Source organism: Ruditapes philippinarum, unplaced genomic scaffold, assembly GCF_026571515.1.
Source record: "Ruditapes philippinarum isolate M1 unplaced genomic scaffold, ASM2657151v2 ctg8415_1_1_1_1, whole genome shotgun sequence".
Lineage (NCBI taxonomy): Eukaryota > Metazoa > Mollusca > Bivalvia > Venerida > Veneridae > Ruditapes > Ruditapes philippinarum.
In genome coordinates this window covers 10,966-64,022 of record NW_026860538.1, presented here as the reverse complement: position 1 = coordinate 64,022, position 53,057 = coordinate 10,966, and the positions used below count along the sequence as shown (strand labels likewise).

Below are 53,057 nucleotides of genomic sequence, written 5' to 3'. Positions count from 1 at the left end.
ACATTCAGGGCACATGTGGTGTTGAGTTACTGCTTGGAAACCTTTTTGACATACACCGGTCCATTTGATCTTGACCTTTTGACCCAAAAGTCAACGGGTAATGAATAGTCCAAAACCAATGCTTCTATGAAGTTTCAGGGCTAAGGCCTATTGGTTGTCATCTTATTGGTCGGAAACCAATTTTGACATACAAGGTGAATGTGAGGATGACCTTTGACCTTTCAACCTCACAATCAATAGGGGTCATCTACTGGCCAAGACCAATGCACCTATAAGTTTTAGGGTTATGGACCCATGGGTTGTCGAGTTATTGGTCGGAAACCGTTTTTACATATACAAGGTGAATCTGACTTTGACTTTGACCTCAAAATCACTAGGGGTCATCTACTGACCAAAAGCAATCCATCTATGAAGTTTGAGGGCGAGTGACCCATGGGTTGACGAGTTTTTTGGTCGGAAATCGTTTTCTTAAAAAATGTCAATGTCATTTAACTTAGTGACCCCAAAACCTACAGGGTTTATCTTCTAGCCATAATCAAATTCTAAACCCTAGGCTCGGCGTTCTTAAGTTATTGTTTGCAAACTGTTTGGTCTCCGGACTGACGGACGGACCGACGTATGCAATGCTGTATACCCACAATTCTTTGAAGAAGGCATAATAACTAAACTCTTAAAATAGAGTATTTTATATAATTTATTGTGAAATGGTACAAATATAATTATGCTGATCTTATAATGATAAATATGGTATGTAAATATGAAATGGTAGCAAAACATATACATGTATAATAAAAAAGCTTTAAGCTAGACATATACGAGAACATCTGTACAATATAATATTGATAATATTCAACATGTCGCAATTTAACATGTATATTATTGGCAATGAACGTGTATATTAAAGTCTTAAATATGACTCATGATTATTGGCTCGGTATATACAAACAAATCACATACATTTTCTAGCCCTCTCATAGTTTCTCCTTTTTTCTTCAGTTATATGATAATGAAAGGGTTTTAAAAAATTAGACCCACGGCCACACACAATTATAAATAAATCAAATCTAACTTACGATGAGATAAAATATATCTTAAGAAAGTCGACAAAATGCAAAAGGTATACGCCACATTAGGGATTTTATTTAAAAAGCACGATGACAAAGAATTTCGACAAAAATGCAATACTGAATAGGTGTGCGCCACGATAGAAACCATCGCGCCACGACCCCCCAAAATCAATAACGGTAACACCTATTTGAAAAAACGATAATTTTCTGATTTCTGAAATATGAATGTGTTAAGTTAATAATACCAGTATTATGCAGTATATTCAGTTTTATTAATTATAAGATATAATTCTATTAAGTTACTATGAACATTCACTCCATTGATCAACCTAAAACTTGACCTTTCCATAACTAACATAGGTCATTCTTCCATCAAAGCTTGCACAAACTACTACCCATGTGTTGTAAAATTAAAGTACGCGTTGCCATGATCAGGAACACCAAAAATGTTACACGTATATTTGAGTGGAAATGGATGTGTATAAAGTGCACCAGCTAAAACGAATTCACACGAACTTTATCGAGTTTATACGAGCTTTTATTTACTTCCCACATTTTGCATCACTTTCTTCATAGCTCCTTTACTGGAAATGCATTTTTTGATTTTAATTTAGATCAGTATGGTTCAATAATAGTTTAATACTTAACATTTATTTTGCTTTTGTCTTATGTAGAGATATGAAATATCTCTCCCGTTGCAATGGAATTAGCGTATTTTAAAAAGGTCTATATTTTGACACTAAAAGTTGCTTTACATGATATATAAACTAAGGGTGTTTATGTACTAGAACAACCCTCGTACTACTTCTATGTCTAAAAATATATATTATTTATAAACTATTAATTTTCATACAACCTAGATCATACAATACATTTCAATGATATGTTTAAAATATATTATTCTTCACTATGAGGTCTACAAGTATTCAAGGATGTATATATTCAAGGATACATCCAGGCCATTATTGAAACAAAAACAATGAGATGATAGCAACTAAAAGATATGCCTTTGTATGACCCTACCATGTTAATTAATTCATAATGAATTTGTGTTACAATGTTAATCCTTATACTAATAATTTTATATAAACAGCTCGGCAAAAGTCCTTGATGGTCATGTTACTGCATTCATCCGATCTGCTTTCATCTTTTAAGAGTTTCTTTGCACATTCAATTGTAAATTGATAATAATTGTGCTAACACGAACATTTTAGAAAACGTAGAAATACAAGTCACTCCCATTTGTTCATGTATTGTAATTGTAGTGACTATTTATAGAATACAATTATATTCATCAAACAATGATGAAAGTACACTTCTTCTTTACTTGAAAAACCGATTAATTTCACGTGCAACTATGCTAATTGGTAAATGATTTAAATTGCTTTTCTCGTATCATAATTTCTTCTTTGGACTTATTGCTGTTCTTTACACTTCTTTACTTGTTTCTTTTTATAGACCTGGTATCTGTCTTTAATTAACTTTATCGTCATTGATAGTTATTTATAATCGTGATGTTTATTGGTGTCTATTTATAGTCTTAATACCCATTTTCGGGCTCGTCACCAAGCATTTTTGTCTTCTCCACCTCACCTGCATGTTGCATTCTTTCCATCTCTTCCTTTTGCTTTCGTTTGAAAAATCCACACTGAACAAAAATGAAAATAATTTATTACTAATGTGCAATTAAAAATGACATATTAAGTAGTTTTTGGACAAATGGCAATCATTCAGATTTCTCTCAATTAGTGAAAAGTGCATATCGATCGTTATAATCATTTTATTATCTTTCTTTTTTTCTAATCTAAATTATAAAAAATATTCAAATAGATGTTTCTGTCTGTATAGAAAAACAGCATGTTTCTAGTTTGCTTTGTTTGGATTTTTTGTGATCTTCAAAATAAATAGGAATGGCCAGGGAAATATATGGGCCATTCTATTAATCTAATATTTTGTTACCTGTTAGAATGTTAATTGTTCTTTTTTTAAATTATCTTTTTGTTTTGAATTATAAAATAAGGTTACCTTCCATAGAATTAATACGATAAGCACAATAAAAAGAAGTCCACCCAGTACGCTGAGCAAAATTATCCACCATGGTAGACGTTGAGGGGGCGGCGACACCGGAAGCAGATCTGAGTATACCTGAGAGAAATATATTAGAAACAATATGAAAATATCCAACACTATTTATAAAATGCCTTAAATGTATATAATTTTGATGTATCGGTAATAATAAAGGTAATGTATGTTAACCTGTTGATGAATGCAACGAGGATCACCACATGCCAAAATATAAGTACTGCTGCACACAGAATAAAATTAGGCAACATTGAAAAATGATAATATATCACATCCATTATAACTTGTAAAGGTTCTGCCATTTCCTTTGTCTTCTAAAGGTAAAAGTCAAGTAAGTGTTTACAAAACCAGGAGCGACAACAATTAAATCTTGTCACTTCGCTGCTTTCCAATTAGATACGGAAAGGGAGGGACGATGTTGGCCGAGTTTTCAAAATCCATCAAATGGAAGGATATCATAATATATATATAATACGTACCGATTCAGATTGTTCGGACGCATCAGTAATCAACCGACTGAGATCCAAGAGTCTAACATAAGCTTCTGATCTAATCTTTATGGCACCGCCATCCTGTTGTTAAAATAAAACAAAAATGAAAAATTAATTAAAATAAACGGTGTGTTCACTCACAATATCTCAGTCTCTTTTTAAAGGTTCATTATGCCTCAGAAATGCTTTTATGTTTTACTATTACCACGGTACATGTTCCTCCTTGTTAATTTGTGTCATAATCAGTAGAGTTAATACAAACACAGAAATTCGATTGATAATGTCTGGCAGAGCCAGACGTCTTTATTGTCTAAGAATAGATTATGATATAATCAAAAAAATAACCAGAAACTTCAAATACGCAATTACGATTTTATTTTATTTTTTCAACAGCTTTTTATTTTTGATGTCCGGTTATATTTTCCAAACAGTTGCTACTCATTGGCCTTTCAACTGAACCATTTTTTGCGGCTGTTCCATCTTGGCAATCAGTACAATTATAGTGATTTAGTACTTTGTATGAAAGTCAAATTACTACTTTGTTTACATGTTAATACCTTTATGACACACAAATTCACATCTTCAGGTAATACGCATCTAACATACTCTAAAATTATTATTTAAAACATTAAAATACTCATGTTTGCATTTCTAAAGAAGGAAAAAAATATAAGTTTCTGAGGCAAAATGTGGTTTAAAATAAATAAAGATATAGATGTATTTGCCTTTCGCAGTATTGTATGGACTCTGTTTAAGACAAGACAATACAGTACAGTGCAGGCACTCAAGAAGTGAGGTGTCATATAAATTCTCATACATAATGACAGCTTTTTAAATAATTGTTCAAAATAATTGTCGGTATTTTTAATTACGTATAACACAAAAAGCTTCCCGATAGCGTTGAGGGAAAATCAATTTGAATAAGCTATAATGGTACATTGCTTATTCAGAGGAAGTATTAAGATTATTTTGTAACACAAATATTTACCATTGAGAATTTAAAGTAAAATAAGAAAAATACATTTGCATACCGATACTTTATCCAATATATCTCCCGAGGCAACATATTCTAACGTGACCACAGCACTCTCTCTAGGTGGAATGTCATAGAGTTTACATTCATATCTTGAACAGCCTCCCTTTGCACAATCCTAAAAAAATGGAGCATATCGCATTACGTGTTACTTCGGAAACAATCCTTACATAACATTTGTAATATTGGTTGGGTTTTATATCATATTGGATCATGCGACGTCCAATACAAGAAAAATATTGGACTGTCATGAGGTACAACCAGCATTTCGACTGCTATACAATTATGTTTTATATTAATACAAGAAACACTTCACGAAACTCCATATCAAAAACACCATGTCTGTCAATATTTTGGTATTTTACAATTATAAAACATAAACAAAGATATTCAATATAAATAAAAATATAAAAGCAAGAAATATTTTTTCATGAATGTACTCTTATCAATGATTTACAACTCTTAAGACTTTACAATGAGTCCAATGATACAAAAAGGATGAAGAAAATACATACAATGTTTTTCATGTCAGCAATACTTTTAGACTCCCCAATATTCTCATCATTTTCTCCAGGCGTATCGACATGAAGATATGTAGGTCCCATACTAGCGGCATGTACGACAGGGGCCGTGTCGGCCGTGTCTGGGAAAGAACAAAACACTCTACACGGTGGTGGGCAGCTCCACTGACAAAGGCAAAAAATCATATATTTGTTATACTAGCATTTTCTTTTTCATTATTTGCATTTCGATTATTGAATGGAAGTAGCTCCATTAACTGTTATTACCAGAAGTATTTAGGTTTGATTCTTAAAAGATGACACAGCCAATTTTACAGAGAAGAGAGTTTTACAGATAACAGAACTACTACAAACATTTTAAAAACAAATATGCATCACATTTTTTACTGAAAAATGTATTCTTAAGGATGATGTGAATCACCATAGCAACAAATGAATATATTCTTACACTGGTAGTATTGAGGTAAAGGAGAGGTGAGCCGCCCTGTTGGATTTGCGGGTATAATACCAGGAGTGTGGATGTGGGTAGAAGACTTGGTCCTTTATTTCGTAACTCGTACGTGTGAGATGTCAGATATTTCTTATCCTTGTCTCTTACTGTAAGGGATATAGGTTTTGATATCCTGAAAAATAATGGATTAAAATTATAATTATATTCGACATAATTCTCAAAAGTGTTTAAGTAATGTCATTATACAGAAGACAGAGACAGACTTCAAATGCAGATCTTACATGCAGCATCATTTCTTGGTAATTATGATTTCCGGTTCACGTTCGTATATAATTATTTATTGAAAATGCTTGAAATTCATTATCAATTATTTGAAAAGTGTTTGTTCCATGTTGATGCAAATTTGTTGCTCCTGGTCACAATAACTGCTTATAAATATTAATTGGTTTACCAAACTCCGGTGAATATTGAATTCGGATGCTGCTCACAAACAAAGAAATATGGAAATATGCAATGTAAAAATCACATCCTTTTATTTACGAGGGGCATTGGTGTATAAAATTATAAAACTTACCCAGTAAAGGTGGTTGCCACCTGATTTCTAACTTGTACATTGATAGTTTTCACGTTATCTGCTGGTACTAATTCCGTACTTAAAGTGGTAGCATTAAGTTTAAACTCCAACTTAGTGTTGTTGATGGAATCCGGTACAAACATACTTAACCGAAACCTGTTAAATATGTATGTATAAGATGTATTTTCATAATATAAAATGTGATAATTTATACCCGTACCCCAATTTGTGCCAGTATGCACATCATTGTAGTCTTTTTCCTGTCTTACTTTAAATTTTCATCTTAATATCCACAAAATTGATACTAGTAATGGGCAGTTCAACAAATGAATCAAGCTGATCAAGACCATTTAAGAAATTCAGCAGGTTAATGGTTAACATAAAAATTCAAGTACTGACAGAGTAATGGAAGACATATGTATACCTTACTCCAGTGTTAGCATACATTGGATTCCCGAATGAACACGCCAGTAATAATTCGTTTTCTGATATTTTTGGGATATTTCTTCTTTGTAAATAGTCGAGAGATTCCATATCTTCTTCGTCAGAATCGTCAGTTCCAAAATTAACAAAACCACAATTGATCTCCGAGTCCCCATACACCTTGGTAACCTTGAACATAACAAGATGTCAATTGTATATACTATACTTAAGAATTTAAGGTAAACTGTTTAAACATATTTCATGTTTATACAGAGTAGATTTTAAAATTCCGACATAACTGTTTGACGGGTTCATACGCGTGATCCAATAACAGGACGGACCGTCGTTCCGTTCAAAAAATTGTTTCACTAATTAGGAATTAATAGATGTTTTCCATTTACGAAAGGTGTTTCATTTACAAGACGTATTCAGTTATGAGTCGCGTTGTATAAAGTGTTAATTAATAACGACAACCGTTGTTTTAATGAGGGATGTTCAAACAAGACAAATATGTAACAACAATGAAGAAGTTTTTCTATTCAATATGAACGTATTGTCTATCAAAATGAGAGTTGTATATGTATTCATGTTCTTGCCATCGACAAGATCATGCCATTTAAAGATTTATTATTATGCAAAATTTATAAAAAATTTATTTTTTTTAAACGACATTTTTTTTAATAAATGCACCATATCCGTCAAAGTCCAAGTGTGTCTGTATTAAAAAAACACATATATGCATGTTTTGGGTTGTTGTTTTTTTTCATTTTGTAAGAGAAAGAAAATAAACAAAACGTTTCTTACCTTCTGGTATTGAAGAGTATTCGGAAATGCTATAAAGAAGTTGGAGCTGTAACTAGGGTCTTCTTCTTTCAAGATGCTAACATCTATAGTCAATGTGGATGCGCCGATAATGAAATAGTCTTTGGATGTGCCATAGTCAGCCTTAGCTGTAAGTCGTAGATCCGTCTTACATTCGTTATTTGGACAATCTTTTTTAAAGTCAATCTGTCATCATTTTCACAAACATTTCCGTGTATAAGAAACAGTAAAGCGTTTTAATTTCAAGTATTAAATAGCCAATTTATTTCTAATTAGATCAAACTCGGCTTAATATTGTATATTGTAATTTACAGCAGAGTCATGACAACCAAACAGAACAGAATTGGTATGATTAAAAAAAAAAATATTTATTTCCTTTAAAACTGCTTTTAGCTTGCTATTATTCCTTTGGGTTACATGCAGAGATAAGTTTAATGCCAATTTACATTGCACCAGCAAGCTGTTCCTTGAACCATCTATTTGCATGGGAATACTGAACAAAAAGCTACTGTCATCATTTTTGAAATCAGGGTGTACACCGTTCATATTAGATTGGAAAAACATGCCCATGAACATTGGAACATGGGACCGTTACGAACAAGTTTGAGGGACCATTCTTTGTCATATTATATTTGAATTCATCCGACTGAGACACTGGACGTACTTGGTGCTATTAATAGCTGACACAGATTTTTTGTAACACATTTTAGTAAATCCTCAAGTACTTATAAACGAACACTCAACAACAACCAAACTACAAGGCTCAATTGGAAGTGGCCTTTATCATGCATCATTATAATATTTTTTGATGAGATTATTGTCTCGATTATATATGGTTATACAACGTTGTGTTCGGAATATGGTCGTAGAATAAGAAGCTTATGAAACACTCACAATTTTTAGTTGTTATTAGTAATCTTTGTCTGGGTTTTTCTCCGTCGATTTATTTGATTAGGTGGGCGTGGAAACCAAGCAACTCCCGGTATTGCCTCAATCTTCATAAACTGGCTTTCATTCGAACAGGTGTCACCAAGTCGGATGTTGACTGTAAAATTAATAAATAATTGAAAAAACAATCAACAGTTTAAAGGTCGTATGTGTGAGTGAATAAATTGCAAAGTGAACAAATGGTTTCCATATATTTTCATGCAATTGTGAGTTTATAATATCGTTTTATAGGTTTTCATAAATTTTCAATATTTTTTATTCATTATTGTCCAATGGTGTGACAGGTTCAGTTTAAAACTTTTGAACTTTTTTTTATTTAGTAATGGGTGTAATAGTTTTAAAAATAAACTTTGTCATATGATTATCTTGATCAGAATATCCTTTTCATTAATATTTGTTCTACCCCCTGAAAATACCTTCTGTATAAAACTATCCACATTGCCTCCATTAGAACGAAATGATATTCTATTATACTCCCCCATATAAGTATCTATCTCTAGGGTTACATTCAGGTCTGTAAATCACAAAATCATGAATAGTAATAGCAGGTTGTGCAATTTGCCATTTTCTTTGGTATGGTATTTTACTTATTGTATTGTAATAAAACAGGCTGAAAGTCTTAGTTTGGTGGCCATTTTTGGCGCCATCTTGGATGCATGATTTGAAGATTTAATCTATGAAATTCTTGCAATTACGATAACTTTTTATTTTACAAAGATGACAATAGGATCATGTAAATACATAGGCACTTGGTTTCGGGATAAAAAATCCTTTTGAGCGGTTTGGAGAACATAAATTTGATTGAATGTAACCATTTTTAACGTAGATGTCTTGATACTAAAACCGTCATTTTCGATGTTACTTACGAAAAAAAAACAAGTGTTTTTATGACGGTTTTATGTTTAAATATATAGATAAAAAATTCATAAACATTTCTTACTTATAAATTTGTAAAGTATTTTCTTTAAAGAGGTCATTTAGCTTCCATGAAAATCTTTAATTTTTAACAAAAATTATTTCAACAATTTTAATAAGCGCATGTTTATAATTAATATAATACATGGATTCCATTCACACAATACATGCTGTAATTTCATGAAAGATATTTATTTAAATTCACAAACAATACAGAACATCCATGAACATGATTTTAAATGAATTGCTTTTCAATAAACACCCAGCGTTTATGACAATATATAATTGTACTTAAAATCCATTTGGATGAAAACATTACATCAGTACGAAACGAGTAATGGAACAATGCTAAACGATTCTAGCGCAAAGATAGTCAATTGAAACAAAAATAATAATACAATCATACTTAATATAAATTCTAATTTCAATGTTAATGTTCAATTACCAATAGTGTTGAATTGCCTGTAGCTGTAGTAAAAGCAAACATTGGCCCTGAAACAAGGTACGACATCTGTACGAGATGTAGATGGACATAACTGTGTGGTATCTTTATCTATCTGGCTGACACTTGGCACTAGTGAAATTTCTATGTTGATTACAGATTGACCGAACAGTATGTATGCTTTATCAGAGAGGTATGCCCCTACTGCAATATCTGAAATTAAAGGTTAAAAAAAATCACGATGTTTGCTTTTGTTGTTGTTGTTGTTGTTCTTTTTAGTTCTTTTTTGTTTGTTTTTTTTTCTGTTTACTTAAAGGCTCATTATGCCTCAGAAACTTTTTTTTATTTTTTATTTCTCAAATGCTTTTTAATGTCGGTGTACTTTTATAGTTTCAAAATAATTGCTAAATTACTAAATGACCAATTACCTGAATCATCTTATTCGACTGTTGGTTTTTGCCCAATTAGTACAGTTATAGTGAATTAGTATTTTGTATTGAACGCAAAATACTGCTTTGTTCACATTATTCTGATTTTTTCACATTTGTGATAACTTTTTTCAGGTAACAAGCATCTAGCATTTCTAAAACCATTATTTAAACATTATAAAATTCATGTTTGGTCTTTCAAAAAAAAAAGAAAAAAAAAAGTTCCTGAGGCATAATGTGCTTTAAAGGGGTTTGTGGGTTTGTGATTCACTTTCAGCGTTAAGAAGCTTATATTGAAGAAGCTAGTCTTTTAGTTCAAAGAAAGCCAAATGTACGGATTAAAGTATGCTTGTTGTACTGATGGGCACAGCGGTTTTTTGTGTGACTTACTGTCGGTTGAAACAAACAACTGATACAAGTAAGTCATGTCCGGCGTTTCTTAAAACTAAGCAAAAAGTAAAAACCATGAAATTAACATATTAACTAATGTCTCATTAATTGTGATCAAGCACATACTCTGCAACTAAAATCGCTAATATGTACACTGGCTAAAGTGCACATTGTCTTTTTCTTAGGTCAACATGACGGCTCTGTCATAATAATTATAACAAAGAAAATGTAAACGCCAGGTAACAACAAATTTATCTCATTTGGAAGTATATGACAAATTGCTCTAACGCTACTTCCTAGTGCATGTCCCCGATATCTAGTGTCAACAGAGGTAAATCGTTGTCTTATTGTTGATTTTCTTTGTAAACTCGCACCGAATATCGAAAATCAAAGACTGATATACCTTTGTTGTTTGCAAGGAGTGATGAAGAGATATAAAAATTAAATACTAAAATAGCTTTTATAATGCAAATAAGGACATTATGTTAAACTGATTATAAAATATTTGATAGCTTACCATTGACTTCATCATTGTCCATATCTACAGCTTTAGAGAAAGAAAATCCAAACGACCTGAGTTCATCGCGAAAAGAGCCTGCCGCAATTCTTTGTGAAAAATGAGGCCACACACCGGTTTTACAACCATTATATATATAGATGGCGCCTCTCAGGTCATCCTCATAGGGAGCGCCAATCACTATATCTAAAAATAGCAGCCAATAAACACATAAAAATATATACCAAATCTAAAAATAGCAACAGTAATTGTGCAACGTATATGTGTATGTATTTTGAACGACACTGAAATGAAGCAACTGCGTTTACCATTAAGGCCATTTTGGTTTAACAAAACCATGGCAAAGCCTAAAAAGATATAAAAAAGTGAAAGCATTGAAAAGGGGTTATGAAACATGATCATATCACTTCACATACATACCGTTATACTTGTCTTTATTTATATCTCCTAAACTAGCCATTGCAGTGCCAAATCGCGCACCAGAACTGTCACTTCCGGTCAATGTGTATGTCATAGGTTGAAATGTCTAAAATAAGCAGAAAGTGTTGTAACCAAAATTAATTACAAGTAGAACTATACTATTATAATATAATGTTTAAACCAACAAAATATGGTTCAATTCAGGCGCATGCGCATGCCTGTCTGAAATAATGTGTTCAGGACACCTGAGGACTTTTTGTTGTTGTTGTTTTCTTTTTCATATATTAACATATTATATTAATAAATAAATGCATGTATCCATTTGGAAATTACATCAAAATGGATGATTATTTTCGTGGTAACTTACCATGGAATTTTGTCCAAGATATACAATAACAACTCCGGTTTCCTCGCGTTCACCTTTACTGTAAAATGGTGCCGCGACCAGGAGATCGTCCAGTCCGTCATTGTTCACGTCAACTGTACACAGAGTAGCCCCAAAGTAGCCATTCACTGGAATCTATTAAATGGAAGATATAAAAAAAGAAACTTATATGGATTATATTTTATATTCTACTAGTATTTAAAGCAGCACGCCTCCAGATTCGTGCTAATTTTCATGAAAATTTCGAAAATGTATTTGAATGTGTAATATTGTGAAATAACCAAAAGGAAGCAATTTACTCGTTATCAATGGCACTTACTACCACGTAAATTATCAAAATATGGTCAAAATATGCATAAATAGCCTTTACTGTGTAAGTAACGCAGTAGAAATATAGTTAGAAATACTGAAAAATCAGTCAATAATCGCACCTAATATGTAAAATATTACTTGAATCTTGAAACTTTTTACTTGTCCTTACATCTTAGAACATTTTTTCTCAAGTTTGATTTTATTGAAATATTTTGACTAATCTGGAGGCATTATTCATGATTCATTATGTTCTTTGTCTACGTTTTGGGTATATTTTTCTCTAACTAGGGTATATTTTTTCTGTTTTCGCGGGAATGTTATTTTAGCTTTATTCCCGTGCACTAGATATCCTGAAAAAATCCATCGACTCAGATTCAGTTCAATAGTATATAAGAAATTGACAAGTTTCTATTTTTGCGTTTCCTACTTTCGTTTTGAAAAGTCCGGTAACCGTAATATAACATTACCGTGAAATTGCGAAATTTGACAAACGTAAAACAACTGGTATACGGAATTTGATGCCTGGTTTTAAATATATTGATCTTTATTTAGTAAGTTGACATCCATTACTTGATATCTTGTCACCACAATTTTAAATAATGTTGACTGTATTCATGTACAGTCCCCGGAGAACGCATACTTGTATATAACAACAATCTACAGCGTACTGTAAAACTGATAATGTGACGCGTACAAGAGATTTTCATACTAACAAAAGGAAAAATTGGAAAATCAAATATATATATCAATTTAATTTTATTAAAGTTTTCTTTAGAACATTTAAATAAAAGTTGTACGAAAATTTCTGCATAAGTATTCGAGAACACTGTTTCTGAGTGGTTTCAACTGAAAGCCATTTGATGCCTCTACACGATACAAGTAACTTTTGTGTGAAACCCGAGCAGAGGTAAGAGATATTCCCCTATTTGCATTACAGTTTTACACCCAACGTAGTACATACAGCCTAACTTGTGATATAGAACAACCCTTTACAAAGACCGCGTACAACTTTTCTTTTCTTAGAGAAAACGATATATCGCTAGCTTACCTCAATCACTTCTGAGCCATTCAATGTAAGATCAGGGTCTTCAAGGATGAATTCACCTCGATTGGACCCATACAGGAATACCTGTAAGTAAACATGAATAATAATACGATTTCCAAAACAAAATTGATATAAAAACACATTAAGTAGGAAAGTTGTTTACTCACAATTATGTGTAGTTTTTTTGTTGTTATTTTGGTATGAATTAAAAATCAAAATGGTAGGTAGTAATTATTCGACAATCTGTGGGGGGACAAGAGGAAAATAAACAAACAAAACATATTGGGAAAGAGGATAGCCCTTTGATGAATATTCATTAGCCGCTATATATCCCGCACTTAAGGGTCGGCGTTATAAATAACAGTTAGTCAATATTTATTAACCTATAAAAATTAAGATAAACAATGTAGCTTCAATTGTACTAGTGTTTTTTTTTTCCAAAAAATAAATATCTGATAATTATTGCATGCTAATCTGCCATCCATATAATGCTAGTACAAATTAAACATAAAAATGCATAAAACATATGAACATGATCGAAGCATATATGAAAGAGGAAAAAAAACATTAGAAAAAAAATGTCACCTTAACACGCGACATAAACGTGATAGAACTCCATTAAAGTCCGGTTTAAACAACGGATATATGCTAAATTGGGCTTTTAAGGATTATATTGTCCTTTTTAAAAAGCATTTCGTTAACTAATTGTTTTTAGCTTATTTTATTTGTCTTTACATGTACCTTGTTTCTTTTCGCCAAATCATTTATTTGTGTGTTCGCATTTTCACAAAGTCGAGCCAAACAGCGAAAATAAGACAAAATCGGGCAAAAATATAATATTGAAATGTGTCGTGTTTTTGTTTATGTACATCCGTCTGTCATGTTTGTTTGTTTGTTTCTTTATTACAGTATGATACAACAAAGTTAGACTTTGCGATTGAATATTTTCGTGGCGAAAAAGGGAAACTACGACATGGTGTCAATTAGCCACCATAGCTTCTGCATAATTTTGTTACAGCATTACATTCTTATATAGTCGATCGGATAAGGAAATCTTTCAAAAGCTATCGAAAGTGCAAAGATCGTTTACTGTTTTCTACTGAAAATGCAAAAGTAGTTTCGAATGAGTTTGCAAAAGAGTCATTTTATTTATCGGGTGAAAAAAAAGTGCAACGATCATTTTATGTACTCGAGTGAAAGCACAAACTATTGTGGCGTTTATATGCAATAACCATTCTTTTAAGGTCCAAAGCGTGAAAAAAGGGAAGTTTTATTAAACGGGGTAGGAGTGCTCGATTTAAGTCAAAATTTTAGAGTAGAAAAATAGTTAAAGCAGCTACATATTCGAGTGTAGATCGCATGTGCATCCCTGGGAATCGTTGAAAGGCGGTGTTACCACTGTATCACAGACTATGCCACCTTAAAACAAATCTGTATACGAACTTAAAGTTCAATAATCTATTGTTGTCAAATGTCAAGGTAAAAGGCACAAATAAACAGATATTTATTGATTTTACATGTCGTCTGGTAAAAAGTATCTGGCATAGAAAGTTTGTTCACATATTAATTAAACTTTTCTAACAATTATTTCCATAAATTATCAATTACGTAATTCACTGCAGCAATTACTAAATGTTCGGAACCTTTGTTCACAAATCAATTTAATGACTCAAGCTTTAGTGTCATTTCTGTTACCACAATGACTAACTTTGGAATTTATTTTTCCATAGACTGAATTTAATGAGATACCTTCACGGAAATAGATAATTAAGGCAAAATAATTTGTTTCTTGTGATGTGAAAGCAGACACTTAATGTTCGAACATGAATTTCTCGTAAAACGCTTCGAATATGACTAGATGTACGGGGACTGCCAATTTGACAGAACAGACAGGAAATTTAGATAAGGTGAAACATCTAACTATTTCGGTGACAGGAAAATTTGAAATCAGTGACAGGAAACTATCATAAGATATGGCGGGTATAAGGTGACATAAAACAGTAAATTAAGTTGGAATGACAGGAAACAATTATATTTTCAGTTAGTCATTGACTCAGCCTAATGTGTCATCATATTAAATCACCTTTCTATCAACAGATAAAATTCCATCAGATCTCCTGCTGTTTGAGAATTTTATTACGTGATTCAAATGATTTGAACTGCTACAAAATGTACTGGCAAACACTTAAGATTATATAGAATTACCTGGAAATATCGCATAATGTGCTATAGCTTTTAAATACCAGTCTGCATAACTGATAATCAAATATGGTCCTTACGAGTTGAACAGACACATTTCAGACGCATCAACAAATTTTAAAATCTTGATCAGCTTTTTTTAAAGTTGTCGAGATAGAAACGGACAAAATATGCCGGACTTGTCCGAAATTATGTTAAATGCTATAACTTAGTATAAGCAGTTGTGGTTATATTAGACTTGAATTTATTTTCAGTTGATCTTATAAGACATATCATTAAGTCTCATCATTTCATCATTATGTGGGATGAACGTTTGGTCTACAAATCTTGATATGGGAGAGTTCGAATTCCGGATGAGGTACACGTGTTTCCGTGACGAATAGGTTGACATGACGATAATATAATTACCAGATTGTCATCATCATCAACGGCTGTTTCAAGTGGAGAGGTTGAACACAATTTCAGTAACTGAGGGAAAGAAACAAGGTAATACTGGTACGGAGTCCCGTGGCCCCTCATTAGGTAACTGCCCACCATTATATAAATGAGATACTATAAAATACTGACCGACCACTATGGTGGGAGCCGTTTAAAATATGAACGCCCAGCCAATGGATAAAGAATAAAAACATGTTGGCCAATCTTTAGGTTGCCCACAGCTGGGACAATTAGACAGACAGACGGGAGTAGGCAATCATTTCTCCACTTTTTCCATTCGCCGGATAGGGGGTGGGGTGGGGATGGTGGTGGCTAGAAAACCTAATATAAATTTGAAATGATTTTGTATGCATTTCTGTGCTGATGGTTAATAGTTTGTGTACCGATAACCTAACCTTGTTTGTAAAGCAATGTTTAGTTTTAAATATTGAAATCAATGCAGGCACTTCAGAGATAGCGATGATTTACTCCATATGTGTGTGTGTGTAGTTGTTGTTTTTTAATTTGTTCAATGGCTGGACGCCTATGTTTTTCATAAATATTACAAGATTTAGTTTTAAGTCAATAAGACCCAGTTCGGTTTGTATGATACCTAGGATTGTAATTGCAGAGGAAGACTACATGTGTTCCTTAATGCAGTATTTTAAAAACAAAAGTGTTCCCTCTATCCGTAATCTACTAAAAACTTTTGAAATTGCTTTGCCCAAATTTTTATTTAGAAAAGTCCATTCTATGTTTAAGAAAATATTGTACAAGAACAAGAATGGCTTTAATAGCGGGGTTTTTCCTGTATATATAAATATTGGTAAGTAGATAGCATTGTAAGACAATATGATGTTGCTACTGACTACAGAATAATTTCACCAATTTCACCTTAATTGCAATCCAACCAGTAACAGATTACAAATGAGAAATGATGGATTTTTTTTCGTTTTCTATACTAGTGATTTGTCATACTCGTGTGTTATGTGTTACTGGTGGAATTTAAATGACACACTTCAGTGACATGTTGTTTTGAGATGTCAAATAAATTTAGAGAAAAATAAATAACAGTGCCTTGTTTTCTAAGTTTTACGGAAAGAAGCTGCTACACTTGTCGTAAATATTACGGTATTTGATGAGAACTGAGATTGTAGACTATGGTTTTAGAACATGTGTTGCCAGGAGAATTCATCCATCCAGTCTATATAAATTAGCATTCTCCAAAAGGAAACTTCTACCTGGCAGCTACTCGGTATTTCTAATATTAAAACTATTCACCTTACAATTGAGAGTTTTTCATCAAAAACTGGACGTGTCCATTTCTTGTCACAGAGGGAAATGATGTTGAACATCTTTTTTTACATGATCTTACCTTACTTGAATAGTAACACGCGACATGAACGTGATATAACTCCATTTAAGTCCGGTTTAAACAAATGCTTAATTAGGCTTCGAAAGATTAAGGATTATATTGTCCTTCTTAGAAAGCATTTCAATAACTTAATTGTTATGCTTCTTTTATTTGCCTTTACATGTACCTTGTTTCTTATCGCCAAATCGTTTATTTGTGTGTTCGCATTTTCACAAAGTCGAGCCAAACAAAGCGAAAATAAGACAAAATCGGGCAAAAATATAATACTGAAATGTGTTGTGTTTTTGTTTATGTACATCCGTCTGTCATGATTGTTTGTTTGTTTCGTTTTTTTACAACATGATACAACAAAATTAGACTGTGTAATTTAACATTTTCGTGGCAGAAAAGGAAACTATGACATGGTGTCAATTAGCCACCGTACTTCTGCATAATTTTGTTACTACATTACATTCTTATATTTAGTTCATCGGATAAGGAAATCCTTCAAGAGCTATCGAAAGTGCAAAGATCGTTTACTGTTTTCGACTGAAAATGCAAAAGTAGTTTCGAATGAGTTTGAAAAAAAAGTGCAACGACCATTTTATGTACTCGAATTTTGGCGTTTATCCAGTCTATAATTAAGCAATAACCATTCTTTTAAGGTGCAAAGCGTGAAAAAAAAGAAAGTTTTATTAAACGGGGTAGGAGTGTTCGATTTAAGTCAAAATTTTAGAGTAGAAAAATAGTTAAAGCAGCTACATGTTCGAGTGTAGATCGCATGTGCATCCCTGGGAATCGTTGAAAGGCGGTGTTACCACTGTATCACAGACTATGCCACCTTAAAACCAATCTGTATACGAACTTAAAGTTCAATAATCTATTGTTGTCAAATGTCAAGGTAAAAGGCACAAGTAAACAGATATTTATTGATTTTACATGTCGTCTGGTAAAAAATATCTGGCATAGAAAGTATGTTCACATATCAATTAAACTTTTCTAACAATTATTTCCATAAACTATCAATTACGTAATTCACTGCAGCAGTTACTAAATGTTCGGAACCTTTGTTCACAAATCAATTTAATGACTCAAGCTTTAGTGTCATTCCTGTTACAACAATGACTAACTTTGGAATTTATTTTTCCATAGAATGTAATTTAACGAGATACCTTCACGGAAATAGATAATTAAGGCAAACGAATTTGTTTCTTGTGATGTGAAAGCAGACATTTACGAGGACTGTTCGAAAAGAATTGCTTATTGTCCTCTATCTCGTGATCCATGTTGGACACGATAAAAACCAATATACATACCTGTACCTACACAACGGTGTATAAATGTACATGTTAGACTAAGTGTAAGACATACAATTTGCCATTTAAATACACGCAGTCATTGACCACTGTAGTAAAAATGGTTGGTAGAAGCGTCGACAAAAAAGATGAAATACGGGCTTACATCATAGCTCTCTCAAAACTGGGTTGGTCTTTGAAGCAGGTCTCTACTGTTTATGGGCCTTCTTGTGTGTCTTATGACACAGTTAGGCGATGGAAAAGGAAATTTGAGTCTGGTGTAGAGTGCATCAAAAATGCACCAAAATCAGATAGGCTTAAATCTGCATCTCGTAACGAAATCGTTTCCAAAATAAAAGATATCATTGAAGGAGATGCCAGATGTACAGTTCGTGATATTGCACGAAAGGTAGGCATATCACTATCAACGGTTCACTTTATTTTGAACAGGAAAATTTGAAATCAGTGACAGGAAACTATCATAAGATATGGCGGGTATAAGGTCACATGAAACAGTAAATTAAGTTGGAATGACAGGAAACAATTATATTTTCAGTTAGTCATTGACTCAGCCTAATGTGTCATCATATTGATCACCTTTCTATCAACAGATAAAATTCCATCAGATCTCCTGCTGTTTAAGAATTTTATTACGTGATTCAATTGATTTGAACTGCTACAAAATGTACTGGCAAACACTTAAGATGATCTCGAATTACGCATAATGTGCTATAGCTTTTAAATACCAGTCTGCATAACTGAGAATCAAATATGGTCCTTACGAGTTGAACAGACAAGTTTTAAACGCATCAACAAATTTTATAATCTTGATCAGCTTTGTTTTAAAAGCAGCCGAGACGGAAACTGACAACATATGCCGGTCTTGTCCGAAATTATGATAAATGCTATAACTTCGCATAAGCAGTTGTGGTTATATGTGACTTGAATTTATTTTCAGTTGATCTTATAAGACATATCATTAAGTCTCATCATTTCATCATTATGTGGCTACAAATCTTGATATGGGAGAGTTCGAATTCAGGATGAGGTACACGTGTTTCCGAGACGATCAGGTTGACATGACGATAGTATAATTATCAGAAGTTCATCATCATCAACGGCTGTTTCAAGTGGAGAGGTTGAACACAATTGCAGTAACTGAGGGAAAGAAACAAGTTAATACTGGTACGGAGTCCAGTGGGCCCTCATTAGGTAACTGCCCATCGTTATACGAATGAGATACTATAAAATACTGACCACTATGGCGGGAGTCAAATACAAATGCCAAATAAATGAATAAAAGCATTATGGCCAACCTTTTGGTTGTCCTCAGCTGGCACAAATTGAAAGAAGAACAGGAGAAAGCATGTCTCGATTTTTAGGTGGGGTGGGGTGGGGGTGGTTGTGGCTAGAAAACCTAAAATAAAATTGAACTGATTTTGTACGCATTTTTGTACTGATGTTAATATTTCATGTACCGATAACCTAACCTTGTTTGTAAAGCAATGTATAACTTCAAATATAGTAAATCAATACAGGCACTTCAGAGAAAGAGATGATTTACTCCATGTGTGTGTATGTGTGCACGCGCGCGTGCGTGCGTGCGTGCGTGTGTGTGTGTGTGTGTGTGTTTTAAAGTTGGACGCCGGTGTTTTCAAAAGTATGAAAATCATATTTCTTTCTTATTTAGTTTTTAGTCAGTCAGATAAAGTTCGGTTTGTATGACAGCTAGGAATGTAATTTCAGAGGAAGACTGCAGGTATCTCTTCGTGCAGTATCTTAAACACAATCTACTTATTCTAAATGCTGTGTTCTCATCGCCGATCAGATCCACTCGATCAAGCACGATCAAACGATCGGGTACCGGTTTAGCTCGGTCTGCATGCGTGATCGGGGGTGGTCGAAGCGGTCTACCTTGGTCGGCATGGCTCGGGCTTCCACCCGAATTTTTTTGACATGTCAAAAAAAAGAGTAGCGATTGGGTAGATAAGCGGTCGAGAAGTGATCGAGTAGAAGATCTAGTTGATCGAGAATAAATCGTGTAACGATCTAGTTTGGTCGGTTATACATCGGGTATACATGATATTACCCGATCTGTACACGATCATCTCGACTTCTACTCGAGCATTATCCGATCGCACCCCGATCAACTCAACCTCTGTTCGATCTATTGTTCAGAATAACCAGACTATTACCCGACTGCTACACGACCACACACAATCGCTTCCCGATAGTTATTCGACCATACACGAGTTCACGTGACCTAAACAATATATAGATGTAAACTTATTGTTGGTGTCTCATTAGCTGTTACAAATTTGAAGAGCAACTTCCGAATTCTGTCAACAAAAATGCCCAGAAAAGGCAAAAAGGCAACATGCAGTACGAGTAGTAGGACTATCTGGACCACAACTGGAACTGCTAATCTCCATCATGAACTGATTTGAACTAGGAATGTTTGAAGATTTTATTCTAAACAATTCGATACACTCGATTACGATCATTACGATCTGGTCGGGTGGAAATCTTGCAACGATCGAACAGAGGTCCAGTTAGTATAGTTGAGATCGTGTATGACTCGCGTATAAGTCCGGGTGATCGAGAAGAAGTCGGGATGTTGGTCGGGTTGTCGTCGAGATGAAGTCGTAAAACATCGTGTAGGGTCGACTTGAGGTCGTGTAGGAGTCGTGAATGTGCATTTAATCCAGCTTGTTCGGGCTTCATCGGGGAATTAATGTGATCGGGACGATCGAGTTGATCTGATCGGCGGTGAGAACATAGCATATAATATACTAAAAACTTTTGTAAATTCTTTGCCCAACTTTGAATTTATAAAAGTCCATACTATGTTTAAGAAGGGATTTCAGTATCAAAACACAAAATATTGAACTCCCAATAGTAAAGCTGATGTGCAGGCCAGCTGTGCTATATACTGCATGTTGGAAAAGGTTAATAACCTTTTGTTTCATCAAGTTAAGAGTAAAAATAAACAGGGAATGATGTATGAAGTTAAGAACGTGTGCAACCGAGATATAAAGATTTACTCGTACATGCATGGACCAGGGTTCACGTGTAACGTAGAATTACTATCTGTCACTCCACGAGTAATGTGCCATGTGAGAAAATAGTTACATGACAAAAAAACCCACAGTTCTTCGTGTTGTTTTGGCGTCATACCAAAAGTTAAAAAAATGACAGTGCCGCAGGTACTTTGCAGACTGGGTAATAGAATTAATCACTAACCTTCCCAGTAAGATGATCTCGTGGCGCTCCTATAGCAAACATGATAAAATCCCCGCCAAAATATTGCCCACTTGTTATTGCATATCCTGTAAAAACAAAGCAAAATTTATTGTACTAGGCTAACCATAGAAATATGCGATTTGCACAATTTAAGGCCGATTTTTAATAAATATCACAACCCAAATAGTTTTGTGGTGATTTTAATATGATTGACAATACTAATAATATCAAAATAATAGAGTTATTTGCCTTCTCATTTCCAAATTGTGTTCGTGCACACAACCACAACCCGCAAAATTATTTAAGGATTGCCTTAAACCATTTCATTTGTAACCTTATATGTTTTAAATAAGTTTTTAGCGTAAAGTTTGATGTTTTGTCATTTTTTTTAAACTGATAACGTATTACTAATGAAAATTTATCTTTTTTTATCTTTAATTAGTCAAGATTAAAAATTAGGTCATATATATACATGTAGTATTTATCATCCAGAATCATATATATATATGCATTAATTAATGCGCTAGGATGTGCAAACTGGCTGGGCAAAGGCTAATCACTGGTGGTGGTGTTGGTAGTTTTCACTCCGGATCACGGCAGTAAGCCACAGCACAGTTTAACCACCGCATCGTTCCTGGGCAGGCTGTCAAGCAGTTTACCAGTACTAGTTGCCTTCACTTTCGCTAGGAACTGATAACTTATGTACCTGCCAGAGGAGAGATACAGCACAAAATGTAGAAAGAGAATTTCATGATCAGCCACAACGAAAGTGACCTGCACCGTCTGGGAATCGAACCCGGATCACCCGATTCACAGTCCAAGACTCTACCTATTGAGCTAACCGGACAGCTAAAGGCTAATTACTTAGTATGCAGAAATATTAAGCGTCACATTGTTTGGATATGTTTCATTAATTCGTTTTATTTTCGGTAGAATACTTTCAATGTATCCAATGTCAAAACAAATATAGATTAAAATATTGCTTGTATGAGTGCAAATGTATGTGTGTACATTTGTTGAAAGAAACTATTTGTTATTCTTTTTTTTCTAAATTGACAGCGGTATTTTACCAAATAGCTTATATTATGTAAATATATCATTGAAACAAAACAAACAAAAAACATTTATAAATGAAAAGTTTCGACATATAGAGGATAATGCATTTTCCAGTATTCCTCAACATGTTGATCATATCTAATAAAAAAATTACAGTTAGGTTTGAAATTGACATTTAGTATTTAGTTTAAGTAGGAAAATGCACTAAATGTAGGCTTAATCTGTATATAATTAAATCTTTATGTATGGGTTGATAAATATTTTTAGTAAGCTTTATTGGAACTGAATTATATGTCTGGCGTAGTGATTTAATGACAGTAATTATTAAATACAATAATTATACACTCTATGTACATGTAAGTAAATAACTAAATGAAAAGAAAGAACGGAATACAGTTAAAAACGTGTACTTCGTTTCATAAATAATATATATATTTATATACGGATGTTGCTAGGTGCTAGATACATGATCCGATTTGACATATCAAAATATAGCAGACAGAACAAAATATCATTATTCATCATATAAGAACTCTGATAACATTTTGTTTTCCAGATATATTTCATAAGAATATCCTTTCCTCAATATCTGAAATACTTGTGGAGAAGACCAATCCACTTAAATTCCATGCAAAACGTTATATTAGTAGCTGCTGCAATGCAATGTTACTTAAAATGTGAACTTAATCTAATTTTAAAACTCACCCGCCATTTCGTTCCTCTCTGTGGGTGGTTTTATGTTCTCTGTAATCAATGCATCAGAAAGGTGCAGGTCTATAAAGCCGCCTGTAAAATACCACAAGCCCGGGGCCCCTAATAATAAATCTTTTCCCTGTAAAAATAATAATAGTATATCTTTAAGATGAAATGTTGCTGTTGTTTAATGCTGTTGTTGTTGTTATTTTTTTCTTCAAGTTGAGTTTTAATTCACATCGTCACTGTACAAGTCAAATTGCGACTTAATTTGACCTTAATTGTCAGCCCCTGCATAATTCCATGCACCGGTAGAGCGTAAGCAAGCTTTATAGCTGTATACAAAAAGTCTTGAGAGAGATTTGAACCCACCGCGGCACAGTTAGTGACCTTTTTTATACAGCAATTGATGAATATATATCCATGTGATACAATATATATCTCCATATTTCAATCAGGATAAGTAATTCTTCTACATCAAAATAATTAACATAAGGCCAACAATTAATTAGAAAAGTTTGTAATGTGTTGCTTTAAGATATCATGATAAGTTGCTACAAAAATATGTATCAGCCCATGAATAAATTAACCAATTTCATCTGACTTACAGTCCAACCTGGAACAGATTACAAACTAGACCTATCACTAAAAGTGATTAATACCCCAACCAGCGACTTTGACTTTTTGAAAAATAAGTGGTCTGAAGAAATATTTGAAGTCAACCTATAGTAAATGAAGAATCAACTGTGTACAAAGAATTATTTCAATTAATTGCATTCCCAACCTGGATCTTCTGATCAGCTTGCTATACACCAAGTTTGATTCCTAATTCTAGTTATTATCCGGAAACCATTTTTTCTATTTTTAGTTACCGTGACCTGGACCTTCACCCCAGTGGTCCAAGTGCAATACCAACCGGGGTTTTCATATAAGCTTGCTATACAGCAAGTTTGATTATAAATCTCATTCCTAACTATAGTTATTGTCCGGAAACCATTTGTCTATTTTTTGTAACGGTAACCTTGACCTTCATCCCAGGGGGTTCAAATGCAATAACAGCCGGTGTCTTCATATTTGCTTGCTATTACAATATCTCATTCCTAACTCTAGTTATTGTCCGGAAACCATTTTTCTATTTTTATTAACAGTGACCTTGACTTTGATTCTAGGGCGTCTAAATGCAATACCAACCGGGGTCTTCATATTAGCTTGCTTTAAACCAGGTTTTGTTACAATACCTCATTCCAAACTCTAGTTATCGTCCGGACACCCTGATATGGACCGACGGACCGACCGACCGACAAGCTCATGAAGCTGACTCTTATATACCCCCCTTAACTTCGTTTGTGGGGGTATAATAAGAAATGATGGTCTTTTGTTTTCTACACTAGAAAATTATGTCATACTCATGTGTTATAATTTAAATAGCACACTAAGGTGACGTCGACATGTTATTTTGAGATTTCAAATAAATTTTAATAAACAACACTGTCTTGTTTTCTAAACATTACGGAAAGAATCTGTTACTCGTAAATATTATATTACATGTGAACGTCCTGAAGGTAGCTGATATCGCAATAAAACATGTATTGCCAGGATATATTAATTACCAGATCCTGTCTATATAAATTAGCTTTCTCCAAAAGGGAACTTTTACCAGGCAGCTACTCAGTATCCCTCATATTAAAACCAATGACTTTTAACAATGGAGAGTTTGTCTTTAAAAATTGATGACATCATTTTCTAGTAACAGAGGGAAAAGAGGTGGAACTTCTTTTTTCATGATCTTACCTTACTTGAATAGTGTACGGATGAACCTAGAGCGCCCATACCATAATTGAGTTTTGTAATGTTTGTTCTGGGATCAGTCATTGTTTGCTTGTCAAGCCCAACAAGCCCGGGGATCTTCTTGATGTTGTTTTTGTTGAAATCTAGAGGTATTTCATAGCACAGTCCATTCATGTAGTAGATCTGAGCAACTTCAAATTGTTTGTTATACCAGCGATTAGCGCATGTCTGTAAAACATATTTAACGCCCTTAAATAAGTCTTTCATGGCATTTTAACTGAGTTCTAATAGTACGTGTTGATAAAGTTAGAACTTTCCGCTCATAATCAATCCGAACTCTGACATTGTGTCAGAATAGTAAATAAACTAAATTAATTGAAAAAAAGCCTTTATTAATGATACAAAAACGTATTACTCAATGCACCAAGATATCTTTAATAAATGTAATTATTTTAAAGATATACTATGCTCAAATTTGATTTTTGAAAATATTAATAATTGTTACACAGTCTCTTTGTATGTATAAAATAAACATGTTTCTACTTCATTTAAAGTAGATATGTTATGTTTTGAACTCTACACACTATAGGTGGTCACAATATGAATATATAGTGTCATTAAAAAACTGGCAGTTTTTTAAGAAAATGACCAACTATACTTGACCCGTAAAAGGGAATGCAGCTTTCCATACATAATTTATTCATTCTTTTATTAAAATCAAACATATTCAGTCAGAATTTCATTGATTTCAATACATTTCTAAGATAGAAATATTTTACCAAAAGATGAGCATAGTACATCTTTAAGAATGTCAAGTCACCGCTAAGCTTCGGAAATCGTTGACGGGTTTGTACGAGCTATTAATGGTACATTAGGGCTCACATAGCTAGTCTAGTTGGCATGTTTGAGCTTGGTTATTAAACGCTTAATAAATAATCAGAATTAAACATTTTACCACAATGCCTGCGTCTTTATTAACATCAAGAGAAGCTCCCAGCCATTGACCGTCTCTACCATGTGTAAATATTCTATTCTTGCCGTTAAACTGTGCCGAATCACCTTCGGTTTTGTCTGAAGATAATTCACACAAACACAAAATATGTAAAAATTTAGGAAAAGGGAGCAAGGAGAAAAAGCTGGAAAGACTGATTGCAGAAGTACTAAACGTACTTTGATTTTTAGATACCAATATTCTGTCTTTATACCATTTAATGGCTGACTGAATGGACAGACAGACGGACAGACAGACATGCCAATATGTAGGGTTTATGGACTTTCTATTTGATATTTATGTGCCATTGTCCTAATGAACGGACTTGGATGGAAAGACGAATAAAGGGATAGATGGATGAATGGCCGAACGAACATACAGACGGACGGACGGACGGATGGATAGATTATTCTTAGTCACGACGTCAATATTACATTCACATAGTAATAGGAAAATATACAAGTTATGTGAAAGGTCACTATATAGCGACCTTACATGAACCCTCCACCTCCTATAGGCAGCATTTTATACGCAATCGGGCACTTCCGTATTTAACGACCGGCGACTTCCGATAACTGGCTTTACAGGAAAAGCAAAACAACACTTCTATAGCGGGATTCGAACTCATACTGAGAATAAAACGTTTTTTAATACTTAATGTAATCGTGACAATTACGACGAAATGCCCTTTCCATATACATGTATATGTTATTTATTTGTGTAACCATTCGATACAAATTGGGAAGAGTAAGTAGCGTGTGAATTATGGGTGATGTTACTGATTGACAATATCATAATTGAGGGGAGGGGTCAAAGTCGGTACTTATACTACGGAAAGAGATCATTAAAATGTGTCGAACACTCTTAATTATCTATATAATAAACAATACATCCCACTTTGGTGAATTAACAAGCGAAGCAAACAATACAGTTTTCATTTCATATTGTTATGCTAAAATGAGATATATTATTGTATAAGATTGGGTTGATATTATGCTAGAGTGTCAAAACGTATCATCCTATTTCCTTTGTTTTCGGTTTCGAGAGACAACTTCCAAGTTAGTTTCATAATTCTCAAGTTAGTTTCATAATAAAGTTTCTGAAGTGTTAAAAAAAGGTTCACTGTTGAGTTTGACATTTTAATAAACATGTTATTTAATAATAATCGCATGATGCGGTGATTTGTACCTGAGGTTCCTCAGCCGTCATACGCCAGTAACATGCTTTATTGACAGTAACGCACTGTGCGTTATCTTAGAAAAAGTGTGCCCTATTTCAAATAAAGTACAGTTATGCAAGGATTTACGGCCTCGATCATTTTCTATAGAGCAAAACCTTCGATGTCACCCAAGGCCATGATATGTTATAGAAAGAGCATCGAAACAAGAGGCGAGGGGGCGTAGCCCCCGAGTTTTAATCAAAGTGCCGAGTGTTTTGATGTTCTTTCTCTTTTGTATCATATAGTCAAACATAAAAACACGTGTCTTATTGTCACAATATGAAAACCCGAGAAAAAAAGTAACCAATCAACGAGCATCTGGATATGATATTTCTATCGCTTTCTCTTGTTCTGCAGTCACAATAAGTAAACCCCAGCAAAACTGAGTCAATCAATGGGCATGCTCTGAAGTGCGGGTAACAAATACCTGCACTCCAGTTATTGCACTGTGCATGCATCTGTATACGATTTAACTCTGACACATTTTCAACAGAAAGGTCCCCAAACTATGATACAATTCAATATTGTATCATAGTTTGGGGACCTTTCTGTTGAAAATGTGTCAGAGTTAAATCGTATACATATACATGCACAGTGCGTTAACTGGAGTCCGCACGCCAGAGCGTGCCCGTTGATTGGCTCATTTTTGCTGGGGTTTACTTAATGTGACGGCAAAGAGAGGGAAAGCGACAGAAATATCATATTCAGATGCTCGTTCATTGGTTACTTTTTTCTGGGGATTCATATTGTAACAAAGGGAACGTTTTTTATGTTTGACTATGATACAAAAGAGAAAGAACATCAAAACACTCGGCAATCTGATTAATACTCGGGGGCTACGCCCCCTCGTACAAATCAGATAGCCTCGTGTCTATTACTAATTTGTAGGAGCAGTAGTCCAGTGGTAGGACGCGCGCTTAGGGATCGAGAGGTCCCGGGTTCGAACCCCACCAGGGGCACTGCTAATTTCCTTGAGCAAGAAATTTACCTGCGATTGCTTCACTTCACCCAGGTGTAAATGGGTACCTGCGAGGGTGGTATAATTCCGTTGCGCCAAGTGTCGGCTGCACTAAGCGGAGTTAAAAGACTCCCCAGGGAGATTGATAGATAGATACCAGTAGCCCGATGACCAGGGGTAATAGCTGTAAAGTCGGTGAACGTGCGTAAGCATGAAACTTAGACTATAAAATGCAATTACTTACTTACTTACTAATTTCACTGTTAGTTTGCTGTCGGCAACAGTATATAAATAACATTTGGGTTTATGAGTAACCATCCCGAGAAAAATACTGTTACCCGAGGCATAAGCCGAGGGTTACAGTATTTTACGAGGGGTGATATTTTTACTGTTACTCACAAACCAATGTGCTATTAATTTTAATACCCCGAACAATAACTTTTATAATTTTATTCTTTTTTCTTTAGAAAATAGACCACGTGACCAGATGTTATACTGTTAAAACTGCTGTAACAGTACAAACTTCTTAGTCACGTTCTACACTGGCAACCGAGCACTCACATCATGGTCTGCACTGTGCACTATATAGTCAGTCAGTACATTTTTTTTAATTTACCTAAAAAAGAACAATGGTTTTGTCCTGATTGAAAGATGGGCGTGTCCATTTATGATATTTTGCATAGTAAGGGTTAATTGGAGCTACATTGTGAAACAATATTAATCATATTCGAGCTCTAATATGGTATAAATCAGCAGAGGACGGATGACAAAATGGTTGTGACCAAGTTCTTAGTGACCGGTTTCGAACTCACTTTAATTGGGTGGGGAGAGGCAAATATCTTAACCATTAGGCCATCGCTCGCTTAACCATATGAAATTGCGGTTGATTATTTTGTTAAGTTATTTTTTCATTCTGTTTTGTTAAATCCTGATACATAATGATTTATGCTAGAGGCTTAATGACCCTCAAAACAAGGTCTTACAGTTTTTGAAATGTGTACAGTATACGGTATGTATTTCGACTCTTCCTTTTAAAAAGGACTGATATTAATTATGGTTTTGCTGTATCTGAACTTTACCATATATATGTATATTTTATCTTTACGACAAGCTCATATTTCACTGTATCCTGTGTACTCAGGCATGTCACAAAACATTGCTATGTATATAGCTGGTATGGTACGTGTGTAGGCTACTATTTCTTGATTCGTAAAACTTTATACTTGTACTTAATTTACAGGACAGAACATGTTCATAGTTGTTTTTTCTGTGCATATTTTTCCTTGTTTCCCCTGGGGAAAGGGTTACTCTGTTCTTATATTTGACACGAGCAGAAACTTGTTTAGTTAAGAATTATTGTAACTGGGTCACATTATGACTTTAAGATGTTCATTTTTTTAATAAATATACATATACATGTATACAAATAAATCGTTGAAATAATGACATCTGATATACAGCACAAAATAAGACAATAAAATCATTATCTTTCTATCAATACACCTAATCAACGATATCTTATTATCAATACACATAATTAACGATATATTATTATAAATAAATATAATTGACGAAATCGCATTATAAATACACATAATTTACGATATCATATTATCAATATACATAATTAACGATATGTTACTGTCAATACACATAATTAACGATATCTTACTATCAATACATGTACACATAATTAACGATATCTTACTATCAATACACCAAATCAACGATATTTTACTATCAATACACATAATCAACGATCTCTTACTATCAATACACATAATCAACGATCTCTTTCTATCAATACACATAATTAACAATATCTCATTATAAATACATATAATTAACGAAATCGCATTATAAATACACATAATCAACGATATGATATTATCAATACACATAATCAACGATATCTTTCTATCAATACAACTAATTAACGATATGTTACTATCAATGCACATAACCAATGATATCTTATTATCAATACACATAATCAACGACATCTTATTATCAATACACTTAATCAACGATATCTTACCATCAATACACCTAATTAATTATCTCTTATTATCAATACACATAATCAACAGTCTCTTATTATCAATACGCATAATAAACGATATCTTACTATCTATACACTTAATAAATGATACCTTACCATCAATATACACAAAAAAGAAGCTTATATCGTTCCTGTACAATAATACTCGATAACGCACAGTTATCAATACTTTACGATCAGTGCATAAAACACTAGATATATACTATTTGATATATGCCTTCAATGCCTCAAATAATAGATATCTTACAATCAATTCATGAAATAATCAATGAATGCTTTCATTATTGCAGTAATACAATCCGTGCAGATATCTTACTGTTGACATCTTACCTCAAATGTACAAAATTATCGATATGCTACTCAAACAATGCACATAATCGTCAATGCGCAAAATTTCACCATCAGTACACAAAATCTTATCATCAAGGTTGAAAATCAGCGACATCTTTTATCAGTGAACAAAATAATCTTCTTTATCTTACATTTATTGCACACAATTATTGAATTGATAAAAAACTTAATGATGTGAATATCTTACCATCAATAAACAATTCCTCGCAGCTGCGACTACTGAAGTCTGAGGTAAAAGTACATTTATATATAGCACCGGGTCTATCTGCATCAGGAAGAAAGTGGCTGTTGTCTTTAGGAGCACCTAGTAAAATCCTGCAAATATAAACAACAATTGATTTGGTGATAATTTGGTGATAATTTGGTGATAATTTGGTGATAATTTGAAAACAGAATATTTTAGATTAGAATGACATCCCTAGTAAAATGGGTCTTTATTTTCCTTGGAGGAGAGAGAATGGACCGAAGTATGTGTGTGGATGGGAAAGGGGGGCTGGTAAGGTTGCTAAATTAAAAGCAATAGGTAACGGCTATTTGGGCTCTAATCTCGTGAAAGGCGTGGGTTTTTTTCATGTGAAGAAGCTATCCATCTAGTTGATGGAAGGTCCTTTTTCAACTCGGCTGTCATCTTGTCTTTGAAAAAGTGCAATCGTAAATGAATCAGAAAACTTCGAATTCCTCGACCAGTAAAGCAAAAAAACAAAAACAAAAAACTTGCCATATTGCATTTACAGTGTCGATGTGACATGAAGTACAACAGGACAGTTAAGCAAAGTTTACCTTGCCAGCTCTTACTGGCTGATATGTTCCGTCGCTAAGTATGGTGTGATTGCCTGATAGGTACAATGGCATGTCAATTGGGTCTATGTTTTGAATTTGGAGAAGTCCACTGTAAAAATGAGGGGATTTTAATATGAAAATGTAAAAACAAAATCAGCAGCCGACATTATAGACGCTGGTTAAACTGAACAAATGTATAATGTAACATCAATGTTTTTATTGCAGGAAATGTTAGTACGAATTTGAACAATGTGCCCCAGCACTGCTACATACATGTACGCAAATGCAGTCTCCTACGAACAATTGTGAAAATCCTCGAATAAGTGGCAAAGACCATACATACACACGTTTTCAGAGTGTATGTTTTAGACAGACATTATCAGAAAATCGTTAATGCTGATACAAGAAAACGCTAGGAATTATTGAAATTCTTTTATATATCTCATTCTATATAGCCTACAGGTGCACTTTAAACATGTAACTATTGTAAACTGTTTATCTGGAATCATGTTGCAAGGAAAAGAATCAATTTGTATGGATAAAATGGTCTGGTATTTGTTTATACTCAAATTACAAATCTGTTTAAAAATGAATTCAAGAAGATAATATAAGTTAAGAAGACAATAAACAAGTGCATGTGTACATGGGTGCTGCTTGCTCTATCTACATATTTTAAGCACATACGTTGCGCAAATATTTTTTGTAGGTATATAAATATATGCTTTAACTTATTTTGGAATTAACCAAAACTCTCCATCTTATCATAAAAGAAACGAGCTGCTTCGGATCAATGTATAATAATCGAAAACTAAACACGTAAACAACCATCTTCCCCATTAGCTCTTTCTCGAAATTTTGACATAAAATAGAGGAAAATTATGCTGACACTTAAAAAAGTACTTTTCTTTAAGTGGAAGTCTAAGGAAACAATTCATATTACTCGGAACTGGTTATCAAATGGGAAATGTTATCTTGAAGGTTTTTGGTAACAAGATAGACTTTGTTGATGTTTTATTTCAAGAATATAATAAAGCAAAAATATGAAGGGTTTATGTAAATTTGAGTATTTTAAGACCTTAGAGAATTTTTTACTCAATTGAGACCGGGCGGGAAGGGGGTGTGGGGGGGGCGGTCCGGCCGATAAAATCCTTTGAACATTTCTTTCGGAATATGGAAAAATTATCAATCTAAAGCAAGTTATATCGATGCACACACAAAATATTAATAAGTATTGCCGTAAATTTCTACTTAAATTGTCAGCCGCAATTACTGACAATGAAATAAATAAGTTATTTTGACTGATTGTGGGCAGACAAGTTATACAAACACGATCGTATGAAGGTAAATGGAGGGATGGACGGACGAACGAATAAAGAACGAATAAAAAAGTCAATTGCTTGGTCAATCAATCAATCAATCTATACCAATCATGATATAAAATCAAACCCTAAAAGTTATAAGGCCTTAGTTTTTATTGCCTTTGGATCGTACAATAAACAAATCATTTATGTGTTTAGCCTTGTTGAGGTCGAACTTTATCACGCAGTAAACAGTCTTTTATATTTATTACTTTCCCGCATCTGTAATGTTGCCATAATTAAACAATTTGTTGTATTGACTTTACATCCTATCCCCTCCTTTCCTTGTATTTAATACTTCAATAGTACTATAAACTGGGTTTTTATTTCGGTGAGAAATTTCCTATGGGATAGCACATTTTTACCTATCCTTCCAGGTTTATCTGACTAATATTAACGCTTCATAATAAAATGAAAAATGCCAAACCTAAGGTAAACGCGGATATTAATCATTCAGTTATTTATTATTAGTTAAAGTGCGGTCGTAATTAATACAATTATCTCATTTCGTTAATAAGGGTTTAAATTTAGATATAAACTTTGTCACATATCCAACTACATGTACTTATAATGTATGATATTTTAAGTTTTACGACCGCCATATATATTAACATACTATAGATGTTTATTAATATATGAAACTGCGTATAATTTATATTGATTTATATTAATACAGTATAACAGAATGTAGTAAAACTATGTGTATTGATTTTGAACTTCTCGAAATGGCCGTCCTGTTTTTTTTTACATACATTATATCATTTGTCAAAAAAAGTTTTAAATGGTGGACACTAACGTCTTTAAGGTAACACTTAGCTGAGTAAGTTATGGAAAATTCAATGTACCCATAAATATTTAGTACTATGTTGAAATCCACTGAAACATCGATGACTAAATGTCATCGGAATATATTTAAATTTGTCTAAACAGACAAAGAGAGAGATAAATAAAAGAATGAACAAATCATTAAAAAGTGTCAGTCAGATCACTGAATCATATATCTTAGTAAATGTTCTAATATTTCTAAAAAATGTTTTACTGTTATCACCACCACTGCCCCTATCACCTTCATCAACAACAACATAGACAATGATAACAACATTACTGCTTGTAACAGGAATTAGCGTTATACATATAACCTTAGAGAATTAATGTTACACATAAAACTTAACAGAATTAATGTTATACACATAACTTAAGACAATTTATGTTTTACATATAACCTCAGAGAATTTATGTTGTACATAATTATAACCTTAGAGAACTAACGTTATACATATAACTTTAGAGAATTTATGTTATGCATATAACCTAAGACAATTAATGGAACACATATAACATTAGAAAATTAATGTTATACATATAACCTAAGAAATAAATGTTACACAAATAACCTTTAATTAAAGAATTAATGTTATTCAAATAACCTAAGACAATTAATGTTACACATATAACCTTAAAGAAATTATTTTATACACATAACCTTACAGAAATATAATGTTATACATATAACCTAAGACAATTAATGCTATACATATAACCTTAGACACTTACTATTACACATAACCTTAGACAATTGATGTTATACATATAACCTTAGAGAATTAATGTTATGCATAAAACCTTAGACAATTTATGTTATACATATAACTTTAGACAATTAATGTTACACATATAACCTAAGACAATTAATGTTACAAATAATGTATACAAATGACATATGACAGATTACTGTTGCTCGGCTCATTAACCCGAAAAACACTCGAGGTTTAACTTAAGTAGGCGAGGGGGTATTCATTTTAGGCAAAGTTGTGGATTTAACATTACACGTAACAGCTATTATAGTATCTTATTTAGTTGTGATAAATGGTATAATACTCGTATCAGGGTATACAAAATTATTGTTATGAATGTTTTATACATGTAAATAATGCTTTGTAAGTACATGTAGGAACGTATGCATTATTTAACAATCGTCGCATTAATGTTTAAAATTATGTAATTAAATACACAAGTATGGAGAAAAAAAACATTCAGCATGAAATATTGGACGACAATTTTTACACTAGCCTGATACATGTTTACTGTTGCGATAAATATTCATTTTTTTATTCTTTATAACAATTAAAGTAAAAAGTCAAAAGACATGTTAACCTCACATTTATCAAGCGGTGGCTTAACTAATTGGTATATATATACATTAGATGTACATTTGTCATACAGAACACACTTGTTTATATCTGGCCTGACTTTAACTGAACCTTTGTTTAGCGATATTTACCGGATTTCAAGTTTGTTATAAGCGGATTTTATAGTACATTTGTATATAATGTGTTAAGGAACATTTTACTCATTTTAAATAATTTACTGAAATTTTAATGTTATGATAAGCTCTTCAGGTCGTGGGCTCAAACCACTGGAATGCAACACCGCCTTCTCCAACCAGTTACTAGTAATGATATCATCGTTCAATGTTTGTATCAAATTTCTATAAGGAAATAAAAATAAACAGGAATAAACACAAGCATGATGTAATGTTATCAACACATTTATAACATATTATTTATTCGAAAAACTTTGCCATTTTCTGTGTTTCCGAGTTTCTTGTTTATTTATATGTTTTTAGGTAACAAGATGTAAATAGTATTGTTCAAAGTCATATCGACACTTATTTGATTTTTATTACGCACGGAAAAAGGCGAAATTTCCCGATTTTTTAACGAGATTGTCAATTTTGAATATTATACTCACCATCTATTTTGGTCACTTATGTTCAGCATGGCGACTGTGTAGCCAAAGTAACTTCCGGCATTAGGTCCATCAAGTTCTATTCTACTATCAGTGTCCAGATTAAATCCATTTATTGAATGAAACAGCGTTAAATAAAGCATTAATTTAACCACCACGAAAGAGCTATAGCATCGGAATGGTAATAGACCTGAAAATGACTTTGAACACATTATGGTGGAATTAATTAACACCGTATCACGTGGGTCACTCTTTTTAACTTTTGAGCTATTTTTCACCGCATCACAGCCGTCACAAAATTCAATTTCAAACAATTTTTCATTCATATCCAAACATACACGTATTTTAATTACGTTTATTTAATATCCAAATACATCAAGTTTCATAAAAATCGCAGCTTTACTTTTGTGTAGTTGTAATCCAACCTGGGTAAAAATATTTCATAAACTGTGTCACGTTTGATATTAATACATCGGGTACTCCAACTATGACATATATACACCCTTACCAGATATTAAAATATCCAAAAACGTTAAACTCGCATCGACTTTAAGCCCCCGCTTGTTTACATTTTATCCGTAATCCAAATATTGTCGCGTTCCTTTTTCTAATGTCAAGTATGAAATTTTTAACCTAGATTCAAGGACTTTAAACAGTCGTTTTATATAAGTATAAATAAACCACCTTGCATTAAATTGTAACTATATTACACAGGTATAACTTACATATCTGCTTTATATCAGAATTTAATCAAGTACATCGAAAGTTAAAGCAACAACATTGGTGGTTTTACACGCCAGACTATCACTGCACTACATTTAATAGTAAGGTATAATTATAAAGCCGATGCAGTACATTGTATATATTAACGCAAACAATTACTGCGCATTAAATAACACGCTTTCAATATCTTATATTGATCTCAAGTAAACAAAATATACATATAAACATATACAGTCCTCATTCGAAACACAAGAGAACGTCTGCCAAAAATATTGAAAATTCCGAAATAAGACACTCGAGTAATTAAACTGTCTAATCAGCTTCTTTAAACTATTTCCAATATGCCTAGAATCGTCTGCACAAGTGTATTGTTACCGGATCACCTATTCTTGATCATTTTTTACGTTGGAATTTTTTCGTAATAACTCATATAACCTTTTAGACAACTGCATGTTACGTATACATAGATAAAACGGTTTTGTCACTTATCTCTACCATCGCACGTGACTAATGAAGTACTATCACATGACCGATAGAGAACTGTCACGTGACTATCGATGACCCGTTCATGATTCATTTCCATGTTAAAAGATATTATTTCATATATGCATTCAAGGCAGTTAAAACAATGGCATTTTCCTTAACGTGATTAATAATTCATTGTTATTCTTCGGAAAGCCATTGAAAGGACTTACATTCAGTATATAATATTGGTTCTTCGCTTCGGTGGCGTTTCTCTGTTTTGCGTAAAGCTATTTCCTCGCATTTTACGTTTCACCTTAACAATTATAGACTGAGAAAATCAATCATTTCTTCGTGACTCATGTATATATATATTCCTCTTTCCCACAACACACTTATAACAGATATATAAAAAATGGGTAAATGGTTATTATGCTATACTGAGGTAAACTGTATTTGATACTGGGGTAAATTGTATGTTATACTGGTATACTTGGGTAAATGATTTGTTATATTGGGGTAAATGATATGTTATAATGGGGTAAATGATATGTTAAACTGGGGTAATTGATATGTTATACTGGGGTAAATGATATGTTATACTGGGGTAATTGATATGTTATACTGGGGTAAATGATATGTTATACTGGGGTAAATGATATGTTATACTGGGGTAAATGATATGTTATACTGGGGTAAATGATATGTTATACTGGGGTAAATGATATGTTATACTGGGGTAAATGATATGTTATACTGGGGTAAATGATATGTTATACTTGGGGTAAATGATATGTTATACTGGGGTAAATGATATGTTATATTGGGGTAAATAATATGTTATACTAGGGTAAATGATATGTTATACTGGGTAAATGATATGTTATACTGGGGTAAATGATATGTTATACTGGGGTAAATGATATGTTATACTTGGGTAAATGATATGTTATACTAGGTAAATGATATGTTATACTGGGGTAAATGATATGTTATACTAGGTAAATAATATGTTATACTTGGGTAAATGATATGTTAAATTGCGGTAAATGATATTTTATACTGGGGTAAATGATATGTTATACTGGGGTAAATAATATGTTAAACTGGGGAAAATGATATGTTATACTGGGGTAAATGATATGTTATATACTGGGGTAAATGATATGTTATATTGGGGTAAATGATATGTTATACTGGGGTAAATGATATGTTATACTGGGGTAAATGATATGTTATACTGGGGTAAATGATATGTTATATTGGGGTTAATGATATGTTATACTAGGATAAATGATATGTTATACTGGGGTAATTGATATGTTATACTGGAGTAAATGATATGTTATACTGGGGTAATTGATATGTTATATTGGGGTAATTGATATGTTATACTGGGGTAAATGATATGTTATACTGGGATAAATGACATGTTATACTGGGGTAAATGATATGTTATACTGGGGTAAATGATATGTTATACTGGTGTTATACTGGGGTAAATGATATGTTATACTGGGGTAAATGATATGTTATACTGGGGTAATTGATATGTTATACTGGGGTAAATGATATGTTATACTGGGATAAATGATATGTTATACTGGGGTAAATGACATGTTATATTGGGGTAAATGATATGTGATACTGGGGTAAATGATATGTTATACTGGGGTAAATGATATGCTATATTGGGGTTAATGATATGTTATACTGGGGTAAATGATATGTTATACTTGGATAAATGTAATGTTATACTGGGGTAAATGATATGTTATACTGGGGTTAATGATATGTTATACTGGGGTAAATGATATGTTATACTTGGATAAATGTAATGTTATACTGGGGTAAATGATATGTTATACTGGGGTAAATGATATGTTATACTGGGGTAAATGATATGTTATATTGGGGTAAATGATATGTTATACTGGGGTAAATGATATGTTATACTGGGGTAAATGATATGTTATACTGGGGTAAATGATATGTTATACTGGGGTAAATGATATGTTATACTGGGGTAAATGATATGTTATACTGGGGTAATTGATATGTGAAACTGGGATAAATGATATGTTATACTGGGGTAAATGATATGTTATACTGGGGTAAATGATATGTTATACTGGGGTAATTGATATGTGAAACTGGGATAAACGATATGTTATACTGGGGTAAATGATATGTTATACTTGGGTAAATAATATGTTATATACTGGGGTAAATAATATGTTATACTGGGGTACATGATATGTTATACTGGGGTAAATGCTATGTTATATTATATTGGGGTAAATGATATGTTATAATGGGGTAATTGATATGTTATACTGGGGTAAATAATATGTTATATTGGGGTAAATGATATGTTATACTGGGGTTAATTGATATGTTATACTGGGGTAATTGATATGTTATACTGGGGTAATTGATATGTTATACTGGGGTAAATGATATGTGATACTGGGGTAAATGATATGTTATACTGGGGTTAATTGATATGTGATACTGGGATAAATGATATGTTATACTGGGGTAAATGACATGTTATACAGAGGTAAATGATATGTTATACTGGGGTAAATGATATGTTATACTGGGGTAAATGATATGTTATACTGGGGTAAATAATATGTTATATTGGGGTAAATGATATGTTATACTGGGGTTAATTGATATGTGATACTGAGATAAATGATATGTTATACTGGGGTAAATGATATGTTATACTGGGGTAAATGATATGTTATACTGGGGTAAATGATATGTTATACTGGGGTAAATGATATGTTTAACTGGGGTAAATGATATGTTATACTGGGGTAAATAATATGTTATATTGGGGTAAATGATATGTTATACTGGGGTAAATGATATGTGATACTGGGATAAATGATATGTTATACTGGGGTTAATTGATATGTGATACTGGGATAAATGATATGTTATACTGGGGTAAATGACATGTTATACTGGGGTAAATGACATGTTATACTGGGGTAAATGATATGTTATACTGGGGTAAATGATATGTTATACTGGGGTAAATGATATGTTATACTGGGGTAAATGATATGTTATACTGGGATAAACGGTATGTTATACTTGGGTAAATGATATGTCATATACTGAGGAAAATGATATGTTATACTGGGGTAAAAATGATCTGTGATACTTGGGTAAATGATATGTTATAATGAGGTAAATGATATGTTATACTGGGGTAAATGATATGTTATACTAGGGTAAATGATATGTTATACTGGGATAAACGATATGTTATACTTGGGTTAATGATATGTTATACTTGGGTTAATAATATGTCATATACTGAGGAAAATGATATGTTTTACTGGGGTAAATGATATGTTATACTGGGATAAACGATATGTTATACTTGGGTTAATGATATGTTATACTTGGGTTAATGATATGTTATATACTGAGGAAAATGATATGTTATACTGGGGTAAATGATCTGTGATACTTGGGTAAATGATATGTTATAATGAGGTAAATGATATGTTATACTGGGGTAATTGATATGTTATACTGGGGTAATTGATATGTTATACTGGGGTAAATAATATGTTATACTGGGGTAAATGATATGTTATACTGGAGTAAATGATATGTTATAAATTGGGGTAAATGCTATGTGATATTGAAGTTAATGATATGTGATACTGGGGTTAATGATATGTTATATACTGAGGAAAATGATATGTTATACTTGGGTAAATGATATGTTATACTGGGGTAAATGATATGTTATACTGGGGTAAATGATATGTTATACTGGGGTAAATGATATGTTATACTGGGATAAACGATATGTTATACTGGGGTAAATAATATGTTATATTGGGGTAAATGACATGTTATACTGGAGTAAATGATATGTTATAAATTGGGGTAAATGCTATGTGATATTGAAGTTAATGATATGTGATACTGGGGTAAATGATATGATATACTGGAGTAAATGATATGTTATAAATTGGGGTAAATGCTATGTGATATTGAAGTTAATGATATGTGATAATGGGGTAAATGATATGTTATACTGGGGTAAATGATATGTTATACTTGGGTAAATGATATGTTATACTGGGGTAAATGATATGTTATACTGGGGTAAATGATATGTTATACTGGGGTAAATGATATGTTATACTGGGATAAACGATATGTTATACTGGGGTAAATAATATGTTATATTGGGGTAAATGACATGTTATACTGGAGTAAATGATATGTTATAAATTGGGGTAAATGCTATGTGATATTGAAGTTAATGATATGTGATACTGGGGTAAATGATATGATATACTGGAGTAAATGATATGTTATAAATTGGGGTAAATGCTATGTGATATTGAAGTTAATGATATGTGATACTGGGGTAAATGATATGTAATACTGGGGTAAATGATATGTTATACTGGGGTAAATGATATGTTATACTGGGGTTAATGATATGTGATACTTGGGTAAATGATATGTTACACTGGGGTAAATGATATGATATACTGGGGTAAATGATATGTTATATTGGGGTAAATGTTATGTTTTATTGGGATAAATGATGTGTTATACTTGGGCAAATGCTTTGTAATATTGGGGTAAAAAATATGTGATACTGGGGTAAATGATATGTTATAATGGGGTAAATGATATGTTATATTGGGGTTAAATGCTATGTTGTACTGGGGTAAATGATATGTTATACTTGGGCAAATGATATGTTATATTGGGGTAAATGATATATTTTACTTGGGTAAAGGATGTTATACTGGGGTAAATGATATGTTATATTGGGGTAAATGATATGTTTTACTGGGGTAAAGGATGTTATACTGGGGTAAATGATATGTTATATTGGGTAAATGATATGTTATACACTGGGATAAATGTTATGTTATGTTATACTGGGGTAAATGATATGTTATATTTGGGTAAATGATATGTTTTACTGGGGTAAATGATATGTTATACTTGGGTAAATGATATGTTATTCTGGGTAAATGATATGTTATTTTGGGGAAAATGGTATGTTTTACTGGGGTAAATGATATGTAATACTGGGGTAAATGATATGTGATATTGGGGTAAATGATATGTGATACTGGGGTTAATGATATGTTATACTGGTGTAAATGATAAGTTAAACTGGGGTAAATAATATGTGATACTGGGGTAAATGATATGTTATATTGTGATAAATGATATGTGATATTGGGGTAAATGATATGTGATATTGGGGTAATGATATGTGATATTGGGGTAAATGATATGTGATACTGGGGTAATTATATTGGATACTGAGGTAAATGCTATGTGATACTGTGGTAAATGCTTTGTGGTACTGGGGTAAATACTTTGTAACACTGGGGCAAATGCTTTGCGATACTTGGGTAAATTCTTTAAGATACCTGGATAAATGCTATGTGATACTTGGATAAATGTTATATAAAACTGTGATATATGCTATGTGATGCTAGGAAAAAAGATATCTGATACTGGGGAAAATGCTATGTGATACTTGGGAAAATGATATGTGATGCTGGGGTAAAGAAATGTAATACCATGGTAAATTACAAATGTAATACGGGATGAATTTTATGTTATACTGGAATTAAAAAATAATAATTAAACGTGGTAAAATGTTGCGGTACATCTAATGTGATCATGAGATACTGAAGTACATGATTATGTATAATACTGAGGCGCATTACACGCGATACCGAGACACAAATGAGCCGCGTCACGACAAAACCAAACATAGTAACGTTTTGCGACCAGGCATGGATTCCAGACCAGGCGCGAGCATGGTAAGCAAAATCCAGCGCCCGACACGCGCACCGACTGCTGCGCATTTTTCCCAAAATACGCTATTCGAAATCGAAAACCCAACTGTGAAAATTTTGAGGTATTACGTCATTTGTTTCAGTTCGTTACTATCATTTATGGTATAATCCTTGTCTTAAAGGCTCTAATTTGGTCTAATTTGGTGAGTGCTAGGAACGGAAATTGGGATGAGTTTCGCCTAATCTCGTTATTTTCCGAATGTAATGGTTATTAATTAGAAAATTGTAGACAGAAAATATATGTATAGTTCCCGGTCACAGTTGTTTAAGTTTACTTCAAAGATCTTATCTTGGTAACAACAACATAGTCTTGAGTTACATGCCGCTAACATTACGTAGTATATTAGACTCGGACGCAGACCAACAATACTTGCATAAGGCAAAGAAAGTCACAAATTATTCCGGATTTACACAAATTTGTGGAACATACCGCATATATGTTTAATTTGAACAAAAGTATATTAAAATGTCACACATTAACATAATCCTGCTTTAATGTTTTTAATGAATTGTTCCATTTCAAATAATTGATATATAACGCCAGAACAGTTTTAGAAATTTAGGCGAGTAAGAAACAATACAAAAAACGTCAGCTCTTACTTTCAGTTAGACTATTAAATACGGACACGAACGGAATTGGCCAGCTTTGTACGAATTAACAGTGGCTGGAATACCATAAAGCTATGTAATAAATAAGTACGTAATTAACTGTTTCTAAAGTTATTTTTTACCCTACATAACAAATACTTGTACATACAACAACTGGATAACATTTGTATTTCGAATACAACAGCTGCCTTATTTTTTACGGCTTCTTTCAGAAGATCTGTGTCTTTCAGTGGATATTTATTAACCAACAAAATAAAATAAGATTGTCCATAAAGATGAATTGCGTGCACAATATTACATCTTACACATGTCTTGGTCATAATATTATACATAAATCGCTAAAATAAAAATAAAACATTTTTATGGGTTTTTTCCCTAAGGAAATGAATGCAATAAAACATAAGATATTGAGAATACATATACATTGTATTTTGCTGTTATTGCACACAGGAAAGGAATTACATTGTATCAGGGATATTGTGAACGAAGTCATCCGAAAATGTTTACGCTGAAACAATAAAATATCTCCACAATATGATACTTTAACACGACATCTTGCACGGACATTATTGTACTTTTTAAGTTTGGGAATGATAAGGTTTCAGTCCGACATTCATGATATTAGATTGTTTAATTTCGTGACAGCGGGAATTTGATATTTACGTATAGATAGATTGGCGAGTTTCTGTTGTCCCTTGTCATGTCATTGCTTACGTAAACTTAATTAGTCCAGGGAAAATGGCAAAAAACAACATTTGTCACATGTTCATGATTGAGTTTTTCATAAACGGGTCCTTTAAACCAAATTTATTTATATCAAAAGAATTCCACAATATCACAGGGGAATACATAAAGAGAAAACAATTCAATCGTAAGATCCTTTTTTGAAATGGTCAAATGAAGCATAAACTCTTTTAGAGTTATTGCTGCTGCTGCTACTGCTCATTCTGATGATGATGATTATGGTGCTGCTGATGATGATGATGCTGCTGCTGCTGCTGATAAAGATGATTTTCATGAAAAAAAGTTTGTTGGTGTCATTGTGTTGATGGTCGTTGTAGCGGTGTATGTGATGCTGATTTTGATGACGATGATGATGATGATGATGATGATGGTGGTGGTGATGATGATGATGATGATGATGATGATGATGATGATGAATGACTATGATGATGACATGAAAATGTGTGACCGTAATTATTATGTGTTCATATGCAATATCATAAAAAGAAATATGAATACCGAACAATTTACGCATACTGATTTTTAGAGAGTGACGTCAACGTAATCTGACAACGTCAACGTTTATTAAATGGCCGTTCATTGTTAAATTTCTATTTCTGCATTTATATCGCGAGCTGTGTATATGACGTTAACGGGTCTTTATTTTTGGAAATAAGTTGATGATGATAATAATAATAATAGATGGTAATGTATTATTCATTGATAGGATAGCTGGTAATGTATTATTCGTTTAGATTAATATGAATTTACAGACGAAAGCATGTACCGTTATAAACAAAACAAGCTGAACGACTCATCATTTTTCGGTTTCATATACGTGTACTAAACAATAATCTATTTATCTTCCTACATTATTTCTATATGTCATTGTCTGTAAGTAACTGTAAGACATCTTATATTTATTGTGACCTCAATATCAAACGAAATCATTGTGAAAATAAGAATTCAAGCACGAAATTTAGAATTCCATTCAATGTCTAACGAGTCAAAAAAAATCACTTTAAAGGCCAATCGTGCCTTAGAAAAGCTATCTTTTTTTTTTCTCAAAAAAAGCTTTTATTTGTGGTATCTTGTTTCCAAAAATATACTCATTTTTCCATATACATTGAAATTTCTTTAGCTGATTTTGTTATGTTGGCACTTGGTAATAATTAAGGTGGATTAATGTTTTGTTTGGAAGTCAAAATACTAATTTGTTTACATTTTGCTACTTTGTATACTATACATTCAACTCTACTTTCTTCAGCAGTTAAATACGTGACGTGCTCTAGATTAATTATTAAAACATTATTTAACACATGTTTGACATTTCTATTTCTAAAAAAAATAAAATATGGATGATTTCTGAGGCACAATGTGGCTTAAACAGTCATAATTGACAATATTATAATTCAAGAACTCTTTAACTTCCATCATTTAGTCGAAATCTAGAAAAAAACCCAAAGAGATGAATTTATAAGGTTGAAATGCATGTTTCAAATGTATTCATTAATTGAAGCTTATCCGAAACAGTATTCAGAATCGTACAATTGAAAATGCTTTAAATTCTAATCCCCTGGAAAAGACTCATCAATAAAATTGTGTAACAACAAAGCTAAATTTTAAATCAAATCTGAAAAGTATTCTGATGAGCGCGGAAAATTCAACAGCTTTTATACTCAAATGGATTTTCAATTTAAATGCGTTTAAATAAATGCAAATTTTAATCTGACAAACATTTCAATTGGCATTTCTTAAGCGCATACATCTGTCTAAACTTTTACTTGTTTGTGTTTTTTATTTATGACAAGGACAGGAAGTAAACGTCGTAAAACTAGTGATAAAGGTTTCCGCATAATATATTTATTTACTGACCGTCCATTACACTGGGTGGTGGTGTTGGTAGTTTGACCCATGATCAGTAACCCATTACATCGTTCCTGGACATGCTGTCAAGCAGTTTCCAGAACTAATGCCTTCATATTCGCACAGAACTGATGACTTCTGTAAATACCAGAGCAGAGGTACAGTGCAAATGACCGTAGAAACGATTTCATGATCAATCACAACGAAAGTGGCCAGCACCGTCCGGGAATCGAACCCGCGATTTATACAGTCCAACACTCTACCAATTGAGCTAAACAGACTCGGTGCCTATATCGCGTAACATTTTATGATCTGAGTGGAGCAAAACAGCTAATATAGTCAACGGTCAAGATTTTATTTTCTTCCATAACTTGTTAAATATTTCATTATATATTTTAATCAGATAAAGTTTAGAACGTGAATAACGCGTGCATAGAATGTATTAAGGCTGCCCATCGCAGATCGCAAAATGTCATGTGGTAAAGACACATGACTGATTCAGGTGAAATTAAGTTATTGGATTTGTTCGGAAGTGCTCGTCATAGCCTTATAAGTCAGCTCAAATGTAGGAAGCTTGCAGTCATTTCCGGAGGAAAATGTTTGCACTTGTGTCACAGAGCTTTATTTTCTTTATTTTTTTTATAACGAAGTCGGCAGGACTTCTCGTCAGGTGAACCTCACTGTAAATAAATTTTAACAGATGTTTATTGGAAAGGGGTTTAATATGTAATCATCATTATATATCTGTGTGCATTAAAGAATTAAGACACGTTAATTATTAACATAATTTGCATAACTTATTATGCAGCATATGTTATACGAATCTACAGAGGATATTTAAAAGGCGATAGGTAGTTATTACGCATTTTTATTGGTCTCAAGAAGCACTTAGTGGCGTTATTTATACAAAGGTTTGTAACGATGATTTTCATTGGACAGCATACCTTTGCATTGCTGCACATCTATGGAGTTCTAAGTATTAATTTTTACAGAGTTTTAACAGGTTATGTGGTCGGGTATTCAAACGGCTGTTAAATCACCTCATTCAACTAGCCAGAACTGTTTATATGAGAAACCATGATAATGACCTGAGAAGGTCCCGAACCCACAATCCTTTGTTTGCGAGGCAGACACTCTATAGTCGCTCGCTTCGAATTCTTTTCAGAAATATTTATATCTATTGCTTTATCGCGGAATTTGTATATATGGACATGCCCTGCAATTATAACTTTGAACTATCCATTGTAAAATCATTCGATCATAAAAAGAGTATAATCGACTAAGCAACAAACAGTGGACACAGTGGATAAACGAAATCACTGTACCCCGTCTTGCAAGCCTACACGATTCAACATGTACCCTGTCTTGCGATAACAAGCATCAGTTACTCCCGATCACTGTATTTTTTTACTTAATTTTACAACAGGAAGAAGACAGTTATACATTCGAAAGACCGGTGGGGACATTTCAACTTCATGAATTCCCGATTAAAACTTTATGAATTCTCGATTTCAACTTCACGAATTCACGATTTCAACTTCATGAATTCATGATTTCAACTTCACGAATTCACGATTTCAACTTCATGAATTCGCGATTTTAACTTCATGAATTCAACTTCGTGAATTCACGATTTCAACTTCAAGAATACACAATTTCAACTTTCGTGAAATTAAAGTCTTGAATTCACGAAGCTGAAATCGTGAATTCGGTATGTTGAAAACGGGAATTCACGAAGTTTAAATTGTGAATTCATGACGATGAAATCGGGAATTCATGAAGTTGAAATGGCCCTACCGGTCTTTCGTATATACAGGATGGTATAGATTCATAACAGTCCTTAATTCTTATCTATTCAAACAATCAAACGCTAGTTGAACTTTAATCTTTGTAATCATTCCATATCAAGGTCACAAAATATATGTTCGTAGACACTTAAATAACGGAAAGAGCCATCATACATTAGACAATTATATTGTTCATATATATGAGACACTTTTTTTTAGTTTACAGTTACTATGATAATATATTTTTGAGAAGTATATCTTGAGACTTAAATGCAATTCGTTCTTCGGAGAATCTAAATTGTATGAAGACAACAAGAGTGACATAACGGGTGTTTGTTATACAGACATGATTGTCTCTTCTGTGGAAGTTTGTAATGTTAAGCTTTCTCGGGGCCCATAAAATGGATCAGTTCTGTTTGGATGAATGAAGGTGATAAAGAACCACACGTGTATGAGTTATTGAAGCATACTTATACATGTATAAAATAAATTTACCATAATATGTCCATTTTATTCATGGACTGTTTAAACGCATTTTATTCAAAGGAATATGCCTTAGGTCGGGAGAGGGGACTCACATCCCCCCCCCAAATGGATTGTTTTAACACCAGAATTTACTTGGTCCATATAGTCTCCTGAATTTCCTTTAGAGTCACCCCCCCCCACGTGATACGCCCCTGTAATCCCTCTATCAAAAATATGTAATAGAAAGAGCACCGAAACACGAAGCTATCTGATTTGTACGAGGGGGCGTAGCCCCCGAGTATAAATCAGATTGCCGAGGGTTTTGGTGTTCTTTCTCTTTTGTATCATAGTAAAACATTACAACACGTTCCCTGTTGCCAGAATATGAAACCTTAGAAAAAAGTAACCAATGAACGAGCATCTGAATATGATATTTCTGCCGTTTTCACTTTCTCTGCCGTCACAATAAGTAAACCCAAGCAAAAATGGGCCAATCAACGGGCATGATCTGGAGTGCGGGTAACTGATACCATGATACAACGATACAACTGATTTTCAAACAATTTTTACATATCTGAAAAGAAATACCTTTTACCATCAAGTCAACACTTTATTGAGACTGAATGGTAAAATGTAATTTTTTCAGATATGTAAAAAAATTTTGAGTTTGAAAACCAGTTGTATCGTTGTAGCAGATGTCCCATTCGTGTTTAAATATTAAAATATTTTTGATAGAGGGTTTACAGGGGCGTATCACGTTTGGGGCAAGATCTAACCCCAAGCGTCTGTGGCTTCATATACTTTGCTTTTAACTCGCTGCACTTGTATAATGACTTTTTCCAGATTTAAATTGATGAATGGTCTATTGGTCTTAAAAGGATATCACTATCGAAATAAGAAAAAAATGGGTCAATGACAGAAATAGCCGGGTTGCATTTGTATACCAAATATCATGAGACTTTGAAGTAGAAAATGTTTTACTGAGTCGGTAAACAGAAAGTGGATGAGCGACAGACCTGCAATTGAATCCAACCGTATGTCGAAAAGCTGCACGTATTTTCAAGGCTATTTTGGACGGGTGTTGGCAACCTTGTTACAAGCTAAAAGTTCTGAATGTTTGGGTCATCTGTTTGAAAAAAAAATTAAGACTATGACATATCTTACCACCTATCGTGCGCCTTACATCTCCCACGACTCCCTTCCCTCAATCTGATACGGTCGAGTGACCTTGCGACCTTTTACCCAGTACGCCCATATGGTTCAATCCGCCGGCGAGGGTAAATAAAACCAAACACTTCAATAGTCAAAAATACCCATGATAGTTACAGTGGTAATGTGAGTTCTAAATAAAATTAAAGTGAACATTTATTACATCGCCGTTCAAATATCTTTAACATTCATCATAATTTGATCTGTAAACATCTGCAATAAAGGATAGACTTAATTGCATAATTTAAATACTAAATTTTATTTTCGTCTGATACTTTCATTTTCTTTAGTTCATTACAAAATTTTAATATAGTTGTATGCATGAAATAAATGGCTTAAAGTGTTTAATGGTAATTTCGCGCACCGACGGGTTATCTGTTCGATATGGGAAATTTAATATTCACGAGACCAACAAGATATGTAACTTTGTTAAATATTCATTCAACACTCCCGAAGGCTGATGGTAGTTACGTTCTCGCCGTAAAATCATCATTCTGTCTTAGCGGATGGCAGATGGTTACTTTAATCATTTCTGATGGAGATAATCTCCATGTTTACAACTAGTAAAGGAATAAAACAAAACATTTATATTTAAAAATTTCTACATCATGTTTATTAATATGTTTAATATTTAATTTTAGTTGTGTTGAATTGGCAGAAGTGGGTGAAATTTTAGAAAGACTTTATTATTACATTACAAGACATGTACATTTAGATATTGATCTAGATTCATAAGTAAGAAAACCCATGTTTGCTGAAACTTAATTGGACATGATTTAAAATTCCACCTAGACTTTTACTTTATGTTCAGAGATAAACCAAGTAATTAACAGCAGACCACAAGAAATTTTATATTTGTGATCGTGGAACAAACGAAGCAAAGTTTAGAAACAAAGTGGCCTCATCTCAACTATAAATAAATGTCAAATTGCTTGTGTTAATTACTTTTTCGTTTTCTAATCGGACGATTCCATACGTTTTATAACAGCATAAAAGCTCGGATAGCCTATTTCTATGTTAAATTGTCCGGTCAGCTACTGCCCGTTTCAACGTCGAGAACTGAACCTGAGAAATTTTTCTACGTTGACAATTGACTCTGTCAGCAATTCATTAAAACAGTCGTTTAGAACTGATCAATCGTTATTTGTTTTCATTAAAATATGGTCAGTTACATTTTAGAAAACGCTTGGAAGAAACAGGTGTAATAAAAATTATTTCACAAGCATATCGGATCAGGGTAAGTAACCGTTGCTTGGAGTTTGCTCGATTTCGCCAAACTCCTCGCAGCGGTTACTTCCCCTGATCTGTACAGTAAAGGCCTCAACAGACGGTAGGATTTAGTTGTACAGCACTAATTAGAGATAAGATGTACAATTTTCAAAGCTATACAACACTTGCATTCAGACGGTAATTCTACACTGTAAGAATCATCTGAGGTTTCCCCTAAAAAGGATCCCTTTACATTGATCCTTTACATACTTTACTCACTAAATACTTTTTTCGCCATGAGTAATGATTGAAACACCTCCATTTTAAAAAAAATATATACATGTATATACATATTTTTAATGTGAAGCCTGACCGAGACTCAAACCTTGGACCCTCGGAATACCGCACTGTGGCTCTACTGGCTATCTGGCCGCCTACTAACTACCTCCCCTCCCTTAATTAGAGAAGAATTCAATACCGTGACATAATCATTTTCGGAATAATTTAGGATTCGAACATAACACAACTGTGGGTCTCCTGAAGAGTTTTTCAACATCATTTTTACCCCCATCTTACTACTATGTTTACCTTTTAGCCCTAATTGTTCTGGAATTTCATTCATTACACCCATTATCAGGAGATAATTTGGTTATCTGTTACTTGTCATTGTGGGAGGTCTGTAAAAATCGGTACGACAAGATTTTCAAAATAGAACATGTCCTATCCCTTACATCTTGACATAAGGTTTCCGAAATCAAGAAATAGTAGCCTTCACACATTAAGATTTGTCTGTACATCTTAGTTTTAATTGGTGTTGTACTTCAAAATCCTACCGTCTGTTGAGGCCTTAACCACTGCCACCACAAGTAAATTCGGTCGAATATAGCCGGATATATTTTTTTCACTTTTAATTTAAAAATAGAATATTTTATATCATTTTAGTTTTCTTTCGTTAAATAGTTATGCTTAATGTACAAGAAAGTAAAAAAATATACGTATAAAAATTATTTTGTAAACATAACGAAAGATATTTTCACTGTGACACCGTATGCATAGTAAACAATGGTAGAATATAAACAGTTATTGAACGATTGCACAAAAAAATTTGATCCGGCACTTGTTTCAAAGTGATAACAAATTGTGTGTCTTGAACTTATTTTGTCTGGTAAGGATGTAATTATAAATCTGCCAGTTTGATATGGGATCCCTGGCGTTCTGAAACTGGCCGCCATGTTTTTGTCACATGATACAACTATCATCACGTGATTTCAGTGGTGGCAGTGGTTAAAGTAGCAAAGCGTGACGTAACCGCTGTGAGGAGTTTGCGATTTCGCAGCGGTTACTTCCCCTGATAAGTACGCCAGTATTGTCACACGAACGCACGGTAAAATGTTGCAAGTTGAAAAATGACCCATGGGGCTCATTGGGGGATAAATTCAACGGCGTCAAAATTTAATGTTACACTGTTATCATGTATGTACATTTTTTCAATTATATACTAAGATGATTTGACATTAGCAAAAATCTACTAAGCTATTATGAATAAATATTTTTGAAAATGAATCTGCTTCCAATTCCTCTACTTGAACTCTGTTTTTAACTATATCTATAATATAAGTTGTCCTAAAAGGATTTAAGCACACGCTAAACTTTCGTTTGTTTTTCTGGTTTTCATGCCGATTTTTAACAAATGTTTGGTAATACCCCAGAGATCAATCCATATAACCGGCTTTCCTGGATAACTAACTAGTAATAACCAATATCTCCATAAGTGAACGACAACTTATCCTACATGATTTCTGAATCAGTAGCGAGAGACAAATGACCATTTTGTACAATTTCCGAGACTAATTGTCAGAAAGAAGTTACACAACACCCGAGGATCATACAAGCGTCGCGTGGATTACCTATACGATCGATGTTCTACCTATTGAGCTAAGCGGGCATTGTTATTCCGAAATACCTTTTTCAAAATATGCTTGTTTCATTGCAAATCAGCAAATTTTCATATTATTTGTGGCGGCATGGCAAAGTGGTTAACACGTCAGACTAGTGATCTAATGATCGCTTGCAGCATAGGTTCAAACCTCGTTGTTTCCTTAAGCAAGAAACGTTACACCGATTGCTCAGTACTGGCTGGTTCCAAGAACGGATACGAAAGTGTGTCTATAAGCCAATAGCTTCATACACAATCGAACTAAAATAAATTCTGTATCAATCAAATTTTCATATTTCGTATTATGAACCATATTATTTAAGAATTATAATGATCAAAACAAGTTTCATAATGCAATGAACCCGATTATTTCTTTGTGGGCACGGCGCCAGCCCACAGATAGAACTGATTATG

At 33.1% G+C, this 53,057-nt stretch overlaps 2 protein-coding genes across 2 annotated transcripts; both read right to left on the bottom strand.

The window, feature by feature from the left end:
- Positions 1-676: 676 nt before the first annotated feature.
- On the bottom strand, positions 677-8,894 carry LOC132760513 (integrin alpha pat-2-like). The gene is made up of 10 exons (XM_060752500.1): positions 8,829-8,894; positions 7,447-7,650; positions 6,644-6,831; positions 6,220-6,375; positions 5,643-5,817; positions 5,189-5,359; positions 4,672-4,791; positions 3,629-3,721; positions 3,093-3,212; positions 677-2,715 (listed from the first exon to the last, which is right to left on the bottom strand). The coding sequence occupies exons 1-10, from the start codon at positions 8,892-8,894 to the stop codon at positions 2,608-2,610; spliced, it is 1,401 nt and encodes a 466-aa protein (XP_060608483.1). The 3' UTR covers positions 677-2,607.
- An 870-nt stretch (positions 8,895-9,764) lies between these two features.
- LOC132760512 (integrin alpha-4-like) lies at positions 9,765-36,974 on the bottom strand. Its single transcript, XM_060752499.1, has 11 exons — positions 35,782-36,974; positions 31,080-31,207; positions 26,267-26,382; positions 25,315-25,539; positions 23,536-23,662; positions 21,775-21,860; positions 13,270-13,350; positions 11,892-12,044; positions 11,525-11,630; positions 11,105-11,290; positions 9,765-9,982 (listed from the first exon to the last, which is right to left on the bottom strand). The coding sequence occupies exons 1-11, from the start codon at positions 36,102-36,104 to the stop codon at positions 9,765-9,767; spliced, it is 1,749 nt and encodes a 582-aa protein (XP_060608482.1). The 5' UTR covers positions 36,105-36,974.
- Between the last annotated feature and the right edge of the window lie 16,083 nt (positions 36,975-53,057).

Excerpts from the sequence above, each read along its gene's own strand:
- LOC132760512 (XM_060752499.1), bottom strand. The coding sequence starts at position 36,104 with ATGAATGAAAAATTGTTTGAAATTGAATTTTGTGACGGCTGTGATGCG. Across the intron at positions 26,383-31,079 it reads CGAGGAATTGTTTATTGATG|ACAAAACCGAAGGTGATTCG; the intron begins GTAAGATATTCA and ends AATTATCTTCAG. Across the intron at positions 23,663-25,314 it reads CCGTACACTATTCAAGTAAG|GGAAAAGATTTATTATTAGG; the intron begins GTAAGATCATGA and ends TTATTTTTACAG.
- LOC132760513 (XM_060752500.1), bottom strand. The coding sequence starts at position 8,894 with ATGGGGGAGTATAATAGAATATCATTTCGTTCTAATGGAGGCAATGTG. Across the intron at positions 6,376-6,643 it reads TATGCTAACACTGGAGTAAG|GTTTCGGTTAAGTATGTTTG; the intron begins GTATACATATGT and ends CATATTTAACAG. Across the intron at positions 4,792-5,188 it reads TTGCTGACATGAAAAACATT|GATTGTGCAAAGGGAGGCTG; the intron begins GTATGTATTTTC and ends CCATTTTTTTAG.